Genomic DNA, 56436 nt, shown 5'->3' on the forward strand with positions numbered 1-56436 from the left:
TTTTTATTGGTATGGGTACGTTCACACACGTTTATTCAGTTTTGTTTGTATTGTGCTCTCAACTAGACATTTGTAATGTCATTCATAAAATAAAAAAAGAAAGAAATGACTGCTTGAATAAATGAATAAAAACATTAAATGAATATAATAATAAATTAGTGCTGTCAAACGATTAATGGCATTCAAAATAAAGGTTTTTGTTTGTATAAAATATATGTGTACTGTGTATAATTAAATATATATATATATATATATATATATATATATATATATATATATATATATACACACACATACAGTTAATATTTAGAAAATATTTACATGCATATATTTATATTCTTATATTTTATGTTATATATAAATTTATGCATTTAGCAGACGCTTTTATCCAATGTACTTACAGTACATTCAGGCTATCCATTTTTACATATCATATCATGTGCATATCATAAATATATTTAACATTTCAACATAGCATATTTTTTAATGACTATATACATGCATGTGTTTGTATTTATATACATTAGGGCCTAATACTTCCATTGTTCATTAAATTTCAAACAGGAAAACTTGAAAAGCATTGAAAAAAGCTGGAAGCAAATGCCTCCATCTAGTGTCTGTGCAGAGGAGCAGGAGATGAAGGAGAAGAAGAAAGTTCTGCTGGAGCTCATGATGCTGATGTAAAGATGATGAAGTGGAGCAGACGAGGTAGAGAACTGAGAATATGATGAAAAGCTGTCTGTTCACTTTCTCTCTGAAAGTTACAAGGGCTGTAAATGTTCTTCCTGATGTTTTTCATCTCACTCTCCGTTTGCTGATGAATGTAGAAGTAAAAGAAAGACAGAAAGAAGTAGGTAGAAGAAGAAGAAAAATAATTCCTTCAAATAAAATGTTCCTAATTTCTTCACACACACACACAAAAAAAAAACAGAAATAAAAAAGAATATACTCTGAAAAAAAAAATTATTCATTGAATTTACTAAATTATTTTAAGGTAAGTGGCTGCAATCAATTTATTTGAACTAAATTGAACAAATTTAGCTGAACAAATGTAAACATGTATATATATTGCAATCACCTACCTTTTTTTTACATTTTTTCAGTGTTTTTTTACCATTTTTGTCTTTAGATTACAATTGTTCATTACACTAGAGGCTTTTGTTTCTACAGATATATACAGCAATGTGGTAAAACAGTGTTAACTGGCAACATTTAAATATTACAATTATGAAAACAAGCTAGTCATTTTTTCTTCTTTGTGGATTTCCATTGAACAATAAGCAATATGATCAAACAATCAGAAGGAGCTTTTATTTTGGTTGTGCAAGTTTATTGTTTTTTTTTAATCAAACTAAAATATTCCCCATATCAAAGACAGTAAGACATAAATGTGATGAACCGAACGGCTTCATCTCAATCACGCATTTATTCCTCACACAAAACTTCCTGTCTGGATGCTCCAGGTCTGTCTGGTTGCTAGGCAACTGTTGGCGTGATGCGGTTGCTACGGAAGCTGTATTTTCTGGTTGAGTTGAAGTGAATGAGACGCTGTGCCAAAGATTAATGGAGGCGATTCTGAGACTCATTACATTCACTAAAGCAAAGATTTACTGAGAACACAAGCTTCATTAGTTCTACACACTCTTTACAGACTATAGGAGAGAAAAAACATCTACAAAACACCAAGATCATCAAGACCCTTTCATCACCAGCAGATGGAGCCGTCTGCCCACATCATTCATCTCAAAACTTCAGTATTTTAAATTCTTCAAACAGGAACATGACAGAAATACATTCATGTATTCAGACGTTTTTATTTGTAATCAATCTGCATAAAGTCTATATAATTATTGGAATAATAAAATGTATAAAAATAACTATTAGGTCTTATGAAATATTTAATATAGATTTTTCAAGATTTTATTTTCTAAATAATTTGATTGTTGTTTTTTTCTAACCTACAATTATATATATTAGAACATTTCAACCAGATAAATATATTTTAATTCAATATATTAAACGTAATTGTATAAAAGGATCAATGTTTTTTTTCTACCCAATATTAAAATATTAGAGAAACATTTTCACATACACTTATAAACTGTTCATATTTCATATTGCCATGAGAAATATATTTGATTATATCAAATAATAACATAAATTGAGATTATTAAATATATATAAAAATAATTTATAATAATACAAATATAACAACATAATAATTGTACAGAACTTCAAAACGAATATATACTGTATATATTTATATTATAAATATATATTAGAATATATACTTAAAACAAAAATTAGAAACCTTCAACATATTTGTTTAAAAAATGTTACAAATAATATGACAAGAATTTATAGTTAAATAGTTTCAAAACAAATTCATCTTGATAACGTCTGATAACAAAGAAAGGTATGTTATGAATTTGATTGCAGTCAGCGGTTCAATTTAAGTACAGTTAGATAATTTTTAATTTTAATTTTTAGGTCAACCAATTACCAAGCAAAGCTTCATTTTGTTCAGTCTTCGGTGTGAAAAGTTTACATTAGAAATGAAAGAAGAAAAAACACTTCAGCAAAATAATCGAGTGTCAGATACACACATCTGGACTAAACCGTCTTTAGTAAATCAACATCTTTTATTCAGTAATACCATATATAATGCAATTGCATATCTTTGGCGAAAATACATTTTATAAACATTTTATTAACAGAGGTTAGCGTACAAAAACCAGGGGTTTGTGTGTCTATAGCAGACGGGAACAAGCTCATACTGAGGGAGGTATTTACATCTCACACACACTCCATTCACTAACATCACCTGTGAGTTTAGTTTCACAGGAACATCTATCAGTGGACAACGAGAATGGAGAAGCAGTGCATCATGGGACGGTGATCAAAAATTCTCATTTCACATACTGGGTCTTGGCAGTTTTATTAGTTAATGGTCAATACTTCTTAACCTGATGCACGAAAAAAGAAAAGAAAGACGACGGCAGGATTAGGAAAGCAGTCTTGGCAGTGATAATTTGGCACCAGAGGAGCGGACACTGATGAAATGAAGAATGGAGCAGCGAGTCGTTTCTTCTTCAGGTTTGAGGCAGGGATTCTGGTGTTTTGGCACAGGTCCTGCATGTGCTTCTTCTGCTTCGGGTCTGTTTTTAAAGAGCGACCGGCTCCTGATTCACATTACAGACGGAGGGTCACATGAGGAAAAACAACAAGAACTGCTGAGCAGACTTCATTCTGTCCTCTACTTACATACAGCATGAAAAAACATCTGGTTACGTGTATCTGGGCTTTCAGCTTTTCTGTATATGTGCCAGGAACTCAGTAGTTTCTCATTAAAACTTTAGTGGATTATATTTCACCCCAAAATAATAATTACATAACTACATTTTGATGTTTGAGCTTTAAATTTAATTTTTTTTTTTTTTTTTACAAATGCTGTAATATATTTTTTTTAATTAAAATTAACAGTTATTTGTTTTCACATTAGATTAACTAATTAACTAAATTTTAAACTTAAATTAAGAAATTTTATTAAGTGCCATTTTCTCCGGAATTTAGGGGGAAAATTACTTAAATTGTAAAAAATAAAATCTTGATCTTTGTTTTCTTTATACAAAATATAATTTCTTATTTTTCTTTGTCATTTTGAGGTGAAATATGAGCTTTTCTTTAGTGGTTTCATGCAATGAACATGTACCTCTACATCAGTTCTTCTTTAAATCCAGTGTTGATCTGAAGTCTGCTGACTGTGTTAAAACACGTAACGTATGGACACAGAAACACATGCATACACAATCACACACATATAAATATATACCAAGAGGATAATTAGAGCTACACAGCTTTCCTTTTTTGCATAGGCTCTGAACAGAGGGTTTCAATGAGCACACAGAATCTGATGGATGATGGGAAAATGTGCTGTTCATTCAGACTGGCTCCAGAGTAGGTTTGTGTTTATGAATCCTCCACTGATGGTTGTGGATCTTGATCTGTGTGATATTCAAGATTAGGCTTTGATTCGAGTCATGCACTTCTTTTGTGTTACTTTTTAAATTCGTTAAAGCCTCATGGTGTAAATCTCATGAAATCTGTCATGAACATTTTCAGGTCATATTTCACTCCAAAAATAAATAAATTAATTAATTCATTAATAATAAAAAATAAAAATAAAGAAAATTACAATAATAACAATCGATGATGAGTGAAGTGACAAATGAGAGAAATTAAGCCTATTTTAGTACTGTTATTATTATTATTTATTTACATTTTTGCAAAAATTTAAATACACTATGGTAGCAAACGTTTTGTTGTTTTTCATGCCAATTTTTGACGACGTAAAATGTAAAAAGTACATTGTAATTCAAAATGTATGTTTTATTAGCAATTTTTGTGCACGCCATTTCAAATCTGTAAAAGCATACTGGAAAAAAAGAATTACATTATTAATTAGTATCACATCATGGTAACATTTGATGTGCTACCAAAATAATATTATATATATAAAATCACAGTAATAATTATTATTATTGAGAAAAATGGGAATTTTGAAGGAAATGTCCTAATGCAAAAAAAAAAGAAAAAAAGATCTTAATATTAATTTTAATGCAAAAATATAATTTATTTTTCTTTATTTTGATTCTGGAGTGAAGTGTGACCTGTTTACATGAGATTTACCACATAAACATCACCAAAACACTGACGGATCCTTAAAGAAATCTGTTATCCGTGTCTGCACACAGCCCAACACACACCCAGCTCCTCTGATGAGGAGAACGAATGTAACGGCACCTGCCTGATGACAATTATTGCATTATTTATTCTGTACTAAAAAAAAAGCGCAGGGAATCTTGACGTAATCCGCGTCTACAAAATGGACGAGAGGTTAGTGCTTCAAACATCACAGACATGCACTCGTTCTCTGTATAAATAGCACACTTGGAAAAGTAGGACACTCACTTAAAGAGGAAGCATGCAAACGTTTAAGAGAAAAAACACCAATTTCTCCCTATCCTGAAGCACAACCTGCGTTTCTCCGTAAGTCTCAGTATGGCTTCGTTCACCTCAGCGTGAGGGTTGCTATTGCCGTAGTTTGAGTCAGGGAGGGAATTCTCTCGTATAAAAACACAAGAAAACAAGAGAGAAGGTTTCAATGATGTGAAAAATAGTCACTTGATAAATGTCACCTAAACCAATCCTTTTCGCTGCTTTTCCGGCTTTTTACTCTTGGCCGTTCGCTTCGAGAGATCCAAGCCGGATCGAATCCCAGCTAGATGCAACAGAGACCCGGCCGCCTCCTTCAACTCCTCGTCCAGCTCCGGTTTGGGTTCGTGACGGGCTCGTTTAACCGGGAGAGGGCACTTGACGGCGAGCGAAGGCAAACGCAGGTTCCTCTCTTCCTCCGAATCCTCGTCGCTGTGGAAGCCCTCGCTGCCGGCGCGCCGGCTCTGGCCCGAGTCACAGTCCAGGGAGGACAGCGAGGATGAGGAAGAGCGAGACGAGCAGCGCTGGAAGGACGAGCTGCTGTAGTTGTGGTCCTGCTTTGGGTCACTGCTCACCAGGACCGAATCCGGGCGTGAGAGGTCTAAGGGGCTGTCCGGGTCACCTGAGGACCAAACCACAACACAAGCATAATTAGTGATGGGTGCTATGGGCAATGATGAGAATTCAGGGAATCTTATACATCCACTAAGACAGGTGTCTCCAATGTTTTTTACACCACTAACAAGTTAATGTTACTTAATGGTAGGTTTTTTTTCCCATCCCGATGAAATAAGTATTTCAGTCTTTCAGTGTGTGATTGATCTTCGCATTGTGCCAAACTATGCATACATGATGCTGTTTTGTTTATAATTGTTTAAGCATCTTAATTATATTTGATTTATAAGCTTCATGCATTTTCTCACAGATAGTTATGTTAATTGATTGGTTTAATCAATGTGCATTAGTAATATTTTGCTTGATGCGCCCTCTTGTGGCCTCAGGAGAGAAGCCAAAAGCTTTTTCCCCTAAATTCTAATTTAGTTTTTTTAGTCATTTTACAGCCTTATATATATATATATAATTTGCCAGATTTTTACACCATTTTATTCATAAAAACATGGTGAAATTGTATTTTATGCTGGTTGTTAACAGTTATGAAGTCATAAAAAGAAAAACTTGCTCAAAATAAAAAAAAAATATTTTTAACCAATGTACATTTTTCTGTACTGTAAATGTATGAAAATTAGTGTGTATTTAATTGGATTATGCATCATTCGTATACTTAAACATGGCATTTCAGAAATCTTGTACTTCAAAAATATTTAGCTATTTTTAATTTGCATTTTTAAAGTAATCAAACCACCAACAAACATAAATATTACAAATATTGCATAGTTAATATTTCACAATTTTCAATATTTAACCATCCCATAAAGGATAGAAAAATTCATTTTCGCCATGTTTTTATAAATAACATGTATAAAATCAGGCAAATGCTATTTATAAAAAAAAACTCTGTAAAAATCAGCAAAATGGAGATTTCTGAATTTTATATAAAATAAACAATTAAAATATGAATTTTGCATGTTTTCTTTCCACTAGTCTGAAACAACACATTATGAAATCCAAAATGGGCCAAAATCTTAAAATTGACCAGTGGAGGAAAAAAACTGTCTTGTTTTGTAGTGTCTTTCTATTCTATGGCTCTAAAGGATTTTGGGACATGGTCTTGACAGGTTTCATGAGCCAGTTATAAAAATTTGTCATGTAAATTTTCTATCTCTGAAGTATCAATCTGTAAACTGCCGTTATGAAATGCATCATCAAGTACATTTATCTGCCGTCTTAATGAAGCACTCTTATGATGGCTTATTCTGCTACGGGTGATTAAGGCTCATTTGAGGTAGAGAAGACTATAGTGATATGCTTAACGGAGATAAAGATGTGTGAAGGAAGTGCAATGCTGCACTAATTACCAGCAAGAGGTTTTAGTTGCTATGTGGACATATTTGCAAAACCATCTCCATAAATAATGAACCTTTCAAATGCACCTTTCTGCATGAACCTGAACTAAACGGACTCATCCGCTGCACGAGGTGACACTCTGTGTAACATCAGTCTCACAGATACAGATTTCCGATTGGCCAGCATCAACATTACAGAGGCACATGAGCGTATTTGAGAACAATACAATGATAAATAGATAGATAGATAGATAGATAGATAGATAGATAGATAGATAGATAGATAGATAGATAGATAGATAGATAGATATGGTGTTTGAATATTTGATAGATACATTCGATACAACTATACAATGTTGGATAGATACAGCGATAGAACGTTTGATACAGTGATAGAACGTTTGATAGATACAGCGATAGAACATTTGATACAGTGATAGAACGTTTGATAGATAAAGCGATAGAATGTTTGATACAGCGATAGAACGTTTGATACATCGATAGAACATTTGATACAGTAATAGAGCGTTCGATAGATACAGCGATAGAACGTTTGATACAGTGATAGAACGTTTGATACAGTGATAGAACGTTTGATACAGTGATAGAACGTTTGATACAGTGATAGAACGTTCGATAGACACAGCGATAGAACGTTTGATACAGTGATAGAACGTTCCATAGAAACAGCGATATAACGTTTGATAGATATAGCAATAGAATGTTCGATACATCGATAGAACATTTAATACAGTGATAGAATGTTCGATAGATACAGCGATAGAACATTCGATACAGCGATAGAAAGTTCGATACATCAATAGAACATTTGATACAGTGATAGAACATTTAATACAGTAATAGAACATTCGATAGATAAAGCGATAGAACATTCGAAACAACGATAGAACGTTCGATAGATACAGCGATAGAACGTTTGATACAGTGATAGAACGCCGATACAGCGATAGAAAGTTCGATACATCAATAGAACATTTGATACAGTGATAGAACATTTAATACAGTAATAGAACATTCGATAGATAAAGCGATAGAACATTTGAAACAACGATAGAACGTTCGATAGATACAGCGATAGAACGTTTGATACAGTGATAGAACGCCGATACATCGATAGAACATTTGATACAGTAATAAAACGTTCGATAGATAAAGCGATAGAATGTTTGATACAGCGATAGAACGTTCGATACATCGATAGAACATTTGATACAGTAATAGAACGTTCGATAGATACAGCGATAGAACGTTTGATACAGTGATAGAACGCCGATACATCGATAGAACATTTGATACAGTAATAAAACGTTCGATAGATAAAGCGATAGAATGTTTGATACAGCGATAGAACGTTCGATACATCGATAGAACATTTGATACAGTAATAGAACGTTCGATAGATACAGCGATAGAACGTTTGATACAGTGATAGAATGTTCGATACATCGGTAGAACATTTGATACAGTAATAGAACGTTCGATAGATACAGCGATAGAACATTTGATACAGTGATAGAAAAATAAAACGTTAGAAACGATGGTTAGTTACAACAATGTTAGACAATGACAGAATGATAGATAGAATGACATAATGACTCTTAGATAGATAGATTGATAGATAAATGGGGTGTTCTCTTACATGGGTCACTATGGTGTCCAGGGGCCGAGTTTAAGAGCATCATAGCAGTGGCGGCATCAATGTCAGACTCTGTAAAGGAATAAAGACCCACAGCGGTCACAGCACTGCTCAATGTCAGAGTGTGTGTGTGTTTATGGGGGAGAAATCAAGGGACTGGAGTTTCTTTGTTTTCACACAATCATTCAGAACGCTTGAATTATTCATTACCAACCAGACAGAGGGGAGAGTGAACACAACTGACGCCATACTCCGAGACGGCGAAAGAGAAAGAAAACGCTTGATAAGGACAAATAATGAAACAGTCCAGCCTTCATGAGGACAACAAAAAATAAATAAAATAAATCACAGGGTTCTCATATTTTGTGACCAATGAGTTTCCATACTTCGGAAAGATGACAAATGGGTATCTTCCAATATTTAAAAATACATAAATAAATACATAAAAAAATTAATAAAACAAATAAAAAGAAATAACAAAAAAATAAAAATAAATGCAATACATAAAAAAAAAAAAAGTAAAAACATTGAAATGTTGAACAGTGGAGATCTGCGATCATAAGAAATCACGAAAAATCATGTGGGTGTGATGTGTAAAACCGGTTTCCTAAACTGACAGGAAGTGTCCTCAATGACTCAAATGACAGTCATTTAAGCAAACTTAATTGCTTTCAAGCACACTGGAACATGCACGCTCTTATTTGTTCGTGACTCACAAGATTTCAAATTGGCACTTGTTTTGACAGACATTCAACTTAAAAAACCAGAGATGGCTCACCTTTGAGAGAGCAGCCCCGGAGGTAGAGGTGACGTGCAGGTGAGAAGGCACTGTCAGACACACACACGCACAGAGAAACAAACAGTAAGACAAAGCATGAGTCAAGGCACTTATGATGACAACAGAACCTCAGAGAAGATGTGTGGAACAGGGCTGGTTTGCATGCATGCATCTCCATTAGTAAATGTGTGCGTGTTACCTGGGTGGGGAAGCAGGGGGTGTGCAGAAGGAGTGGGTTGAGGGAAAGTGCTGTTTCTTCAGGGCTTGGATCAGATTGGGTCTGTATTCAGGGTCCACACACCACAGAGAGCCCTTCCCATTAACCTAGAAGAAACACATCGACACACAGTTAGATCAGCGAGAGAGGACAGACGATGACTTCAGCTACTCGAGAGTAAACAAACAATCACTAAGCAGACATTTTTTTATCTAATGTGACTAAAAACGCACTTGGCTCACGCTGACTAAAACAACTGCTCATGTCGCTTGAGAAAGATCTAATTTACAGTTTTCCAGTGTTTGGGATCAATTAAAAAAAAAAAAAAAAAAAAGGTCTGTTCAAAACCGGATGACTTTTGGTCAGAGGATCTCGCTGCTCAAAGTGTCTTAATGTGATCATCTAAGCATGTGATTGGCAATACAGGCCCTGCCTGTGGTTAAAAGCGGCTGATAAACATCAGAACATGGCTGTAAATGGAATAAAGGGTGTTTATGACAGGATCTGAACCATGAGCTCTTATAATTGCTGTATCTGGTAATTATTATTGCACTCAATGGATGGATTTTGCTGGGAGTCAAGAGTGATAAAGGTAGAGTAACCAGGATCAAGATTAAAGCGATTAAGTTTTATCATCTATGAGAAAAGAAGCTGGTAAAGATCATCCATTTGCCATGCAGAAAAATACAGCATAAGGACAGGACTGGTCAGATTTATACCTCGAAATCAAAAAGAAAAAAAATTATAAATTGTAGTAAAAAAATATATATTTATAAATAAAGCTCACCTTTTGGACTAGATTTATATATATAATTATTTTTGCATGAAAGAATTATTGCAGTTCATGACAACAATAGAATACACTCTTCCAGAATTGTCATTATTCTGAAATCTAAAAATAAAATTACCACAAAAATACAAAATAAATAAATAAAATACGGTATTATAATAATAATAAATAAATATTTAAAGTATAAAGACAAATAAAATGCTTTTGCTGAGTTGCATTAGTTTACTCAGATTTTAATGAAAAAAATCAATGCACTGCAGTATATTTTTTTTACAGAAAATTACTAAAGCACAAAAATATGTTAATTAAACAATATATAATAATATTTATTATAATTTTTATAATAAAAGCATTGTGATAATATTGTGATAGTATTTGTTCTTAAATATCATTGCCATAAAAAAATATGTTAATAATAAATGTAGAAATAATTTATATTTATAATATTGTATTTATAATAATAATAAATAACATTAATAATATTATCAACAGTATTTGTTCTTGTTAAATCTAAAAATCTTCCACAAAAACTATGTACATAATAATTATATAATGCATCATCATCATCATATATTTATAACTTTTTCTTTTATAATTTATTTGTAATATTGTTAATTATAATAATAATAATATGCATTGTGGTAGTACTTGTTGCATTATATAATTTTTTCTATTTTTTATTTAAGCTTTTTTTATACACTTATTAAAGTATTACAGTAATGAGAAAACATTTTCACTAATGAGAATTTGTGGATGAGGTACTTTATTGCAACAGAAATCTTGAGACTATGCAAAAGATCTTAATGCTCATGAAAAACATCAAATTTTCTTTGTGCAACATAATGTATATAAATGTACTGAGAGACAGAGAGAGAGAAACACAGAGGGATAGGGAGGAGGAGGAGGAGGAGGCCTATAACCTTGACTCAGATTACCAGCCTGCTCATAAACAGGAAGGAGGAAACGTTGTCATGGCAGCCGAAACCAGGCAGTGTGTCTGTGTCTGACGGATGGGCTCTCGCTGACCTCACGGCTTCACAGAAGATCATTCACAACATCCTGACATGACACTCACCGCACAGTCGACAGAGAAAAAATCATCATATGTGGCCTAATGGTTAGCTGTGGTGCTTGAGCGGGCAACACAGGTTTAAACCCAGCTCGCAACCTTTCTAGTACCTTTCCAAAAAGTATGTTCCCAGCAAGAGTGATTAAATCATAACAGGTTACATACGGTGGCCTCAAAAAATAAAAAATGAAGATGAAAAAAAATAAATAAATCAAACAAAGCAAAACGTTTAAGGAAAAGAAGTTTGTCGAGTTGAAATGATAAAACAATAAATCTAGTGTTGATGATAAAACAAAGCATTGCTTTTTGATTATTTGAATTCTTGATCATATAAATCCGTTTTTTAGCTTTTACACAATGACATCACATTCATCTCATTAGCAAAAATATTTTCTCATTACTGCAATAGTTATGCATTTTTAATTATTTGTGAAAATACTGCAACAATATTATTTTTTTTGTAAAAACATCAAATTACGGCAATTAGAATTAAGGTGTAATTATTTACTGTTTATATTTTGTTTTGCAGTAATGAGAATTAACTAAAAATTATTAACTATTTGAATTCATAAAATGTTCTAGATAATATTTTAATATGTTTAGCTTGACAGCACATTCATCTCATTAGCAAAGATTTTCTCATCGCTGTAATAGTTATGTATTTTGAATTTTCTGTGAAAGAAAATATTTTTCTGTTAAAAACTGAACAAAGCTGGGTAACTCAAATTAAGGTCAATTTATTTATTTAAATATTTTTTTGCAATAATGAAAATGAGACGGCACTAAAAATTAATTATTTACTGTTTGAATTCATAATAAAATGTTGTCGATAATATTTTCGTTTTTTTTTTTTTTTTTTTAGCACAATGACAACATATCATTAGCAGAAATGAATATATAATTTTAATAAATTCAGGCAAATAATTTTTTTAGGTAAATTTATATTTATTTTGCTCTGCATTTATGAGAATGAAAAGAACTTAAAATAACTAATTAATTATCTGAATTTATAATAAAATGTTGTAGGTAATATTTTAATCATGTCTTTCAGATCTTGCACAATGACATCATAACTGACAATTTTTCACATTTTATTTTATTTTTTTATAATAATCACAGTAATTTTCCCCACATAGTAGAACTGTATCTTTCTTAACATATTACTACCCTTATATTTTAGTAAAGCACAGCTGAACCATCATATTTTGGTGTCCCTGGCATTACAAAGTTTGGAAACCCCTGAAAACATCCACTAAAATCACTGAAAAAGCAGTCCATTAAACCTGAGCGTGAACAGAACAGATCCTGCATTACTAGAGACACACAGATACAGACACTCGCTTTGATATTTCTTGTCATCAGATATGTAACACTTCCCAAATAGTTTTTTAGGCCTCTGTAACACTGCCCGCTCTGCATCTGCCTCTATAAGATCCTGCGGTCTTTTCAGGAAGTCGAATTCTGCTGCTTCCCTTGCCTTTGCTCACTGTGGCCTCCAGCAATGTGTGTGTGTGTGTGTGTGTGTGTGTTGAGATAAGCGTGTTTGCTCTCAGGGAGGAGCCGTGACCTTGACTGGATCTCCACCTCTTAATCTCAGTGGATGGAGAAATCCTCGCCAAAAACCCCAGCGTCACACTTACGCTCGCTACAACCACTGCGCCACGGTCACGACTGAGTCTACAGACCAGAGCTATTTTAGTATCAGCAATCCTATTATATTCATATTTTGAATTAGTTTATTTTCAATTTTCTTTATTTCAGTCAAAGCATTTGTCATGTATTTTTGTCTATATAATGTTCAATCATTTCATCATCTTAAACTAAATGAAAATAAGAAAACCTGTCCTAAGTCTTAAGTCTCTGGGGTATATTTGTAGCAATAGCCACAATAAATACATTTTTCTTTCATGACTAAAATCATTTGGATATAAAGTAAAGATCATGTTCCATGAAGATATTTTGCAAATTTCCTACTATGCATATATCAAAACGTAATATGCATTGCTAATAATGTCATTTGAACAACTTTAAAGATGATTTTTATAAATTTTTTGATTATTTTGCACCCTCAGATTCCAGATTTTGAAATAGTTGTATCTCAGACAAATATTGTCAGATCCTAATAAACCATAAATCAACGGAAAGCTGATTTATTCCCTTATGACTAGGTTTGTGGTCCAGAGTCACATATGTAATACTGCTACTAATATACTTTTTTTTTTTTTTTTTAAGGAATAATCATACAATATTTCTTCAGTGTTTTAATTGTAAATCCCCTTTATTTGGCCAAAAAAATAAATAAAGTTGGTTTAGATTTCATTAATGAAAAGATAAATTAATGCCTTCATTTGATGACCAAACCAAATGTAAATAATACATAACACAGAATTTCTATCATCTATGGCTGTTGTAAGATTAAAGTATACAATTATACGCATTCAAATAATTAGACATGCTAAAACACAAAATGTAAAAACAACCAAACATAAAGTGGCAAAAAAATAATAATAATAATTTAATAGGCCCCTAAACATCTAATTTTTATTAGACTTTTAACTTTAGGTTTAATGATTTTAATTAATAAGACATGCTTTTTGATTTATAAAATTGAATGTTGCCATTAAAAAGGAGTTAAGAGAAATTTAAACGGAATTTAGAAAAATTTAAACGGAATTTTGAAAAAAAAACCGAAACAGACTTTATTTCACAGCTCACCTTCCCAAGGCCCCTCTCCACTTTTCGGAAGCACTTGTTGAGGGACAGGTTGTGGCGCACCGAGTTCTTCCAGCCAGTGGGGGCGCTAGAGAAATACGGGAAGTGCTCCAGGATCCATCCATAGATGTCCTTCACTGGCAGAGACTTGCTGGGCGACTGTTCGATGGCCATGTATATGAGCAGGGAGAAGGAGAAGGGCGGCTTGGACTTGACGGACTCACCGGCGTGCGCCGCGGCCGAGGAGATGACGGAGGCACCGTGGATGCCCTCGATGTCGAAGAGCGGGCTTGGGCTGGACTGGGCCTCGGGGACGCCCAGCGTGAAGTTCTGGAGCAGGTTCTCGTGGAGCCAGTTGAGGTTGGTGAGCTCTTCGTCTCCGGAGCTGGAGCTGTGGTCCAGGCTGGTGGCCAGGGGGCTGGCGGCGCACTCGTCCTCGGGCAGCGTCCCACAAACCCCACGCAGACCCGCTCGCTCCTCCACCACACCCGGGGATTCAGCTTTCTTATCCGGCGACATCCCGATGATGGGACCCATTAAATCAAGGACCTCTGCTCAAGAGAGAAACAGAAAATTTAAATGATGCACAAAATGGTAATCAATTGGAACGAATAGAAAATGCAATGCAACTCTTAGAACAGATAAAGACACCGCTTATAAAAGCCACACGTTGACAGATAACTTAACACACAAACATAAAATGATGATTGTGATGACACGTATTCATCTGTTGAAATTTATTTTGAGTGCAATCCAAAACAAATATTACAATATACAGTTGTCAAGTAGATAAAAACCTTTCAAAAGTTGTCCTAAAACCTAAATGCATTCTTGTCTAAAGACAACTTAAGTTTTTGATTGATACATACATATACATATTATATAATATATATATATTAATTACAATAATATGAATTAAAATATAAAATGCAATTGAATTAAATGTAAGGCATCTTACTGATTAACATTAATCATGTTATTGTTTTGGAGTATCAACCATAATTGTGTGGCAACAATAAAAAACTAACCAAGTAATGCAATATAAAAATAAAAAAAAAACAATAAAAAAATGGAAAACAAATAAAACATAAAATATAATATAATATAAAACCTTTTTAATCTCTATTAATTAATTTTTTCATTTATTAGCTGGATTTACTGGATTTACAATTAAACGCAATATTTAGCAGACCTGATAAATAAATTTCCATCTTTAATATTTCCAAATATAATGTTGTTATGCCTAAATTCACTTACTGCATTTAAATATTAAACGATTCGCGCATTTTATCTAATAATAATAAACATGATGATGATTATGATAATAATAAATAGTAACAAATTTTATTCTTATTATTTACACTACGTTTTTTTGTTTTAAACTGCTTATTCAAGTAATATTATTATAAATCTATTGTTTAATTCTTGTGCATTATATATTACAATAACAATACTATTTATATTAAATGTATCTTATATTTATTATCAAACTCATGCCACACATTATTAATTGGTTAATTCAAGCTTTTTCCCTTTTTACGACCATTTTTCAAGAGCACAAACTTCGAGTCAAAGTTTTCTCTACATAATCTTCTCTAATCGCTCTCATTCACATCCAGTGATCTGTCTTTTAGAGCGTTCTCGTCTCGTCTGCTGGTATTTCTGGCAGCTGAAGGAGCAGCTCTTGAATCTGAGGGTTGTTGAGGTTTCTCGAGAGCGTCTGAGATGACCCGGCCTCGTTCTCATCACCGCCCTCCTCCTCACGCAGAGCGTCTCTTTTACTCATCCATTACCATGGAACGAGACGTGACCGTGTTGCTTAGGTCACCTACTGCCTGTAAAGGGCCGAGCAGGAGAGCATCGCTGGCAGTTATTTGCATTTGTATGAAACGGTTCAATGGGAATTTTATTGAAAGCATGTTGAAATTGCTATCCATCTGGTTTGGATCACATGTGTGTGGATGCTCTCTGTGTAATGGCATTATATGGATTCAAGTTTCATGGCATTGTATCAGAGTATCACCCATAAATGTGTGTCAACAAAATCAATCAATAAATAAATAAATAAATAGAAAAAAATTAATACCAAATGAAATACAAAACATTAAAACCAATATTCTAAAAACAATAATAAATAATCGATAAATAAATATAAAATGTAATAAAATTAAAAAGAATAAAAAAAACATTTAAATAAAACTAAAAGAATAACATAATAAAAATATAAATATTCAAGAAGAATTTTTAAATAAATAAGATAGATAAAATCCTTTAACTGCATTATGTGTACTTACGTTTCTTACTATTTTTTTTAGAGTATCATCCATAATTATGCCAACAATTACGTAAATAAAAAACGAATATATAAATAAACTAAAATCTAAAATAAACCAAAATAAAATAAATATAAAATTAAACAAAAAATATAAATAACATGAAATCTAATAAAAAAAAAAGAATAAATAAATAAATGAAAAATTATTTTTACAAAATTAAATGGAATGACACTGATTTACGTTCCATGCTATTGTTCATCATCATAACAGCCAACAATAAAAAACAAAACAAATGATAATAATAATTAAAAAAATCCAAATATAAAATTAAAAAGAAACAAAAAAATGTAAAATAAAACACCTAAAACCAAACATATTTAATAATTCAAATTGTGGATGCTCTAGCAGTAACACCATCATAATGATTCACGTTTCAGAGTATCAACCATAACTATGCATCAACAATCAAATTAAAAACACTCAAATATAAAAAGAATCATTTTTATTTTATTTAGTTTATTTTATTGTTATTATATACTGTTCTATCTATTTTACAAACACATGTTTATGTTTGGATTACATTTGTGTGGATGCTCTCACTGTAGTAGCATCATAAGGATTTATGTTTTTTTTCTATGGTTTCAGAGATCATCCGTAATTGAGCACCAACAGTTGGCACAACGTTAAGCCAAACGGCACAAATACATTTATGTTAAAGGTACAGATGAAGCTCAGCCGTGGCATTATGACAGAAAGCAGGTCAATGGCTGGCGTGCACGGGTGAATCCTGCCACCAGACGCACCACGCTCGAATCCATGCCCTAATGTCATCATGACAACCATGCTGTCAGTTCAATTAGGAGGGAGGATTAGACAGCGGATTGAATAAGAGCAGGGAACGTCCATCCAGTTAAGCCATCACTCTCGCACCGTCTGCACATCTGTCTGGAGAGGATGAGCTTTAGTGTTTTAATGCTGAACTAGGTCAGACAGGAGCAGACTGGTGCAGGTCATGCATTAAACAACATCCTCAGAAATGTTAGGTTCGTTTCGGATGCTTGGAAGAGACTTTGCTTCACTAACAAATGACTCTTATGAAATGGTTCCTCTTAGGGAATCAAAAACATATAGCACAACTAAGAGGCTAATTTATAGATAAAAACTTGGACTGCCAAAGGAACATCAGGTCCAGAAAAGACCGAGATCTCATGGAACAAACAGCGCTCTGATGGTCTGAAGGGGCAGCAGTTAAACTCTGGATCAGTAGGAAAACACATACGCAAAAAGAAAAACATGGAGAGGAAACTGGAAAAGAGCTAACGGAGAACGAGTGAGCAGAGGAGAGGTTGAGAGGAGCGCCATGGAAACAGTAAAATTAATAAATAAGGCATAAGCAGTGCATGATGAATCATAACTCTCCAGAAAGTAGAGTTATCAGACATGTCAGGCAGCAACAGAACTGCCCGAATGCGTTAAAGCAAAGCTTCCTCCTCATAGAAATCCTTCTTTATAAAAATGAAAGACAGAGCCATGGTGCATGCACAAAAAAAAATAATAATAATAAATCCTAAATCAAGTATTTAGAAATTTTCCATTAGGCTAAATGAAAAACTATTTTTTTATATATATAAAATAATAATAATTAAAAAAAACTATAAAATATAATATAAATAAAAAAAAAATAGGAAAAAAAAATGTAAAAAAGAAACTAAACAAACAAAAAATTTACAAAACAAAATTAAAAAGCATTTAAAATGAAAATAAATAAGACAGAATGACAGAAAACAAAAAAATAAGATCAAATATATGAAAAACTAAAAAACTATAAAAGTTTATAAATAAAAATGAATTTGATTACTAAAATGAATATTTAAAAAACAAAAAAATAATACTAAAATAATAAAATAAAACTACTACTAACAAAAAAAACATACAAAATGAAATTTTGTGTGTGTGTGTGTGTGTGTGTGTGTGTGTATATATATATATATAAAATATTAGAACAAAATATAGTAAATGTAACAAATTGAAATGACTAAAATGAAACTATTTTTTATAAATTTAAACAAAAATGAACAACAACAAAAAGAAAATATGTTTAAAAAAAACATTTAGCGAGTCAAGACTGGGTTGCATGTGCAGAGTGTAATATGCATGCATAAAGGTGTTTTACTAGACATGCTGTTGTGACTCGTTGCCTTTACTGTGTTGTAATTGTCCAAGTACACTTAACTGGCCAGTGTCATTACCATAAACACAAGGCTGCTCCTGTTAACCCATTAACTCCCACCCAGCTCCACTCTATAGCCTCTGGGTAGTTCATTAACCCCTATTAGCAGCACAAACTCTGACCTAAACTGAGCAGCGTAGCCCTAATTATTCCCAGGTGCTGCTGGGAAGTAGCAGAGAAGCCGACGGTCCATAAAAGCGCAGCACACTTCCTCTACAGTTTGAGACGGCCCCTACATTTGAGCGCCGCTGTCGAGCAACATGGGGAAGTGGTTTTTATGTGATTAGCTCTCAGTCGATTATCATTGCCGTTGTGATTATCATAATTATCGGTGCTCTTATCAAACGGCATCAAAGCGGCGGCCGGTAATGGCACACTTGTGAGGGCGGGAGAGTGAGCGCTAATGAGGGAGGACGACACCGGGGTCTGATCACAGAGATGCCACCAGCTCATCTGCAAGTTAAAACTCCTTTCATTCATGAGAGCAGCGGACAGGTGCCAGCGATGCTTTCCTTTCCATCGCTTTCATCCTTAAAACAGCAGGCGTCCAAAACTAACATTTACATTTATATTTCATAAAATAAACAATTGCACTATTTTTCACTTTAATAATGTACTAAATATTTTACAATAATGGGACCATAAGAAATGCTTTATAAATGTTGTGTTCGGATTAAAAAAAAATATTCATGATTTAATATAATTTTTTCTTTTTTTTTAAAGGTGGTAATCAAATCAAGGCATTAAACATTTACAATTCAACCAGTCTTTTACAAGACAACGTTAAACAATTTTATTTTCCACATCAGAAGTTAACTGTTAAAACTAATACTTGGAAGAATAAATGTGATATCATTACGATAAAAAATAATAATAATAAAAAAATAATAAAATACTAAATTATTACATTTGATTTTTTCGTAATAATAATAATAATAATAATAATAATAAATTATTAGCTATTTTTTATTAGTAGTATATATCAGTTTATATCAATTTATATATATATATATATATATATATATATATATATATATATATATATATATATATATATAACTAAATTAAAACAATCTTCCTGAAACTAATGAAAATGCTTCCTAATCCTTATAACAGATATTTCCTTACAACTCAGTGCTAACAGGCATCTCTAGCAATATTTAAAGGCAAACGAGTCCAGTTTTCCCTACAATCCCTGAGCATGAGAACAGATTTTACACAAGAAGAAAACTGATATCCTGCTTCATAATTCATGGACATCCAGCCTTTAAAGTCCTCTCTACCCTGATAATAGCTCATATATCCTGGGTAAACTGCATTATGTAATTGTTAATTATTTATAACTTACAATGGAGTTATCAAAAAGGTGAGCTGGTGTGAATAACCGTGTGTCCCGAAGACCATTTCTGACCCATGAAAACTCCTGAAGGGCTTCGGTCTACGACACATAAATCCAGCTGGCTTTTCCCGCCACCAAACAAACCTGGGTCACCAATGTGAAAGGGAAGCCGGTGACCTTAAAAAGCCATGGTAAGAGGGGCGTTTTATTCACCCTTGGCATCAGGTGCGGTGAGGTTTCGCAGAGTACAATCAAGAGTCTAATGGACAGAGATCAATACGTCCTTGAAGTGCTGAGGCCAGCTGTTTCTTGGTTCTGAGCACTAGAATAAACTGCAAGGGCAAAGAAAGAGCAACTATCAACATTTGCAATGGGAAAAACAAAGGAGAGAGGCTGCTTAAACACATGGACATGCAGAAAAAAAAGGTTTTGCAAGCACCGTTGTGCCCTGAAGGGTGTCACCCCACCCTTATCAGCCCAGGCGTTTCAACATGTTAAACGGTGTCTTGATCACGCCCCAAACTCTCGGCTCATTCACTGTCGTCAGTTGACCTGAAGAAGAAAAGCCGTCGCACCTCTATGTCAAATACACACAGGTGTGTCTTCAAGCACTGTGTAAACACTACGTGAATGTCAATCCACTGAAGGTCACAAAGAAGCTGGTTGTCAAAGATATGACGTGAATCGTCCTGAGCTTGCTGACAACTGACATGTTAAACATGCAAATGCATTTAAAGATAAAGTTCAACAAAGGCGGGAAAAAAAGTTCACTTACCCTCAGGCCATCCAAGATTAGGATGAGTTTGTTCCTTCATCAGGTTTGGAGAAATGTAGCATTGCATCAGTGTCTCATCAATGTGTGCTCTGCAGTGAATGGGTGCCGTCAGAATGAGAGTCTAAACAGATGATAAAAACATCACAATAATCCACAGCACTCCAGTCCATCAGTAAATGTCTTGTGAAGTGAAAAACTGTGAGTTTGTAAGAAACAGATCCATCATTAGGATGTTTTAACTTCAAACTGATTCTCTCGGCTAAAATATAAGTCCATAATTCATAATAATGCTACCACCAGTATGGAAAAATAAAATCAAAAATAAAATACATTCCTTCCTCTGTAGTCTCTCACATCAAAAACCACTGATGTATTTTCTTTAGAGCATTATGGACTATTTTACTTGATTTGCTCCTGATTCAGACAAGATAACTTTTTCACTTTTTCCATAATTTTATGGGTAAAGGAGTCATATTTTAGCTGGAAGCAATGTTTTGAGGTTAAAATGCCTTAATGATGGATTTGTTTCTTACAAACAGACAGCTTTCGACTTTTAAGACATTAACTGATGGACTGGAGTGGTGTGTATTATTGTGATGTTTTTATCAGCTGTTTGGACTCTCATTCTGACGGCACCCATTCACTGCAGAGCATCCATTTATGAGCAAGTGATGCAATGCTACATTTCTCCAAATCTGATGAAGAAAACAAGCTCATCCTAATCTTGTATGGCCCGAGGTTGAATACATTTTCATCAAATTTGTCTGCATTATTGGGTGAACTATTCCTTTAAAGTCAGCAATTAAACATCTGATCTAATGCAAAACGTGTACCGAGTTCAACAGAGAATTTTCCAGGTAATGCATGAACTGATCAAATAAAATACATTGAATGCAACACAAATCACTGCAAATAAAAGTGTCTGCTAAATGCATAAAATGTAAAACTGAAACAAACCCCTACTGAAAGCACAGATTCAGTGGAAAAAGCCTGAACGTTCAAAGACACTAGAAACGAGCCGTTTCTTCCAACAGGTCAGAAAGTGTTTTCATTAAGGTCTAACACTTCAGGTATTATGACAAGCATTTCCACACCAAACCTCTGGGAAGCAAAAGTCTTTCACAGAAGTAGGCTAATAAGTTCAGAGAGAGAGAAGCACTACAGAGGTGAGACTAAAAATATACAGCACGGAAAATAGCTTGACACTCATTTAACTTTGCCGTGAAATAACGGTGTGAGAGCAGTCATCTGAGGTCAGGTGATGCATTTTCACTATTTATGTAAAATCTATAACACGGACATGAGAGGAGAAGGTCTCTTCAGTCTTAATATAGCAGCACACCATCAGCCTGAACGCTTCGGCGCTGATATCAGGGTGATGATTTCCAGGAACTCACGACTAAAGTGAGAAGTGTTGGACAAACCGGCTGTCTAAATGATCTAGGGATAAAAAGCACCAATTGTGTAGAACGAGCCGACAAGATGTTCTTTTATCACGGAAAGGTCATCATTGTAAAAGCTTCTTTTTTTTTTTTATCTGTTACTATTTCTTATGGAATTGAATGACATTATGAGCGTTCCGTCATCTTATTGAATAGAATGCCTTTTTAAAGATCCATTAAATTATTTAAAGAGCCAGTAAGATGAAAATTCTAAGCTTCCTATCACTGTTAATAAGTCCTGTACAACAGGTTTAAATCCATCCAAGGTTAAAAAACATTGTCATTTTGTCAAAATTTCATTTTAAAATTACCTCAATTCTTAGAGATCCCCAAACGGTTCACGCGAAGCTGTTCAAAAGATTCAGTTTCCTTAAACCCCACCTTTCGGTAGCATACTGTGTTCTGATTGGTCAACTGACATAGTCAGGTTTGATTGGTTGTTCCGCACACAACTTCACGGTAAACTATGCATTAGCATCTGTTTGGGGTGAATTATGTCTTATTCCTCTCATCGCGAAGCAAACAGTAAAATAAAAAACTTGAACAGTCTCGCTGCTTTTTCTTCTGTGTGGGTGTATTCAAGCCGCGCGCTTCAGTTTGAATCTGAATAGCGCGTTCAGCGCGGGGGCATGGTCACATTAGATATAATGAAGGGAGACGTGAAAAACAGACATCGCGTTGTTTTCATATGGATTACTTTATCACAGAATATCTGTGATATTTTCGGCAGCACTTGTTTAGTTTAAAAGCAGACATGTCAAGCTTTGTATAGATATCTCTCTCATGTCTCTTCGTTGAGTATTCACGGAGTTACACTTCATTTTAATGACGCGTTTGTACATGACGATCAGCGCAGACAAAGGCTGCAGACAGCACACATACTGATACGACGCTCGGGAGAAAACAGACACATAACTTCATAATCATACTTTGCGTTGTGATTCGGAGATACTCGTTGTTCTAAATAAAGTTGGTAATGAACCCTCTTTTATGGCCAAACGCTTTGAAAATCCCGCTGTACTCACCGAGATTAGAAAAGCAGTCATCAGTGAAATGTTGTGAACACAACAGAAGGGATTTGTTGTACTTCTCTGGTATTGTGGTGAAAATGAATTTTAGCCATTGGTTCTTCTGATCTTCATTCTTTGGCAGTGAAAATAAAACAAACTTGCCTTTACAATTAAAAACACACGGTCTCCTCGACATGATGCTCTCACACCAAACAGAGCGTCTGTGTGGGTGGGGGGGGACAGGTCAGAGTTCAGTTTCTCTCAAGACGGTAGGCGGAGATTATTATGCAAAGTGCTCCTAGTGATGTACATAGAGATGGGCAAAAAGATTTGAAATCTATAACGACTCGTTTCTTCGATTCAGAGTCGACTCCTTACTTTAGAAGCCAATAACTTTATAAATCGTGTACTTTTTGGTTTAATTACTTTGCACATTGTTTACACTGATGGACAGCTACATCATACACTGTAATACAGGTCATTTTTGATTTCCCATCTGTGTGGCTCTTTAAAAGTCATGAGTGGGGTATTACTGATGTATTTTATGCCACTGAATAAAATATTTAAAAAATTGTGACATTTCAGCTATATTTTGACCAAGTGTCAAAATGCAATGCAATAAAATTAAATGTATTTTATCAAAGACACCATGCTAATACTTCAGAATCAGATCCTTTAATTAATCTATTTTATTTATTTGTGCATGCATATAATCAGGGGTGCAAATTAAGTGGTGCTCATGTGCACATACAAGACCAAAATAAAATAAAAATGTGCAGTGGAAATAAGTTCAGAGCGATTCACCATCACCATTTCAGATGGACTAACACTAATAATGTATAATCATTTTTTTCAAACTGTAAACATAAATCAAAGCCCTGAGCTGCCAGTTTTAAAGCACAACACAAAACTGTAATTTCATTCACTCAATGACAGACTTAGGGGTACTTAAACGCCAAAATTATAGCTTGCTGACGTTAGGTTTGAAAATGATGAAAATTATTTTTTAAAAGTTAGTTTTGTATTTACATAAAAAAAGTATTATCACAGTTTATTATTTTATTTTAAAAACAAACTAACAAAAAGTGCAATAATATTATTATTACTATTAATTATTTTAACAGTTATATTTAATGGGTCACGCTATGTACAGTGTGAGCACCAAACCAAATTGATGGGAACTGCTAGTTGGTGAAAACATGTACCTCTTGAAGATTTTTGATGGTTATTATCAATATTTTGTTGAACATTAAAATGCACCTGATGTCAATGACTGATGTTAAAGTTGCGGTAGGTAACTTTTGACGCTCTAGCGGTTAATAAACAGAACTGCTTGTGTCTTGTGGAAGAACATCGTAGCCGGAACTACTTCTCTCTGTTTATGTCTATGAAGAATCACAAAGGTACTGGGTTACTCCGCCGCGGTACCCCCGAAGCAATCTAAAATAGTCTGAATATAAACACTTATTATAGGTGCACCCTGGTGATTCAGGACAAGCTAAAAACACGGTTTGGAAAATGGATTCATGGTGTACTCGCTTATTATATACATTTTTCTAGATTTTGAACACAAACAAAGTTACGGACCGCAGCTCTGATTGGTTGTTTTTTACCGGGAGCGATGGAGTTTCTGCAAATGGCAATAGGAGCACTGGGAGGAGCCAGAGGAGCTTGATTTTTTTTCACAGATTATCTGTCTCATATTCTACTGTCAGGACATAATGACAGGTTTAACAAATATGTAAAAAATATATTTTTACAAAAGTTACCTACTGCAGCTTTAATGGGGAATATGCATGAAATCATAAAATATATACACAATGCAAATCACTTAAAATAAAGGCGTCTGCCACATGCATGTAAATGTAAAAATATAGTCACTTTTCATTTTTCTTCACTTTAAAAGTTAGCACCACTGAAACAAAACCCTAATGAAATCACAGATTCAAATTTTTAAATTGCTTGGACATGATAAATTTATCTAATGTGAATTTAAATACAGAAATATATTGTCATTTTGCATTTTGCATTTCAAAATGAATTTTGATACCAATATGCTTCCATAGGAAGAAGCCTAAATGTTCAAGAACACTCTAGAAATGAGCCAATCTCAATGTGTTAAATACAGAGAAGAATCAAGAGGAAATATTATAAGATCTAATGGCATACAGGCCTAAAACGACTGAGCCCAATTGAGCCAAAAGTTTCAGTTTAATCAGTTCAGGTTTTTTATGATGAATTGCTTGTTGTATTCTAACAGTGTCTGCTAAATGAATAAATATAAAAGTAAATGCAATCAAAAGTCAACAAAGACGCTTCTCTATATATTAAAAGGCATCCAAATATAAAGTATCATGCCTTTTGACTCTCATTAACAGTGACATACTGTGGCGTGTTTCAAAATTAACAAGGTTCATGTAACTTCCGGTGTTTTGTGTGCTACCAGGCGACTTTATTCTTTTGGAAACAGGAATCTATGTGACTCTGCTGTCAAGACAAGCTTCAGTGCAACTAAAGAGGAAGTGAATCTATCAGTGAACCATTTCACAGAAATAATTCTGCTCTGACAGAGAAGTGAGAACTGCTCTAAAATCCTAAATCATACACTCACCATGCCACATACTGACCAGATGACCTTAAAATCACCTCAGTGCTCACTTAATAATGCAGTCTGGTATCTTTAAAAAAAAAAAAAAAAAAAAAGTTTTTTTTCTGTTTTTTTTTTTTTACAGTGGTTAACAGAAGTTGTTTACTCATTTCTATATGTATTGCGACAGTGGGATTTTTCGATGATGATAATTAAACAATATTTGCTGAGTGTGCTTTTGTGCTGGTTCCTTGGCTGAGATCTAGACCTGTAGAGGACAAAATAAATGACAGTAAAACTGTCTGTAGGTGTCAGCAGACTAGTATTAATGAGTGATTCACTGAATCATTCATTCAAATGATTGCTTTGAAATGACTGATTTGTCTAGAAATTAACCAAGTCACTGATTTTATGAATAGATCATTGAATCACGGATTTCAACGATTTGTTCAAAAACAGATTCATTCAGGAAGGAAACGCTGCAGAGACACAATTGTTCTGCTCCGGCTTTGTCTGGAACTACTTTCTTTGGCAAAACAGAAACTATAAATAAATATATAAATAAAATATACTACATTTAATATTAACCTCTTGTTTGTTGATCTCAATCATGCTCATGTGCTAATATTTAGGAAAACAGCACTGTTGCTTGTGTGATATATTACTTAAATGTGTGTGTGTGTGTGTGTGTGTGTATATATATATATATATATATATATATATATATATATATATATATATATATATAAAACATACATGGATATTTTTTGTCTTATTACTTAAATTATAGCGCCATTCTAACTGCATTCTTATAGCCTTCATCATGCAGTTTTTGGACTCATGACGTGGTTTTGTTTGGGTTTTGTTTTGCAAAGCGAGCGAGTAACAATATCAGTTTGCATAGTTAAAACAAAAATTACAATATTATTGCAAATTATTAATATTGCACACACCTAATCATATCATATCTGTCACTAAATATGCAACAATTTACATTTGCCAATAAACGCAGCAGAGTTTGGAATTAAGAACAAGTTGCATTTTAAAAATAAATACAGAAACCTATTGCAAAACAATAAAACAACAACAAACCCAAACACAACACATCTTTCTATTGCTTGTCTTGCAAGCATTTCATTACGACTAGTGAAGTTTGCTTCAAACGAATGAATCCTCACTGGTCAAGGAGACTCATGAATCAACTGGTTTCAAACCGGTTTATACTTAAGACTTAAATCAGTGTTCGGTGTTAAATCACCGGTTGATCATCAAATGATTTAATTTACCAATTAAAAATACAACTCTTCATGCTTCCCAGTCTCAAACACAAACATCTTCTTGTACTCGAGTCTGTTATCTGCCAGTCCGGTAGTTCTGGTTTTGGCACTGATGTGTGTATTCCATTCTCGTCAACGGCCAAGGTCGCTGTCCTATTGCTATCTCAACTAAAACAAACCCCATGTATTCAGCAAGGAGGGACCTACACAAAGGTTCATTGTTACCAGTGACACAAGGCGCGTCCAGATCCTCACTTTCTCCCTCGAAATCAGGCCAACGGTCACATTAGCATCAGTTTTAAATGGGAGAATGGACACTAATGACAGCATGTATCAAATCCCCTGCGAGGAGCCGCGACAGACGTGGAGATCGAAGAGGGAGGGAAACGTACGATGAGGGTCCGCCAAGTGGGATTCTCTGTAAACATCGCTGTTTGAGACCAACTGACGGATGCAGGACTACCAGAGCATCTATCATCCCAGATAAACAACCTTAGGAATTTAATGAGACACTGATGACTCATCCTAAACCTGCTAGTTAATCCATCAAATGCACTTATGCTTCCTTCGAATCATCTCAGAATTATTGTATATTTACGAGATAGGCACTCACTGAGTGCCACCACAATGTAATAAATATCATCTGAATAGTTTAGGATTTTCTTTAAGCCCAGACTTTGAGCAAGGGTTGTGCTAATTAACAATTTGTTAAACATAATAATAATTTGTTATTTACAATATTTACTGTATAATTTTGCATGCATTTTCTTGCCTGGCTTGTGTAACCAAACTACATTTCCCATAATTCTCTGCAGCTACACACACACAAAAGAGGAGGGTTGTTAATTTAATTTAGTGTGATTAGTGACTTAAAATATTCAAAATAATGAATACAATTAAATAACTGTTGCACATGGAAAAAGCAATAAAAATTTTACATTTTTGAAATTTGTAATTTTAAATTTCTCTTTTACTCTGAATGACCTCTGACAAAACAGAAAAATGAAAAAAATAATAATAATTTTAATAAGGAAATTAAATACACACAAGAGTTCCAATCTTCATTGAAAAGTAAAAAAGAAGAAATATGAACTGCCTGAAGTGTCCATTGTAATTATGATTTCCATGATATGTGCATGTAGAGCAGCAATGAAAATATTGCACAAAACTCATTGCTTTGGTGTGGAGCAATTTCAGTAATTTAGTCAGTTCAGTAACTTAGTCATTTTCCACAATGTGATCACAAAAAGATCATTTGGCTGCTTTTCTTAGCTAATACTGATATGCAAGTTATTTAAATAATCTGCATGTTTTGACATTCAATTTCAATTCGAATTTTTCAGTGATTGAGAGCTGTACAAAATGCATAAAGCATTGAGACACACCATTTACGGCTCATTTGTTGCACTACTGTTAAAAAGCTTCCTGTCATATTGGGAAGTGAAAAAAGAGAGAAAGAAATTCAACTGCCCAAGTGTTCCACTGTATTCTGATCAAAATCACATCGCAATTATGATTAAGTAAGAAACTGCCAGGAAAGCTGGAGGAAGTAGAAGGGAAAGTGCTATTTTTGCAACCCAAATTTGGAGCATCCTCGTATAGTGGATCAGTGAGCGCATGTAACCAAGACAACTGCGGCCTTTGGAGATCTTGGGGTTCATCCCTATATATAGAAAGAATAGAAATAACAGGGAGGAGGAGGAGGATGAAGAGGGAGGCAACGTCTAGCTGCTGAGTGACGTGCAGCTGCAGTCGTTACAGACAGTCACCTGCAAACAAAGGCCAGATAGCATCAACAGACCTGTGCGTGACTGGTGATGGGAATTACATGGAATCTAATTGTTCTGATTGCGATTTCTTTAAGAATTATTTCAATACTTTTGAGAAAGTTGTTTTTGTATTTAAATGTATTGCTATATAAGCTTCAAAGGCTATTACATGGACATCCCACAATGTCTGTAACACCCATCCGGTGCAGCAGGGTGTAAAATTAACATTCACCAAGCACCAAATGTGAGTTAAAATCAGTGTTGGTGAGTATATGGAACTGTTACTTACCAGTTGGCAGGTAACAGGTTTTATTTGATATAATTTTTTGCAGGAAATTTTGCTCGACGCAAACTCCATTTCTGCAAACTTGTGACTGTGAGTTTGTGTCGCTTATAACATGCATTTGAAAATGCACAAAACAGCTTCCTTATTTTGTAATATAAGAATGGTTTTAAATCTGTTGTAAACAAAGGGGAAGCATTTGAAAAAAAGAAGTTTCCCTGCAGTTTTCAGCCAAAATAAAAACTCTATGGTTTAATGTTTGAATGCAAAAAAAAATTAAATTAAATAAACATTTTATAAAGTTCAACTTAAAAACACACACACACACACACACTATGAACAACCACTATAAAAAAACTTATTTTTGTGGGGGTCCTTCTTATAAATTAATTCCTTGAGCATTTATCTTTGAGGAAGTAATTCATAGAAAAAAATGACGTTTTAAAAATAGATTCAGTTGAGTTTAAGAAGTTGTTCGTAATTAGACTTCCAACTCTAGTCTCAAAGTGAACAACATCTAATTTAAACTAAGAAAATTAAATGAAGGCCAATAAACACACATCACAAATTTCTGATGTTAAGCCGCACACATGCTTTCCGTGTCACTGAATAAACATGCCACCAGAGTATTCCAGTTTTCACCCATCTTCTGACGTTTTCTCCATTGTTTTCAGAGTTTGTTCAAAGCATGCATGACATAATCTGCCTGTGGTGCAACATGACAGAACCAAGTTTCCCTTGTGTGTTTAGCTTCGTGTCTAAGACAGGACATCCCATAATGTCTGCAACACCCATCCGGGGAATTATCCATTCAGCCGCTCCACATCCTCATCAGTGAACACTTCCGTTCTCTACAGGCCTTCCAGAACGCTTCCAATGCATTTCAAAAGTGTTTTGCTTCAGTGATGTACAGACAAATGAAAGGAGAACTAACTTGAGTGGTCTATTAAAACACACCAGTCAGAGGAGTATGTATACACATGCATTCATGACTTCAAGGTTAGACTATTGTAATGCTTTATTGGGTGGTTGTTCTGCACGCTTGGTAAACAAACTACAGCTAGTCCAAAATGCAGCAGCAAGAGTTCTTACTAGATCCAGGAAGTATGACCATATTAGCCCGGTCCTGTCCACACTGCACTGGCTCCCTATCAAACATCGTATAGATTTTAAAATATTGCTTATTACTTATAAAGCCCTGAATGGTTTAGCACCTCAGTATTTGAATGAGCTCCTTTTACATTATAATCCTCTACGTCCGCTACGTTCTCAAAACTCAGGCAATTTGATAATACCTAGAATATCAAAATCAACTGCGGGCGGCAGATCCTTTTCCTATTTGGCGCCTAAACTCTGGAATAACCTACCTAACATTGTTAGGGAGCCAGACACACTCTTGCAGTTTAAATCTAGATTAAAGACCTATCTCTTTAACCTGGCTTACACATAACATACTAATATGCTTTTAATATCCAAATCCGTTAAAGGATTTTTAGGCTGCATTAATTAGGTAAACCGGAACCGGAAACACTTCACATAACACCCGATGTACTTGCTACATCATTAGAAGAATGGCATCTACGCTAATATTTGTCTGTTTCTGTCTTAGTCCGAGGTCACCGTGGCCACCAGATCCAGTACGTATCCAGACCAAATGGTGGATCAGCACCTAGAAAAGACCTCTACTGCCCTGAAAGACAGCGAAGACCAGGACAACTAGAGCCCAGATACAGATCCCCTGTAAAGACCTTGTCTCAGAGGAGCACCAGGACAAGACCACAGGAAACAGATGATTCTTCTGCACAATCTGACTTTGCTGCAGCATGGAATTGAACTACTGGTTTCGTCTGGTCAGAGGAGAACTGGCCCCCAACTGAGCCTGGTTTCTCCCAAGGTTTTTTTCTCCATTCTGTCACCGATGGAGTTTCGGTTCCTTGCCGCTGTCGCCTCTGGCTTGCTTAGTTGGGGTTACTTCATCTACAGCGATATCATTGACTTGATTGCAAATAAATGCACAGACACTATTTAAACTGAACAGAGATGACATTCAATGATGAACTGCCTTTAACTATCATTTTGCATTATTGAGACACTGTTTTCCAAATGAATGTTGTTCAGTGCTTTGACGCAATGTATTTTGTATAAAGCACTATATAAATAAAGGTGACTGATTGATTGATGTAGTCACCAATCACTTTGTCTCAATGGGGCAGAAGCTTGACATGAAGTTAACTAAAACCCCCAGAATTCACAGACCATCCCAAGGATAGTTTTCTACATCTAGGTCATCTAGTTTCTGCAGATCAAAATAATCTTATTAATAGAAGAACATCCTGAATCTATACAAGTAATGAACACACACACTCACCTTTAAAAGTCATCATGAAATAGTGTTTGCAAACTATTTACTTCCATAATGTGATGTTTCTGAGTTGTGCATTTTAAAATGATGCATTTAAATGTATGCATAAATAACAGACTGCATGATATGCAATCTCAACATGAAAGGTGATCGAAGAGGAGGGGGTCGACAAATTAGAAGGCTTGATGATGTCATCGCTAAAGAAAAAGACATTTCAGAGGCAGAGCAAAAGCAAAAGATCATGAAGACAAAAATGCATAATGTGAATTGATGAATCTTTTACAGCAAGACCCAAAAACATGCATTAAAGAAGTAAAAGTCTCCGATTTGATTACATTTGACTTGAAGGCTAAATGCACAAAAAACACTCTTAAAACAGTTCTCTGCAACACACTTTCATAAAGAGCTTTATGGATTTTTAGAGAGTAAACAAACTAAGTACCTTCAACTAAAAAGTTATTTTTAGAACTTAAACCAGTTCTCCTATAGTACAAGACTTTATAAACTTCTAGCTGAAATATTGAACTATCATAAGTGCACCAAAATACACCAACTGCTGGGAGTCGGTTCAACTGGCAGTGCAGTCTTTTATCTTGTTGTGGTCTTTGTGTGCCGTTTATCTTGGGTCTTGCTGTCAGCAAACAACATCTGTTGAACGTGGAGAACTGACCAACCCACCGCCCTCTTAACTGCACAATTAAACAGACTGACTTTAACTCAATTAAGAAACTGTTTGGCATCAACCACCTCTTTATTATGGCCTGAACATTATGATACACACCGTGCAATGGCAGTAATGTTGCAACCAATCATACATATACATACACAACCAATGCTATCTACCAAATTGTTGATAGGAATCTTAATCTTCCATTCAGGGTTTCTTTTGCAATTACTTGTATCAACCATCAAACTCTACACAATGCGTAACAGCATCTTAAATAAGATTAGAAGACAATTCCCACAGCTGATAGCTTTCTCTTGAAGTGATGCCATGCCAAGACCTAAGCTTCAGCATTTAAGAGATTCAAAATCACTTTACAACAACGCAGAATTGGAGACATAATATGTTGTTTTGACTTTAGCCTTGGGGAATAATAGCAAAGGATATTCAATCAATGAGCAGACTTGCTCTGAAAGTGATTATCCTGTGAACAGATTGCATCATGTCAATGAGGTCAAGCTTCCAGTGAATGGAGCTCATATGCACCCCGCAGCAAGCAACGGACAGGCCCCTTTTCAAAACGCTCCAATAGCTCGATGTTTTTAGCAAGAACTGAGAGGAACCAAGTCATTCACAGAGTAAAGTCAACTCAAATGCTTCCTGTCAGAAATGTCACTGACACAGGTGGTATGGCAAGCATGCATGTCAACAGATTTCTGGCGGTGTAGGTGTTATGACTCAGATTTCCCATGACAGTGACTCTTAGTACGTTGTTTGTAACACGTTCTACACATTTATTTAGAATAAAACACTTTAGAGATAACTTTTTAGTAACTAATGCCTACAGAAATGTGAAGAAAGCAAGGTGGCACATATACACACACACAAGTACATATATAACTAAACTCATGAATTCAACTGAACACTTCTTTTAAACAACATTAACCCCACAACCAATTTATTGAGAAAACTAAAGATTTTGGTACGGACACTTGATGAACCACTGTTAACCGATTAGACAATTATTGACCAATCGCTGATGCAAAATGGCCAAATATCAGCCAAATAATCATCTTAAACCATCCATCACTAATGAAACAACTGTCACTTTTCGTCCCCAAATAAAGAAAAACTTTACTGAAGCAAATATGGTGACAAATATCAATAACTAATAGTTCAGTCAGAAATATGGGCAGTTGATACTACAATCAATATCACATGCTACATCCAAAGTATTTTTAAACACCATGTATTGAGCAGTTTATGACCTCTAATAATTGAGAGACATGGTATATTTAAAAATAAGATGATATCTAACCACAACACTATTTAAGTGAAATGCAATAACATGGTGATTGAACTAGTTAAAATAAACGCAATGGCGGCAATTTAAATATATATATATATATATAAAATCACTAAAATACAATTATTGATTGTGTTTTTAAAAGTTGATATTCATGTTATTAGTCAACTAGCCACATACACAGATGTGAACAGACAATAGAAACGCATCACAAACGAACGCAACATTGAAACATCGATTTGTTTACACAGAGTTCGGCGCGAATTCGCTTTCAATGTTAAACAAAGACAAAGAGTGGGGCGCTAAATCATTTCAGATATCGGTATTCCACTCAGAAGTGCGCTGGAAGAACACTTGAGCAAGTGTCCTCGATCACAAAAGAAGTTGTTTGCTGGATTCGAGCACATGGCACGAGCGATGGAACGCTCGCGTTTAAATGTTTTCCGATTTAGAATGCCGTGAAATTCGAAATGTGGACGTCAACAAACAAGAGCGCTTGAGACACAATACAGGAACCGAGGCTCAGCTTGATATCCGCCCATGCGTTTCATGTCAACTTGCCTGTAGAATGTTAACTTTCTAAATATAAAGTCCATCGACACCACAGAAAGCGCAGGCTAGATGAGGTTACTCACACTGAAGCACGCCGAGCTCGTGTTCCGCTGAAGCGCGTCTGTAGTCCTCGGCTCGCGTTCTGCTGCTAAACTGTTTCCTCCATCCGCGCTGCGCTCAGATCTCGCCGCTCAGCAACGCTACCAAACCCCTTTACCATTGCCAAGGCAACAGACCTACTTCAGCCAATCATAACCCCTCCCCTTCGATATACCCTAGCAACTGCTGCGCCATTCCACTCTATTTAATGTGTTTTCACCTTATTTTCCTCCTCCTAAATATGAGTTCTACTCAAAATCGTTGATGAATGTTTGTTTTCTGATCTTTTTTGTGTTGTTTTATTTAACTCTTTAGCTGAAACTAAATATTTCCCTACCTTTCCCTATATATATATATATATATATATATATATATATATATATATATATATATATATATATATATATATATATATATATATAGTATCAATTAGTATATTTATTTTGTTATTGTATTTCATTTTGTTTATTTATTTATATATATTTTGAGCCATATGGACAGTGATGTGAAGTTGAAGTGTGTCACTGGTTGTCTGTTCCTAAACCACTAAATACCATCTTTAAACGGAAATATTACTAGTTAATATTAAATTTATGCATTTAGTAGACACTTTTATCCAAAGCAACTTACAGTGCATTGAGGCTAACATTTTTTACCTAACATCTGTTCCCTGGGAATCAAACCCACAACCTTTTGCGCTGCTAACACAATGCTCTACCACAGGAACACTTATAGAGGAATATAGGAACACCTTTAGTGTCGCAATTGAAAATAACAAGTGTGAAATGTTGTTTTACTCCAGCTTAAAAATGGCTTTCCCCCCAGTTTTAACAAGACAATAACCCAAGGTGAAGCACAGTGTATGTGTGAAATGGGTTAGCGGGGTTAAAAGCGCAGTTAACACCTAAAGTGCTTGTTTAATCAACAGTAAATGACTTAATAAAACAGACCTACAGGGAAAACTGGGGAAGTTACTAGAGAGACTGTCCCATACATTCTAACCTGTAACCTGCGTAAGCTTTGAATGAAACATTCTGAGACAGTAACAACTGTAAGATAGCGTGACCTCATTGCATGTGCATCTGCTCCTCTCACCAAAGTGCTGTTCTCACACATGCTTGCAAAGGCACAAGACTTCTCACTCAAGGCACGCAAGTGAGCACATCTTACCATAACAAGACCTGAAAATGGTGGCAAGGCGGCTGGATTTCCTCTCTTTGTGCTAAAGCAAAGAAGCCACTGTATTGTTGATTGGCTGATTGATGATAAGGAGGTTTCAAGCACCACTAGCCTAGTACTTACATGCTATGAAACCCATAGTTTAGTGTTAATACCAGGGGATTTATACCAAGAGCAATTCAGGTCATTGTAACAGTGTGTTCTTATGAAATACGACACTTATCCGCTCGTTTAACTGGACGAACAGGATTCTTATGTCTTTTGAAGTAAAATCCATTCAAACAAACAATTTCTGTCGTTGCTGTTAAAGTTAGCCGCCGATATGCTGAATCAGAAGGATGCCGTTTAGGCTCATTAGATTGATTTATTAATTGCATCACTGTTAATCGATTACACAGGGCTGTTTAATCTCCAAGTCTTGCCTGAGAGGACTGCATGTGTGCGGTGTTTGTCTAGACAATGTCATCAACACATTGCTACTTGTAAATGAAATGCTCTGTTCGTGGTAATCAGAAAGAGTTCATCCATTCTTTGATGTTTTACAGATGATTTATTATATTTCAGAGCAGCTTTTTTCCCTTACATAAACTTTTGAGTGACATTTACTTTGGTTACAGCACAATTGAAAAAAAAAAAGTCAAACTGATTTTTTTTAAATGTTTTTTACAGTTTATTCCAATTTGCAAAAAAAAAAAAACTATTTAATGATTATTTACTCGTGATGTTGTTTTAAATCTGTGTGCTGGTATTTATTTAAGTGAACACAATTAATTTTATTTTGAAAAATAACACGTGTTATTTAACAAAAAATTGACTATTATAGTTTTTATTAATATTTTGGATGAGTTTTAATTTATATATTTTCCATTTTCCTTTTAGTTCATTCATTTTATTTAATGTTTTTGATATTTTTATTCTTTTTTAAATATGTCTAAATAGTGTTTAGCCCTTTTAAGTTTCAGTTAGTTTAGTACTTTAAGTTAAACTGAAAGAAAAAAGTTTCAGCAACTTGATGAAATAAATTAAGATTTTTTATTAGATTTATAAATATTTTAGTAACAAAAATGTTTTTATTATTTACTCATCATCACGTTGTTCAAAACTTCTTTGCTATTACATTTAAAGTGAACACAAAAATATATATATATAAAAAATCTTTACACCACTGTTATTTTACTATAATGCTGTACTATTATAGCGCTTACTAATATTCAATTAATTAAAATTTTTCATTTTAGTCATTTCAGTTTTTTAAATGATTTTTATCATTTTTATTTCAGTTTTAGTTTGAGATATTTTGGTACATCCAGATAAACTAAATAAATAAAATACATTTAAGAATTATTTTCAGACACGTCACGTCAGATTATAATCAAGAGTCAGATTTGATTTCTTGGATTGACTGCATTAAAATCTTCACAAATTGTCCTCCTGTGTCGACAGATAAATAACAGCATACTGTGAAGTTTTGAATCTACATTTTGGGTGAGGAGTTAAAGAAAAGGACTTTGATCCAAGAACCCCACATGGCAGAATCAAGGTCACTGAGAAGGAATATCTTTAAGATCGTATGATTGTATTGAGCATAAGAGGACGTTGAGTACATGACATCCACTCACATACATCACGTCCTTTCAGTTTACTATAGCATCATGTTCCTGATCAGAGCTATTCATAGAGTTAAGAGGCACTTTGAGATCCCCGTTCTCCCACAAGCCCTCCCTTAGTGCCCAGAGATAATGAAGTTGCAGTACCAGCGACTGGGAGACAAGATTTAGCAATCAGCTCGCCAATGGAGCTGACTGGAGATCAGCTTTTATAAAGACTCTTACTCTGTGCTACTCCACTCTCAGACTGAGGAGCAAAAAGATGAAGGAGGCCAGGTCTAAACAATTGTGGTTTGGTCTGATTCTCCAAAGGAAGGTTTTAAGCAATCGTGTAAATAAAGTAGAATGGATTGTTCTTTGAGAATAGGAGTAAACGTGGATCGTATTTGTTTAGGAGGTGTTAAAGATTTGACCACTATTTGTCATGCTCATACATCAGCGTTTTTTGCTGGTCATTGAAATACATTTCTATCAAACATTCACAATATTTTCACTTAATATAGACAGAGAGTCAGAAGCACGTGATTGGTTGATAAAATGTTGTTCAGGGTCGAAGACTCACCTTAAAATCTGATTGGTCAAAGTCAAAGTCCAAAAAAAAAAAAAAAAAATAGCATGTAGATCCAGGATTGTGTACTATGTCAAAGTCACCATGACCCTATTTAACTTCCAAATATACATACACGGTTTTATTGTACTTATAAGTGCATATTATTCCAAATAATAATAATAATTAATAAAAAGTTTTTGTAATCACTTATATAATAACTTTCTCTCTTAACATGCTCGAAAATCTTTCAATCTGGATTTATTCTGGTCAGCCTTTTTTTTTTTTTCTGATCCAACAGATTCCCAGATCATGTAAAAATGTATATAAATGTAAAAAAGTCACAGAAGATCCCATTTCATTCTGAAATACAAAAATAATTTGAGTAATATAGGTTGCATGTTGACTTGAAGTATGTTTGAGCAGTTGGACAAAAAGAAAATAAAGGAAATTTTCTCATACAACTTGTTGCCCTACTAATATTTCATTTATTACATATTTTTCATTATTATTTTTTACATTCATCTTATTTTACCACCTACTATGTAATTATATTTAAGTGGCTAACCAAGTTTACTTTATCTCTGCAAGTTGTATCCTGTGTGTAACTGTGTATGTGACAAATACAATCTTGAATATTGGGACTAAAATTGCATGCTATTCCAAATTAAACATGTTTGTTTTTCGTTCCGTCTTTAACGTTGTTTCATTGAATTTCCCTATTCTCCCTATAACTGTGTATGAGACAAACTAAAATCTTTCCCAGAACTGAAAATGAAAGGAAAGGACGTAGAGATGCACCACAGAGCCGGGGTTGAGCATTGGATGGACGGAGTGTAAGGGTGTGTCAATGTGGGCGTTGTGCATGTGTGTGTGTGCTGGTGTAGTGGTCAGATACCCTGCTGCTTTTATAGCCCATAAATCTGAGCGGCCAGCGGCTGCTGTAATCAGCTCACTGAGAGCCTTTCATGCAGAAAATGAATCAGACCGTTTGAAAGTAAGCACAAACGCCTCACTTCACCCACACACACACAATGTATGTCGGCCCAAGCCAATACACAGACACTCCACTCCATTCCAGCCGGCTTTAAGCTAATAAAACACTCCATTAATGACGAACAAGGTTTGTTCACGAGATACTTTCATCTCGCTTTCCATGATAGACGTTCTTGCTCTCGTGCACGCACGGAACACGCTTGTTGTTGCACTTAAACAAAACAGCTGTGACACTGTATCTGGAAGTGGAGGGTTATTGAATTAAAGCAGCTCTTTAATGTACTCTCGTCTGCAAACCCATCTCTGCAGTCTTCAATATCGCATTAAAGCGAGACGCCTTTCTGTAATTTTATCATCTCACATACAAACTTGCTTGACCTACACGCCATCCGGAAGAAATCAACATTTATGCTTTTCCTCTTTCTGAATAAGATCACCTTGAACTCTCTTTGATTAAAAAAAATTAAATGTCCCTATGGGTGTTTTGGGTGGATGCCAGGGTGTTGCTAGCTGCCAAAGCTTATAATGCTGTTTAACTCATTGTTTTGGCTGGTTGCTAAGGTATTACTATGCAGTTGCTAAGTTGCCTCTGTGGGGCCAAAATATCTCATCTCCATATTTAGGATTCAAATTCAATGTGTGTAAAATAGTTAAAGTCAACACACAATGTATGTCTCACTCAAATGAAAAATCCAGCAAAACACATGAGCCGCCGCCTTCACTGTCAGGCGGTTTAAGGGCATTTACATAGATAAAGGCGCGAGGACAGACAAACCGGGTAAACAAGAACTATTTGCATTCACCTGAGGGCAAGTACCAACTTACTGTGGCACTCCCATCAGCCATCTGCTTTTCTTTTCCAGTCTTTCTAAAAATAAACACCATGTGATGTCAGTTTTCATTTTAATGTCCTGTACATTAGGGCTTGAAATAGTGTGTAATATAATACTTAAAACATTGATTCTGGTTGGATGAATTTTGGAAAGAATATTATTACTATCTAAAGATGATCTTTTCAAGAAATGCACAAACACACACACACAAAGAGAGAGAGAGAGAGAGAGAGAGAGAGAGAGAGAGAAAAGAGACGCACATGAGGGATGTAACGTGTACATTTTTTTTATTGATTACATGATTACATATATATATAATATGACATATGATAGGTAAAAATTGATAGCCTGAATGCACTGTAAGTCGCTTTGGATAAAAGCGTCTGCTAAATGCATAAATGTAATTTTAATTTAAATTAATTTAAAATTATTTATTTATTATAACTCATTCCTCTTTTTTCAGCTTTTAAATATTCCTTTCTAAGATAGCCTGTTGCTTTTATACATTTAGAAAATCTTCCAGTTTTGTGGACATTCACACAGAGACCAGTCAGGGCACTATAATTAAACAGAAAAATAGAAATTGAAAGGCCACACGGTATCTGACCACTGGACCTAGAAAAATTCTTTACATTTTAAGAAGTGTTTTCTCAATATTTCAACATTGCATCAACTACTAATGAACACAATCTTTTTTATTTGAATTATCCCTCAGTAAAGTTACTTAACCATGAACTACTGTGTTTTTGGGAAGTTTTTTTTTCTTTTAAACACATTAAAATGCACAAATCTTATTTCTTATTTACATATATTGCAGGCATTCTCAAACTTTGTTATTTATTTCACCTAATATTTATTGGAATAGGTAATGAATTAATAATTAAGTAATTTGTACATTCACAGTTCTGTGACATTAGTAAATGGTCACATGACATGCAGGTATACAAATTAAATATGTAATTTCTTTGGTCAGCTATTTATTTAGTTTTTGTACTTTTTAAATGATTGATTTAAATTTTACATTTAATATTAGATTTTCATTAAACTTTACGTAATGTAATGATCAATGCACTTTATTATGTTAACAGCAAATATAATATATTTTCTTTCTCTTTGCATTTTTATATCAATGTGGTAAAAGATTATGCTATTTAAATTAAACAAGTTAGGTCAAAAGTAATCTAAAAGTAGTCTGAGATGTGAAGTGTGGATGGATCTCCATGCAGCGTTTGCCTGACCCAGAGAGCATTATTAAACACTGTGACAGTGGAGTGTGTTTGCTTACAGAAGTCCTGTGTTTGACAGTGCTTTGTGTGCGTGGGCCTTTATGAAATGTGTCAACAGATCGACACATGATGGTAATAAAACACTCGACATGCAGCGGAAAAGATGCAAAGGCTGCGGTGAAATTAACCCACGGTCTGGGTTTGGTTTGGCCTACATACACAAAATAAAATAAAAATCTTGTCATATTGGTGCTGGTTAGTGAGGTATATACTTGCTCTTAAAGGTTTAAAAGCAATATAATAAGATGAAAGTGTAAACATTTAGATAAATGATGTATTAAACCTGCTATATAGAGCTTGACAAAATATATTGTTTAAAGCACTTCAATGTGTTAACAACAAATGTAATATATTTTCTTCCTTTGTATTTTTATATTAATATGGCACATGGTTATCCTGTTTAAATTAATGTGGTAAACGAGGTAGGTCGAAAAGCAATCAAAAAGTAATCTGATTTTATTACCTAAAATGTGTAATGCGATGGCTTACTTTATTAAAAAAAATTTTTGTCATGTAATCTGGAATGAGTACAATTTGTAATAAATCTGGGCATAAGGACAGTGCAAAGGTGAAAAATTAAAATGCATATTGTGAGAAATACATCCTGAGCATTGTGACTTTATTAAATACCGCCCCTTTAAGACTCAACCTTGTTCACTTTTCACTTAATTAACTACCAAAGGTGTTCATTGGGCTGTATGAAACAACCAATACTGAAGAAAAACGGAATTTACAGAGGCAATAAAACAACACAGGATCAATAGGCTGATCTGATTTGCTCCTCCAAACAGTGTATTGTGTTTCAGTCCTGCTGAGAGCGGCTTTTGTTTGATGAACTGGCTGCTTTTCAAGAGAGACACCAAAACAAAAGATCAACCCAGACGATTAAACACAGACTCATAAATGACTGTGATATCACAGGCTGTGATTCAGTGAAACCTTTCTCTTCCTTTGAGTCCTTCTTCATCTTATTTCAGAGAACATCATTTCTGGTTAATACATGTTAATGATCATTTTATTTAATTAATCATTTCTATTCTTAAAAAAATCGAACTACCTTTCTTATCTTTTTTTATTCTATTTTCTTTCCATTTATTATGCAATTGTGTGTGTGTGTGTGTGTGTGTACATATGGACACACACACACACACACACACACATATTATATTATTTAAAAGCCCTTGCTACGTGTACTGTGTTAACCTAACTGAGACTTGTTATAGCACTTATATTGCATTGCTCTTTTTCTTGTTTTTGATTGCTTCCTCTGTCTTCATCTGTAAGTCGCTTTGGATGAAAGTGTCTGCTAAATGAATAAATGTAAATGATAAAAGGGTGAAAAAAACAAACATAGGATTACATTCAAATATAGTGACTGCATCTAAAGACCAGAATTGGGAGTGGCCTTTTTGATGCACATAATGCACACAATGCTCTAGCAGCGTTTTTGGCAACCACCCATAATACCCTGAGCAACCACGTAGCAATATGCTGAAACCAATCAAAACACTTAAGCAGCAGACAGAAATGAAACTACCTTGCATTATGGCAGCCAGTTTAAAAGTATGCTGCCTTGACAACAGCACTTTTTTGGAATTTTTTTAGTAACCATTTTGCATTGTGGCATCCAGTTTGCAACCATCCAGAGTTCCTTAGCAAGCACCTAGCGGTGCACAGTAAGTCGTGCAGAGGTTTTCTTGAGGAGCTGTGGTTTGTGGGACCATCAGTGGTGTTTGGTGGAGGGGAGCAGTGCTGTTCATGTTCCCTCCCCCACAGCCTCAGGCACAAGTGCACTCTTGTGTTGCGGGACAATGGTGTAGCTGTCTGTCACTGGCACCATCAGCCCTGGTGTGGGCCGCAGCACATGCTACAGCTGCCATCAGTCTCCTGATGGAGAACTTCACACCCCACACAACTCCAGACATCACCCGCAAACCAGTCCAAATATCACAGGAATACACTCTGTAGTGAGAAGTCTACTTCCTTTCTCAATTGTTTCTACTTAAAGTGCTTTAATATATGTATTTATTCCTATTTTATATATTTTTTATGTTTTAATTTTAAATATTTAAAGATATTTTCTGGACTTAAAACATGCTTTGTTTAAACTTTTGAAAATAATTAATAAAGAGTAGGAAAGATTATTTCAAAAAAAGTTGTGATGTGACAAGTGTATAAAACAATACTTGAAAACATGAACTCAATTAAAACGTTAATATATAAATCAATATTTTAACTGAACATCAAACATTTGCATTTACATAATTTAGCAGATGCATTTATCCAAAGTGACGGCAATAGAAGTAATATATATATATATATATATATATATATATATATATATATATATATATATATATATATATATATATATATATATATATATAGCTATATATTATTTGAGTATATTTTTCTTTTTGACATAATATTGAAAAACAGAGAGTTTGTGAGTTCATCAATTAAAAGTTTAATGATTGTATATTTATTTTAATTTTATTTTTTTTACTATTTTCCATAAAGGAAGTACTCAAAATATAATTGAACTATTATGTACTGGGTGTAAAGGAAATAAAGATCATCTTCATTTGTATATACTGTAAGCTTTGTGTAATCTTTTGAAAACAATAAATGACAAGTAGAAAAAGTGATTTTAAGAACAAATGATCCGTGACATATGAGAAACATATGTATAAACATATGAAAAATAAATGGATTTTCTAATCGCATACAGTAGTGAACATTTGAAGTGGATCAAAACCTTTCATCAAAGTTGTCTTAAAGCCAAACCAATACCTGTTCTTGTCTTAGGACAACTTTGGTGAATTTGTTTGATCCACCTCATGTTGACTACTGTACTCTCACTGCATGTCAACAACTGACCAAGTCTAGTTTTACTTCTCAAAGGAATTTTAGGAGAAACCCTTTATTAAACATAATATTATTGAAGATGGAGGAACTGAAACAGAGTTTGCGAGTTAAAGAAGTGAAGAATCAAAGGAAAATGGTAGATCTATGTGAAAAATAAACCAAGGACTCCAGAGCATTCAGAGAGTAACTTCTGAGCAACAAAACGAAGATCTGAAAACGTATAAAATAAATCATGCTAACCACTGCATGTATGCATGTAAATCTGTGTGAAAATATACAGTAGGGTGAACATAAACAGACCTGAATGAGGCGTTGATGTGTGTGTTTTCCTCATGACTGGGTGAGTGTGACCCCTCACCTGAAGGGGAACCGGTCTGCGAGTGTGTGTGTGTGTGTGAGGAACGCGTACCGCCTCGCTGAGCAGTGCCTAATGAAGCAAGGAGTGTGTCCGCAGGGCAGACGGGCCTCGTGTTCCTACGCAACCAGGAGTCATGGGGAGGTGGTGAGACAGTGAAACAGGCTACGACTGCTGCTGCTGCTTCTCCATCAACACACAAGGATGCTGCCGCCAACCCCAACACAGTATTTCTCCTGCTTTTCTACTCACTTTTTTTTCTCTTTTTTCTTTACATTTTTAGCAGACGCTTGATTTAAGCAAACTTCAAACTCTGGATACATGCAACACCCTAGCAACCACCTAGTTTCCCTAGCAACTATAATGGACACTGGACATCCTGACATGCCAGTTTATGTTCAGTTTTCTTTCAATACATTCTGTATTGTTAAAAGTGCTATTTAAATAAAAGTGACTTGACTAGTTTTCAAAAAAAAAAAAAAAAAAAGGTATATTTCATAAATTATCTTCAATAGCCCTGTGCTGTTATTGTTAACTAAAACTATTGCATTAAAAATAGCATTCTATGAAACTGAAATGAAGCAATATATAAATAATAGATGGAAACTTAAACTTAAAATCTTAATTGTCACAAAATATATATTAAAAAAAAAATTGTTTAAATTAAAGTACATTAATGACTTAAATTAAAGTACAAAAAAGCACATAACCAAACTATTTAAACTTAAAAAACAAAACTAAAAGAAAACCTGAAAATATAAAAACAAAAGCTAATTAAAAAAAACTCTTATTCTAAATATGTGTGATATCATCATCCAGCTCAGGTCAGTTTAAATAGTATCTGTGCAATCAAGTCAATGACATCGCTGGAAATCAAGTGTCCTTAACTAAGCAACCCAGTGGGGAACCAAAACTCCATCGGTGACGGAATGGAGGAAAACATTTTTTATTTCTGAGACGAAGCAGATAATTTCTCAAAGATACTTCCCCTTCAAGAGTAATGAAAGAGCAACCTGTGAGCAATAACGTCTTACTCTTGGTGTATTTCAGATCAGTGTTACAGTTGAGGGATGAAGCGGTGTGGTCAGTGCTGTTCTATTCTTAGTGTTCGCTGAGACTCAGCTGGACAGGAGAAGGTGCAAGAACCTGCTGCCAGCTCCCACCGTGCTGATCTAACTGGCGGGGCCCATAAGCCATCTGTCCCCGAGATACATAGCCCGAGAGCAGCAGCGAGGGCCTGCTAACACTGCTGAATGGAGGGGGCTAGTTCTCCTAGCAACCGGTCCTTCTTTTACATGTGTTTCAGGGGGTGCAATATCCTTATGGCGGGTCTCGCTCACTTTCACTGTCCTATTTATGGTAATGAGCCATCTGCCCTTTCTGCAGTACTCGAGGGGGAGTGTCTGTGACGGGACAGGCCAGGGGTGCTGGGACGTTTGCCACTGTAGTGCTCATGTCTGTCTTTTAGCACTTAGCAGACAGACTTGTTGATTCGCTGGAAATTGAGGTAAATGAGCCGTGATGTGATGCTCGATTTGTCTGGACCCATTCATTTATAAAAATAAAAAAATAAAAAAACATTAAAAATGCAATTCATACAGACTATGACTTCCATACACCTCTATAATCAGGAATTTCACACTCAGTCAGTTTAACTTCCAAGCATTTACATCGCAAAATTATTCAAATATATTCAGATTGTTCACATATAATTTGATTCAGATCAGGCCTTTGGAGTGCATAGCACAAATAATTTGGTTCAGATCGAGACTTCAGAGTGCTCCGCACGGATCGTTCGATTCAGATCGGGACCTCAGAGTGCACATCACAAATTGTTTGATTCAGATCTGGACTCCAGAGTCCACATCGCAAATCGATTGATTCAGATTGAGACTTCAGAGTGCACATTGCAAATCATTTGATTCAGATCGAGACTTCAGAGTGCACATCGCAAATCGTTCGATTCAGATCGGGACTTCAGAGTGCACATAAACAAATTGTTTGATTCAGATCGAGACTTCAGTATGCACATCGCAAATCATTTGATTCAGATCGGGACTTCAGAGTGCACATCGCAAATTTTTTGATTCAGATCGGGACCTCAGTATGCACATCACAAATCGATTGATTCAGATTGAGACTTCAGAGTGCACATTGCAAATCGTTTGATTCAGATTGAGACTTCAGAGTGCACATCGCAAATCGTTCGATTCAGATCGAGACTTCAGAGTGCACATCGCAAATCGTTAGATTCAGATCGGGACTTCAGAGTGCACATCGCAAATCGTTAGATTCAGATCGGGACTTCAGAGTGCACATCGCAAATCGTTAGATTCAGATCGGGACTTCAGAGTGCACATCGCAAATCATTTGATTCAGATCGGGACTTCAGTATGCACATCGCAAATCATTTGATTCAGATCAGGACTTCAGAGTGCACATCGCAAATCGTTCGATTCAGATCAGGACTTCAGTGTGCACATCGCAAATCGTTCGATTCAGATCAGGACTTCAGTGTGCACATCGCAGATCGTTCCATTCAGATTGGGACTTCAGTGTGCACATCGCAGATCGTTCCATTCACATTGGGACTTCAGAGTGCACATCACAAATCTTTGAAGTTAGAAAAGGAATTGAACATCGAACCATTTGTTTTGTTTTTTTAAACCGTGGTACATTTTTGTAAGGGATTTGATGCCAAGTTTAAAACAGAAATAAAGGTCACTTAAAATGAGATTGAATGAACATTAAGAAATCTGGCCTATTGCCAGAACATTTTAATTTATCTTTCTCAGAAGAGTGACAAAAACACCAACTCATTTCAATTTCAATTTCTCTCTAACAGTAAATTTTGTCCTTGTCATCATCTGAAACTTCCTTATTTCTCTCAAACACAGAAGCAGAGCTTCAGTCCTTGAGTAACAGCCTCTGACTCCCAGCATGCACCCTGGCCTGAGTGTTTGCATGTGTGTGGGTTGCAGTATGACACACTCGCAGTGTGTGACTGGGAGGTGTGAAGGTAAACTGTGAGATGTTGTTGTATGAGCTTGTGTCTGTGTAATGTGCTGGTTATCAAGTGTGTATCAATGAAGTCCTATGGAGTCAATTTAACGCCGTATATATATATATACACAAAAAATTTAAGTTTTGCAAAAGAAAATAAAGTTTTGCAAATGAAAATTAAAGTATACATTATACATAAAGTATACAAGGAAAATACATTTGCTTTTTGCAAACAAAAATTAAGAAAATTGCAAAACAAAAATGAAACAGCGCGAAAGCAATGATTTTGGAATAAATATTTTCCATGGTCATATCTATTAATTTATTTGCAGCGCTGCTTTTATTTTGCGTGTCAGTCTAGTTTGAGCTTGCGATACCATTTTTCCTTTGCAGTTCACTTTTCTGCACATCTCTCTTTGTGGCAGGCGGCAAGCAAGTCGACCGGAAGTTGAAGTTGGCCGGGTGCCGCCATCTTGTAGCAGAACTTCACTTGCGTTAGCATTCCCATTGACTCCCATTCATTTTGGCGTCACTTTAAAGGTGAATAACTTTACATCTGAGGCGTTTAAAGACTCCGTTTGTCCATTATTTATTTCTAAGGATACACGACAATGCATAAAGGGCTCCATTACCTTCTATGTTACATTATGGCCCCGTAGAAACAGTTTTTGTAAAAATAAGCTAACGATTGCGTCATAACCACTCGACTCTCTGTCGCATTACCGTACAGACAGGAGGAGAAGCTCGCAGGCAATTAACTTAATATGGCGTACTGGCATTACATTTTAAAATACTATACAAAATAATTAATCAGAATACTTACTCCTGCTCACTCACGACAAAGAACTCCCCGCTCAAGCTCATCGTCTCTGCAACATTAACGATGGCAGTTTGCACGCACAGCCACTTAGAAGATTTACATCTATCAGACAGGTTGCTGACGTCATCAAGCTTAGTTTGAGTCTGCGCGTCAGAAACGGAAGTGCTAAAAAACGCTAAAAATGGGCTTCACTTGTCTCAATTGAGTTCCAATGGGGTCGCTGTGTCCATTTCTTTTACTGTCTATGCCTTGTGGCACTGTTTTGACGTGGGGGCAGAGTCAAGGGACGGGGGCGTGTACAACATGACTCACTGGAAGTGACGTCATCGGCCCTAGACGCAGCTCACTGATCCAGGTCCTGTCATGATGAGAAGAGACTTTCGAGTGGATCATTTCTTTTTTTTCAGTAGCATTAAAACATTCATGTTTTCATTTTATTAACTTTATAAACAAATGGATGTGTATTAGCAGCGTTATCTCAAGTTAAAGAAGTTGTTAACATGAACATCTGCTGTTTATTTCTCTCGATGTGCACACTTTTATAGCGTTAAAATGTGTAGTGTTTCATTTGGTTAACTGCAAGTGTTTCTTTAAAAACTTGTGGAGGACGCCCAGTGCACAGAAGCGTTCTTTGTTCACATTAGTTCAGAGTTACTGCTAGTTTTAATGTAAAATAATGCAATTCACTTCATAAACTATAACTATAATATCATTAAAGAGGTCTGCGACTCAAGTTTCATATCGATCGCGAATTCATTTTTTATTTACATAACTACTGGTATAAATTATTAATAATAATAATTTTTGGTTTAGTTTTGTCGTGGCCACGAGATATTAATGAATAAACAAACCAGGGTGACCAGAGCAACCTGAGATTATCAGTGATTGATCAAATATTTTTTATCCATCCCACAGTCCATTGATCATGTCTTTTAATGTAATATAAGTTAAAATAAGGCTATTATTATTTTTATCATTACCGTATTTTTCGGACTATAAGTCGTACCTTAGTATAACTCGCATCAGTCCAAAAATACGTCATGACAAGTAAAAAAACATAAATCACCCTGGACTATAAATCGCATTTATTTAGGACCAAGAGAAAACATTACCGTCTACAGCAGCGAGAGGGCGCTCCATGTTCTCAGGGGTAGACTACAGGAGCACTGAACAGCATAGAGCTCCCTCTGGCGGCTGCAGACGGTAATGTTTTCTTTTGGTTCATGTCAAATTAATTTTGCTAAATAAGTCACACCTGACTATAAGTCGCAGGACCAGCCAAACTATGAAAAAAAGTGCGACTTATAGTCCGGAAAATAGGGTTTATATATCTGGACATTGCTGGTGGTTGAGGAGAGATCCCCCACATGATTGTACAGCGCTTTGGGTGGACAACAATACACAATAAAGCCATATAAAAATGCATCATTCATTTATTAATTCATTCATATAGGCTAGCCGTATATAATCGATATTAAAATTATATTAATTAGGGCTATATTTTTATATTTATTGTTATGCTTATTTTCCCCTTTCAATTCGTTCAATAGTGTTTTCATTTACAAATGAAACTAGGGAATTGTTAATTTATAATTCTACTATTTATTATTATTGGGTTGGGATATTTATATAGTTATTGTTAAATTCAACCTCTAAAGTGCACTTCCAGTAAAAAATCCTGTTATATAGCATAATCAAAGCTTTATTGGCATGTCGGGCTTTTACAGTATAAGCTATTATTTACAAAACTCTTCAGGGCTGTGTTTTCCTCTGAACTAATGTAAACAAAGAAGGCTTCTGTGCGCTGGCGTCCTCCCACAAGTTAAGAGATTTTAAGCAAACACTTGCAGTTAACCAAATGAAACAATACACATTTTAATGCTATAAAAGTGTGCACATCGAGAGAAATAAACAGCAGATGTTCATGTTAACAACTTTAACTTGAGAAAACGCTGCTAATACACGTTGTCATAACGTTCACCTTGGAGAATGAAAATTTTCTTTTTTGAGACCCCAGGAGCTCAAATTCAGACCCAGAACAATAAACCCACAAAAGAGGTGGGAGTTCAAAGGAGGAATCTTTATAATACCAAACTGCAGGGAGAGGAAGAGTAGATATAAGTCATGATCTGCAAGATTAACCACAATCTGATGTGATCCGACCACTTCAGAGAAAACCAGTGTTGAGCTGCTGCAAGAGCTTTTGGAGCACAGCAGATGTGATCAAAGAGTTCTCATGTGTTCTGATTGGTGGATGATGATGATGAGTAGTAATGAAATTAGAGAACTAAGCCAATAGTAGCACTGGCGTGTCATTTGATTTGAGTCATTTGAGTCAGTTTGGGGATCGTGAATCATTTGAATCAGTTCGGGAGTTCGGAGCGGGATCGCGAATCATTTGAGTCAATTTGGGGATCGTGAATCATTTGAGTCAGAGCGGGATCGCGAATCATTTGAATCAGTTCGGGAGTTCGGAGCGGTATCGCGAATCATTTGAGTCAGTTTGGGGATCGCGAATCATCTGAGTCAGTTCAGGAGTTAGTAGCGGGATCGCGAATCATTTGAGTCAGGTCGGGCGTTCTTAGCAGGATCACGAATCATTTGAATCAGTTCGGGAGTTCGTTGCGAGATCGCGAATCGTTTGAGTCAGAGCGGGATCGCGAATCACGAATCATTTGAGTCAGAGCGGGAGTTCAAAGCGGGATCGCGAATCATTTGAGTCAGAGCGGGATCGCGAATCATTTGAGTCAGTTCGGGAGTTCGTAGTGGGATTGCGAAACATTTGAGTCAGAGCGGGAGTTCAAAGCGGGATCGCGAATCATTTGAGTCAGTTAGGGAGTTCGTAGCGGGATCGCGAATCATTTGAGTCAAAGAGGGATCGCGAATCATTTGAGTCAGAGCGGGAGTTCAAAGCGGGATCGCGAATCATTTGAGTCAGTCAGGAGTTCAAAGTGGGTTTTCAAATAATTTGAGTCAGAGCAGCTACTGCAGTTTTCCTCTTTGTTTAACTACAATAAAACGAAATGGGATATCAAAAACCACTGCCTCCTTTCGTTTTCATTTAAATATAATAAAAGCTGCAGAAATGTACTTAGTTCAGGGAAATGTGTATTTAAAGTCATTACAATGAAACTGGTTTTTTATTTTAATTTTAACATATTGATAAATTGAAAGAGGGACATGCAGAAAAGTGAAGCGCAAAGGAAAAATGGTATCTCAAGCTCAAACTAGACTGACACGCAAAATAAAAGCAGCATTGCAAATAAATTAGATATGACCATGGAAAATATTTATTGCAAAATCATTGCTTTCATGCTGTTTCATTTATGTTTTCCAATTCTTAATTTTTGTTTGCAAAACGCTATTTTTTTTCCCCTCAATACTTTAATTTTTGTTTGCAAAACATTTTCTTTTCTTTTGCAAAACGTACATTTTTCATCCATACACCGTTAAATTGACTCCATAAAGCCCATTATCAGTGAAGCGCCAGATCCACACTGGACCAAAAGGTATAAGACCAACACAGAACCAGAACTGTGCAAAAGTAACAAAAATGTCTTTGTAAAATCAAATTGCAGATATATTTCTATATTTGTTGATAAAAATACACTTATTAATATTGCCACAAACTACATAGGCTCATTTAGGTGCATTAGTAACAGATCTGTTAAGACAAAGTGTCAGATTATAAATAAATAAATATATATTTGTTTAAATTATTATTTAATTATAATGATTATAATTATTTTAAGTATTTTATTTAATATATATATATATATATATATATATATATATATATATATATATATATATATATATATATATATATATATATATATATATATATATATATATATATATCGAATAATACATTAATTCAATATATTTATTATGTATTATATTTATATATTCAATATAATTTATTTATTTATTTATGTATTAATTATTAATATTATATTATATAAACATAGGCAACAGTTCCTGCTTTCTATCCCCATGAAGGAAAATTCTGTTTAATATAAAATTGTTATTTTTAATCTATTTATTAATATTTATTTTTAATTCTTATAATTATTTTACTGACGATTAAATTGTTCTGTTTATTTATTAATTTATGAAATAAATTAAAATAATATGCAGATAATATGCAAATAAAATAATATGCAGGTAATAAAACAATTAATAATAATTTAGGAATAAAGGAATGTGTGTGTGTGTGTGTGTGTGTGTGTGTTTGTGTGTGACATATATTTATTTAGATAAAAATGTTGATTCTAAAGAAATTCAGACATGAGCAGAAGCAAAATGTGCTGTTTTCCATCGTCACTAGCAGCTCCTCTCAGACTGTATGAGAAAGTCTCCTGACGCTGAACACATTACTATGGCAACTGATGTAGATGCATGGGATGTTGGCTATAATGAACAAACGGATCTGATTTCATCTCTGGCAAAGTAACAGTGCAGACAGTCATGAACAGAAAATGGCTTTGGGTGCAGAACGTCACACAGGTTTGCATCTGTATTAATTTTACACACTAGTGTGTCACACGTCATTCAGATCATAAGCGACAGTCAGACAAGACCCAACGTGTCTGTGAGCAGCTGTGCACATATTACTAAATCACAATCAAATCAGCAAACCTCAGTCCTGAGAAAAACCCTCCGATGTTACAAATATAACTTAGGCCAAAGATCTAGTGAAATCTATATTCAGTTTGCTCACAAACTTTGTTCAAATGTTTAAAAAGCTATTTCAGAGAATATATTGCTTATTGCAGTTTTTATCATAAATATATATATATATATATATATTTTACAAATGTTCATCAAGGATGCATTAAATTGATCAGAAGTGACAAAAAAAGACATTTAGAATTTTACAAAATATTTAATAATAATAAATGCTGCTCTTTTTTAACTTTCAATTCATCGATGAATCCTAAATAAATGTTTTTACACAAAAATATGAAGCAGCACGACTGTTTTCAACACTGATAATAATCAGAAATGTTTCTTGAGCAGCAAATCAGCATATTTCTGAAGAACATGTGACACTGAAGAATGGAGGAATGATGCTGAAAATACAGCTTTGATCACAGGAATAAATTACATTTTACAATATATTCACATAGAAAACATTCTAAATTGTAATAATATTTTTTTATTTTATTTTTGTCTTTACTGGATTTTTTTGAACAAATAAATGCACACTTGCTGAGCATAAAATACATATTTCAAAAGCATTTTTTAAAATCTCATTTATTCATTTCATTTTTTTTTTTTTTTTTGTAAAATGTTTTGTGAAACAAATTTTTCTGTAAAATGGAAGTCACTAGTCTAACATTTTGTTATACATCCCTGCATGTGTGTTGTTTTAAGAGAGGAATGCCCTCAGAGCAGAAGGATCAATAACAGCATCTGACTCAACATACGGCCAAACCTGTTTCACACCGAGTCCCAGGCGTCCGCAGAGGAAGACTGACGAGCTGTTTAGGGTTACAGAGAGTCAGATTTGAGCTACAAACATTAGATTAAGCCGAGTAAAAACACACTGTCCGGGAGAAGCCCATAACTGAGCCAGACTGAGAGCATCACGAGATCATGTGATTTATACATGATACGGTTGTCATGGCAGCGGCCTAGATCACGAGCAACCAGATGATTGAGGCCAAGAATAAACACTCATCAAAGTTTCAGATTATGAGTGGGAAAAAAAGAAAAAAATATATTATTATCTGCATATTATTTTCAACATTCAGAATATTTTACAGTTAAAACGTTGTCTGAATAAAATATGACATGAATTTGTCTGTACAAGTTGCTGTTACAGTGCCAAAAAATAAAATAAATAATAATAATAATAATAATATATGCATATAATTTAAATGTTTACAGGTCTTTTTATAAGTATATTACAAATAAATAAGTCTCAGATATGAAAGATATTATAGTGAAAAAATATTTTGTAGTTATTAAAGTTGTTTAATTAATTATTTAATTATCTGCATATTAAATATTAAATATTTTACAGTATTATTAATTAATTAATTTATATATTATTTATTTTTGCATTTTATTTAGAACTTCAATTTTTTGAGAAAATTCTAAATCTGATATGGTTTCAATTACTAGACTCTCTTCAATCAATCAATCAATCAATCAATAAAACAGTAAAATAACTTCTGCATTTTTATCTATATTATGGATAAAAGGATCTGGTGAAAATAAGTAACACATAAGTAATAGTGAGGCTGCAAACACGACTAAAAAGAAGGCAATTTTTTAAAGTAGTAAAAATGACAAAAGTGTGAAAAACAGGAACAATGATTCTTCCAGTAGATCAACTAAAACATGGTACAAAAAAAACTAAAAAACCAACAGCAAGGTCAAGGGTGTGATGCGTGTAGTAATAAAAATGTATTCCTTGATTGCACTATAAAAGAGTCTGACAAAAGAGTGAATGTCATAAATTGATGAAAAGGTTGAAAGAGGTTTTTGAATGACACCCACCTCAGTCAATTATTAGTATTATACAGTCCTGGCCTTCATAACAAACAGTTTCACTTCCTTTAGTGCCAACCTTAGGGAACTGTGCATTTGTTCAGCAGTCGATGTGAGCCACGAGCCACATCCTGCTTCACACACACACACACACAAGCAGCTTCCTGTCCCTGGCCACAGCAGCAGCTGAGGTTCACTGATAGCCACCACAGCCTCACATACAGCTCAACACTGCCACATCAACTCACAGTCAACAAGATCCTCAGCACACACACATGCATAACACATTGATCTGTTGTCTGCATATTTTACATTATTTTCAGTATTTGATTTTGATGTGTAGTAAACAGTGAAACTCAATGAAATATAGGAATTACAGAGGCAAGAAAATGAATTTAACATTTTAAAAATCTTAACAGTATAGATGACAAATAAAGTGAGGGAAAGAGAGAGAGAGAGAGCATTTTTTATATATTTGCTATATATATATATATATTGGTAAAAAAATGCATGTATATAAACATATTTAGAAAAATATTTTACCAATATTTTTGTCATTTTTCAATCATATTTTGTTTTGCATGTTTTGAAACATATTCAAATATATGTTTTATAATATAAATATTTTTGCTGTATGGCTTGCATTTTCTGCCCCATATTCAAGGAACACTTAAATATAAAAACTCTTTAAGGTTCGATATAATCAGCTTTTCTAAGTCACACAGTTTCTATTTGATGATTATGACTAAATATGACAAACAATGACTGATGCAACCAGAATAGACTTCCGTTTAATGAGGACAAAATAACAGTACAGGCTTGGAGACCTGAGGCTGATCTATTTCACTTGTGCCAGTAAGAACTCACACTAAAGCACACACATATAGGCAAAAATAACACGGACAAGATTAGTTTTAATTGTATAATGTCACGTTTTGCTCTGTTGCAATAGTGTTCTGCATGGACCTCTAGCGGTCAAATTCTAGAACAACATGCCAATGTCTTCAACCAGACCATCATTACTTTTGATTTCATATATAGAAACAATGCAAAATGTCAATAACCACCACCAAAAATAAAAATAAAAATTATAATAATAAATACATAAATATAATCAATAATAATAATAAAAATACAAATAAATAAATAAATAAATAAAGACTTATATAACTAGCTTTTTATTATTCTGTACCAGGTTTTACAGGAACAGGTATGAAACATTACAAAATCCCTAACAACCACATACAGTAATATTTTATACATAAAACACATATCTTATAATACATTTATTATATGAATAAAAAAATATTAATAGATTTTTTCAGGTGGGTGTCGTTGAAAAATTTTGCCATATTTTATTAGACTAATTAATAATATTATTTATCTTGTTTATTATGTTATTTTGCTGTATGCCTTGGAATCAAATAATTAAATGAATCTTTACAAGGTTTTATTTTATTTTATTTTGTGTCTTGAATGTGCATTCTAATTAAAACAAATGAATGGGCAAAGTAATAATATTTAGTCATTTATAAGATCATTTTGTTATTTGCAACAGTGTCAAATAATTCAATTCTTAAACAAAATAAATACCTTTGCAAGATCCTCATAGGAGATGTTTATTTATTTATTTTGGTTGTGTTGAATGTGCATTCTAAGTGAAAACAAACCCAAGCCAATCATTTTGTTCTGTGCCATAAATACACATGTGATTCATTTCAATATACATCAGGCATTCGTTTGTTTCTGATCAGACTCAAACATCAACTGAGCTGTTATATTATCCCCCTCTCACAATATTTACAGTTTAATATGGTGATTGTAACGTGATTGTAACAGTTAAGGAACCATCACCTGCTGCACAAATGAGGCCACACACTGCTGCCACATTAATATTTAATCATTTATAATTACAATTAGCAATCTGCCATTTTCTTTCTCATATAGAGGTTATGCAAAATGTGAAGAACTGGCTGCATGTAATGGATGTGAATTTGAACTGAATTGAACACAAATGAAATTCGAATCTGCATGACTTTATTAAAAAATAAATTTAAAAAATCAATGAAGGTAATGCATTCTGGGAAATAAAGTTCCATCTTGATCCACAAAAATGAGTTTATTAAATATGCTAAAACAGATAAACTAAATATAAACCTATGATTTATTTGCATTCACTGCAGTCAAATTTGAATAGCAATTCTGCATCATCATCTTTTAAATGCATCATCTATTGAATTTCGAATGATGCATGAGCGTTCAAGCGCAGCAGCAAGCATGTTTACAAT

General features: G+C 34.5%; 1 protein-coding gene across 1 annotated transcript; it reads right to left on the reverse strand.

The window, feature by feature from the left end:
* Positions 1-2623: 2623 nt before the first annotated feature.
* LOC127970295 (forkhead box protein N2) lies at positions 2624-34265 on the reverse strand. The gene is made up of 6 exons (XM_052572783.1): positions 34138-34265; positions 14186-14733; positions 9594-9718; positions 9395-9444; positions 8620-8688; positions 2624-5617 (listed from the first exon to the last, which is right to left on the reverse strand). Exons 2-6 carry the CDS (start codon positions 14717-14719, stop codon positions 5199-5201), a joined length of 1197 nt encoding a protein of 398 aa, XP_052428743.1. The 5' UTR covers positions 14720-14733; positions 34138-34265; the 3' UTR covers positions 2624-5198.
* Between the last annotated feature and the right edge of the window lie 22171 nt (positions 34266-56436).

Source organism: Carassius gibelio, chromosome B13 (genome assembly GCF_023724105.1).
Source record: "Carassius gibelio isolate Cgi1373 ecotype wild population from Czech Republic chromosome B13, carGib1.2-hapl.c, whole genome shotgun sequence".
NCBI classification, from domain to species: domain Eukaryota; kingdom Metazoa; phylum Chordata; class Actinopteri; order Cypriniformes; family Cyprinidae; genus Carassius; species Carassius gibelio.

Bases quoted from the DNA above. Each gene is read 5' to 3' on its own strand.
- LOC127970295 (XM_052572783.1), bottom strand. From the start codon at position 14,719: ATGGGTCCCATCATCGGGATGTCGCCGGATAAGAAAGCTGAATCCCCG. The intron at 9,445-9,593 runs GTAACACGCACA...TGTGTCTGACAG, and splicing joins CCCCCTGCTTCCCCACCCAG to TGCCTTCTCACCTGCACGTC. The intron at 8,689-9,394 runs GTGAGCCATCTC...ATTCCTTTACAG, and splicing joins CCGGGGCTGCTCTCTCAAAG to AGTCTGACATTGATGCCGCC.